The sequence below is a fragment of the Arachis ipaensis genome, chromosome B5 (assembly GCF_059453495.1).
Source record: "Arachis ipaensis isolate K30076 ecotype BB chromosome B5, ASM5945349v1, whole genome shotgun sequence".
In the NCBI taxonomy this organism is placed as follows: Eukaryota; Viridiplantae; Streptophyta; class Magnoliopsida; order Fabales; family Fabaceae; genus Arachis; species Arachis ipaensis.
This window is the reverse complement of record NC_142440.1, coordinates 158392733-158445324: the sequence shown is the minus strand read 5'-3', so window position 1 is coordinate 158445324 and position 52592 is coordinate 158392733. Positions and strand designations below refer to the sequence as shown.

The 52592-nt window shown below is 32.2% G+C and overlaps 6 protein-coding genes, 1 non-coding gene and 1 pseudogene across 9 annotated transcripts; 3 read left to right on the top strand and 5 right to left on the bottom strand.

Moving 5' to 3' along the window:
* Window positions 1-7411: 7411 nt before the first annotated feature.
* Window positions 7412-11152, bottom strand: LOC107641532 (uncharacterized). The gene is made up of 3 exons (XM_016345018.3): window positions 10990-11152; window positions 8626-10018; window positions 7412-8388 (listed from the first exon to the last, which is right to left on the bottom strand). Exons 2-3 carry the CDS (start codon window positions 9306-9308, stop codon window positions 7665-7667), a joined length of 1407 nt encoding a protein of 468 aa, XP_016200504.1. The 5' UTR covers window positions 9309-10018; window positions 10990-11152; the 3' UTR covers window positions 7412-7664.
* Window positions 11153-17204: 6052 nt separating this feature from the next.
* LOC107644867 (uncharacterized) lies at window positions 17205-19174 on the bottom strand. Its single transcript, XM_016348814.3, has 2 exons — window positions 18363-19174; window positions 17205-18185 (listed from the first exon to the last, which is right to left on the bottom strand). Exons 1-2 carry the CDS (start codon window positions 19040-19042, stop codon window positions 17459-17461), a joined length of 1407 nt encoding a protein of 468 aa, XP_016204300.2. The 5' UTR covers window positions 19043-19174; the 3' UTR covers window positions 17205-17458.
* A 2897-nt stretch (window positions 19175-22071) lies between these two features.
* On the bottom strand, window positions 22072-24593 carry LOC110262686 (uncharacterized). 2 transcript variants are annotated; one of them, XM_021103249.2, is made up of 3 exons: window positions 24476-24593; window positions 23044-23767; window positions 22072-22859 (listed from the first exon to the last, which is right to left on the bottom strand). In XM_021103249.2, the coding sequence occupies exons 2-3, from the start codon at window positions 23751-23753 to the stop codon at window positions 22124-22126; spliced, it is 1446 nt and encodes a 481-aa protein (XP_020958908.1). In that variant the 5' UTR covers window positions 23754-23767; window positions 24476-24593; the 3' UTR covers window positions 22072-22123. The 2 variants fall into 2 exon arrangements, with proteins under 2 accessions (XP_020958908.1, XP_020958907.1); XM_021103248.2 differs by having other exon boundaries at window positions 24439-24569.
* Window positions 24594-24904: 311 nt separating this feature from the next.
* LOC107644866 (N-alpha-acetyltransferase MAK3-like) lies at window positions 24905-26499 on the top strand. Of its 2 annotated transcripts, none has more exons than XM_016348811.3 (2): window positions 24905-25236; window positions 25737-26499. In XM_016348811.3, exon 2 carries the CDS (start codon window positions 25792-25794, stop codon window positions 26392-26394), a length of 603 nt encoding a protein of 200 aa, XP_016204297.1. In that variant the 5' UTR covers window positions 24905-25236; window positions 25737-25791; the 3' UTR covers window positions 26395-26499. The 2 variants fall into 2 exon arrangements, with proteins under 2 accessions (XP_016204297.1, XP_016204298.1); XM_016348812.3 differs by having other exon boundaries at window positions 25734-26499.
* Window positions 26500-27377: 878 nt separating this feature from the next.
* LOC107644865 (Calcium-dependent lipid-binding (CaLB domain) family protein) lies at window positions 27378-28660 on the bottom strand. Its single transcript, XM_016348810.3, has one exon. The coding sequence runs from the start codon at window positions 28494-28496 to the stop codon at window positions 27618-27620; it is 879 nt and encodes a 292-aa protein (XP_016204296.1). The 5' UTR covers window positions 28497-28660; the 3' UTR covers window positions 27378-27617.
* Window positions 28661-30520: 1860 nt separating this feature from the next.
* Window positions 30521-30637, top strand: LOC148566398 (U5 spliceosomal RNA). The gene has a single exon (XR_015884871.1). It is a non-coding gene; the product is annotated as a U5 spliceosomal RNA (small nuclear RNA).
* A 6516-nt stretch (window positions 30638-37153) lies between these two features.
* On the top strand, window positions 37154-40986 carry PEL3 (HXXXD-type acyl-transferase family protein). Its single transcript, XM_016348809.3, has 2 exons — window positions 37154-37669; window positions 39779-40986. Exons 1-2 carry the CDS (start codon window positions 37238-37240, stop codon window positions 40661-40663), a joined length of 1317 nt encoding a protein of 438 aa, XP_016204295.1. The 5' UTR covers window positions 37154-37237; the 3' UTR covers window positions 40664-40986.
* A 9474-nt stretch (window positions 40987-50460) lies between these two features.
* LOC148566397 (uncharacterized) lies at window positions 50461-52164 on the bottom strand (annotated as a pseudogene).
* Window positions 52165-52592: the final 428 nt, after the last annotated feature.

Here is a 52592-nt window from a genome sequence, read left to right as displayed (position 1 = left end):
AGCTGACTAAATACATAATATAAAAACTACTCAAATACTTAGATATTGGGAGACACTTAAACCGATTAAAAGCATAATATAAAAACTACTTAAATTTAATAATTAAAGATCTTTTGTTTCATTTTTCTTTAGTAAACCAGACATCACTAACGATGATGTCTATTGTCATAGTTCCTATAATGCTCATCAAGATCTGATTTACATACAACTAGAGAAACTGAAATGAAAGTAATTGATAAATTCGTATTAATGAAGAATCACATTAATTACAATACCAATAATAACTATATATATGGTTATACTATTTTAACTAATTTTGTACAGTTCAATAAAGCTAATGATAACAGATCTGAACAAAATGCCTAATTAAAGCAATGGAGTACTAAAGGAGTACTAAAAGAGTACTACTTCTAATTTCCTATTAAATAATTAATCAGCAACCGTTATAATCTAGACAAGTAGTGCATACATTGGTTTCGTTAAGATGAACTCTAGACTGATGATCTTTAAGAGCGTGATCATTATCACAGTCTTTATCGCATAAGTTACAAAAACCATTAAAATCTCTTCTTCCAATCTTTTAGCTTAATCTTTTATTTTTCTCTTTTTCTTCTTCTTTTTCTCTTTTCTTGGCTTGCTTACTCTTTTTTTATTAGTCTTTTTTCTTTTTTTTTTTATCTTTTTTTTGTTTTTTCTCTTCTTTTTTTTATTTTTATCATTATTATATTTATACCTATTTAGTCCTACAGTAGCCATTTTCTATTAATATAAATATAACAAAATATTAATAAATAATATATATTTTATGTGTGGTTATTAATTAGTAGGTGAGATTGAAATTTAAATTAAAGCTTGGTATATATACTACCTATAGATGTTATAAAAGTGTGATATTGATTTTACAACTAACATCAAATTCATAAGCTAGTAGGTATCTAACTATTTTGCATGAGTCTAATTTAATACCCAACAATGAATTTATTATTATCTAACTGTGTTTCATAAATTCATCAAAATAACATGAGTTTATTTATAATTAGTAGACATAAAAATTGAAAGTGAATAAGGGTAAAATAGCATGAATATAATTTTTATAAATTATAATTTATATATAAGAATATTAATTATATATTTAATATATCTTTTTACATAAATAATTAATTTAATAATTAATATTAATATATAAATAATATAATTGAAAAAGTAAATAATTTATTTTAAATATTATTAATGGATAATTTAGATATACATAAAAATATTATATTAATAATATTTCTATAATTTAAGTAAAAATATGGTACTCCAAGAGTACTCTCATGTATATCTTTATTAGGATAGAAAATTAGGCATTCTAATTTATCATCCTAACAAATTAGAATGTATAATTAGTGTTAGCAACCTAAAATTTGTTTAACTATACTTTAATTAATGTTGAATTAACAACTTTGAAATGAGAGATTCTGAAAAAATATATAATAAAAAAAAGAAAAAAATGAAAACATTAATTAATATATTATTAAAATAACTTGAAACATAACATTAAAATATAAAAATCTTTTTGGTGGCCGACACTATTTACATCCCCATACAAAGGCCAAAACTCTGGGAGGCACTCAAGCCAACTCAAAACATACTATAAAAATTATGCATTCTAATTTACGATCCTAACAAATTAGAATGTATAATTTTCTATCCTAGTAAAAATATACACGAGAGTACACTTGGAGTACCGTATTTATACTTAAATTATAGAAATATTATTAATATAATATTTTTATGTATATCTAAATTATCCAATAATAAATATCAAAATATTTAGAATACTAACTTACACATAACTTATGTAATTTAGCAATTTATCAATATAGTGTGTGAAAAATAGAGCTAACTTACTAGCAAATAAACTAAGCTTAATATATTTAAGCTTGGGCCATTTAATAATAAATTTTTTAACTCAACTTATCTAATTATTCATGAACCAATTTGACTTACTTCTAACTTTTTTTTTTTTTGTATTTTTTCTATGATCAAGCCTTATTTATCAGTTTTTTAATTTAGAAATATACTTAGATTTATAATAATTTTTTTCTTATAATAGAATTTGAATAATTTAGACATATATAGATATACTTGTTTAAATAGTTCTCCTTTAATTAATTAGCAGTCGATTTTCACTCCAAGCATAACAAGTTTTAAATTTCCAATCCAACTCTCATATTTATTCAAGTTTTAGAAATTAATCAATATATATTAGTTTATTTCTTAATTGATAATATAAAATATGATTTTTCATCTTATATTTTTTAAGTGGTACAAAAAAATATGTAAAAAAATATTGTATAATAAAAAATCACACTTTATAATATTACTCACAAAAATTATTTCAGTTTATAGATAGATTTTTTTCTTTAATATATGTTATCCTTTAAATTTTACAGTTAAATGTATTCACAAATTTTATAATATCTTTAAAATAAAAATAAAAAATTATTTACATATCTAAAAAAGCATATATCTTATATATTGGTATATTATGGAAAGTTTCTTAACGACTTAATTTCTATGTGCATCCCATCTTTGGTAAAAAAAAAAAAAAATCTTATACGTGCATCCTCAGTTTTTTTGAAAACAGTACTTTACTGAGATAGATTTTGAAACCAAAGAAAATAGCTTTTTTTCTTTCAATTTCTCCTAAAAAATAAAAAAAAAGTCACCAAACAAAAAAATTTTCTCCAAATTAAACATAACATTATTAAAGAAAAATATTACAACAATAGAAGGCTAGTAGAAACAACAAATTGTTCTTGTGGAATTTTGTTTGATCTAAATAGAATTTTCTGCTTTTAATTAGCTGATTTTTAATGTATGTATTATATTTTTATTAATAAATTCTAGTTGAAAAATGAACTTAACAGTTATAGTAGCTAAATTATTAATTACTCAGTAAAATTATAAAAAAATAATTTAATTATTCGGTTAATTTTTATAATTTTATCAAATTTTTAATTAAATTTTTATATTTTACTTTTTAGTTAAGTCTTTATATTACTTTTAATTTTATAATTAATTTTTTTTTACATTAAAAATGTTAAAATTAATAAAATACTTTTTTTTTTAAAAATATGTGATAAAAAATTTAATTTAATTTTTAATTGTAAATATTTTTAATTTATAAAAAAATATTTAATTAATTATAATATTTTTTATATTAAAAAAAATCTAATTACAAAATTAAAAATAACATAAGAATTTAATTAAAAAATATATAAAAATTTAATTAAAAATTGAGTGAAAATATACGAACTAATAGAATAATTAAATCAAACAATTTGATTTCTTTTCCATAGCACTAAAAATAAGCACTAGCAGGATGTACCATTATATTAAGTCAAAACAATACAGAACATCATAGATTATGCATCCATAAAATAAAACAAATTAACCATCTAAAAATACCCCGGTTTCTATCTTGCAAGTAAATTATACAAATTTCTTCATAAAATCTATAACCTAAACAATTCTTTTAACACTACATCTATAGCGGGGCACAACAAATATTGGTGGTGGCATGCCTTTTGTCGAGAAGCTTGGAACAAAGTGTTTACCAAATTTTTTATTTTCTACATTGAACACTCCGGTATCACACGAACCAAATGCAAGATTCTGAAAGTAAACATTTACGTAATCATCTGTATAATATATTGAATTTGGAGTGAGAGTAGGAGTGTAAGACACCTTAAACTCGGCACTGAAACTGAATGATTGTCTCCTACGAATAAAATTTCACCATTCACTGTTTCGATGTTCCTCTGTCCCCTTGATAAGGGAAAATTTAGTTTAAACACCGTAAAATTCACACTCAAGTGGGGTTTATCAAATTTATGTAACTCCTCCTCTAGATCCTTGCTTAGATCAGGTTCAACATACTCTTCTACTTTTTGGTTTTCAAGTTCATCCATAATCTTGTTTATCTCCTCCCTTAGTTGGTCATGTTCGTCTTGAGAATGAATACGGATTGGAATGAAGAAAATGAAATGTGGTAATGAAGGATTTATAGCTAAACTTTTAGGGTTTAGGGTTTTTGACAGTTCGAGTCTCGGACGGGCTCCGCGATCAGGAACTACTTTATGGACAGAAAAAACCTAATGGATTACAAAGCCCAATTAATATTAAATATTGAATCCATTTTAATTTTATTATTTAAAATTTAGTTGGATTTTTAATAGTCAAGTGAATAACTTGTTTTAGCATGAAATATCTGTTTAAGAATGATTTAATTTGTTTTGTGCTAGATATCTAAAGCTTGTTCAACTATCCTTTAATCAATGTTGAATTAATAACTTTTAGAGGAATGCTAGGGGGCAGCAACTTTTAGGATTTATAGCCATCAAATAGCCATCAATGAGGTTTTTAATGGTGTAAGATTAGTGTGAAATTTCATCCAATGGCTCACTCTTCTTTGATGGTTACATGCTGGCCAGAATTTGATAAAGTTGCTGGCCCTCTAGACTTTTCCTAACTTTTAAACTAGAGATTACGAACAAATATAATAAAAAAAAGAAGCCAAAAATTAAAACATTAATTAATATATTATAAAAATAACTTAATTAAAAATATTTTTGGTGACCGACCCTGTTTACATCCCCATATAAAGACCGAAATTCTGGGAGACACTTAAGCCAACTAAAGATATAATATAAAAACTACTTAAACACTTAAATTTTAGGAGATACTTAAATTAACTAAAAACATAATATAAAAACTACTTAAACTTAATAATTATTTTTTTTATTTCATTTTCATTTAGTGAAACAGACCACTAGATGTTAATCACTAATGATGATTTCTAGGGCCATAGTTGTCTTTATGCTCCTGAAGATCTGCTTCAGTGGCAAATCTTCTTCTACTTTTGCAAGCAGTGCATATATTAGTTTCGCTGTGATGAACACTAGACTGGTGAATTTGAAGGCCATGATTATTGTCAAATTTTCTGTAGCATAAATTGTAATAGCCATTAAAATCTCTCCTTCCAGTCTCTTGATTTAATATTTTATTTTTCTCTTTTTCTTTTTCTTTTTCTCTTTTTTTTGTCTTGTTTACTCTTTTTTTTATTAATCTTTTTTTTTTATTTTTTTTATTTTCATCTTCTTTTTCTTCTTCCTCTTCTTCTTTATTTTTATCATTACTATATTTATACTTATTCAGTCTCACAATAGACATTTTCTATTATTTCAAATATAACAAAATATTAATAAATGTATATATTTTGTGTGTGGTTATTAATTAGTAAATGAGATTGAAATTTAAATGATAGGCTTGATATATATACTATCTCTCCATGATACGAAAGTGTGGTACTGATTTTGCAACTAACATCAATGAAAAATTCATGAATTAGTAATTAATAATTTAACTATTTTGCATGAAAAATTCATGAACTAGTAGGTAATAATTTAACTATTTTGGATGAGTGTAACTTAATACGCAATGAAAAAAATGATGATTTTATTATTATCCAACCCTTTTATAAATTCATTAACACAACATGAATTTATTTGTACTCAGTAAACATGAAAATTGAAAGTGAAATAGGATAAAATAGCATGAGTATAATTTTTGTAAATTATAATTTATATATAAAAATAAAACAATTAATTGTATATAATAAAAGAGCAACCAAAATTTTAACTAAGGTAAAAAAAAAGCAAAAAATGTTAAAATTACATATTCATCTATTAACTAATATATTTAATATATTTTTTTATATGAATAATTAATTTAATAATTAATATTGGTATACAAATAATATAATTGAAGAAGCAAATGGTTTTTTTTTCAAATATCAAAATATTTGGGATGCTAACTTACACATAATTGATGTAATTTAGCAATTCATTGATATAATGTGTGAAAAATAGAACCAATTTACTAGCAAATAAACTAAGCTTAGTAAGTTTAAACTTTATCCATATAAATATGTAATAAAAAAATTTTCAACTGAACTTATGTAGTTATTCATAAGCCAATTTGGTTTACTTCTAACTTTATTTTTTTCGTGACTTCTTTCAACTTTATTTGTTAATGTGCAATCTACTTACACAAAAAAAAACTTTGTCTAATATTTTTTTTATGTTCAAACCTTATTTGTCAGTTTTTTAATTTGAAAATATACTTGGATTTATAATCATTTTTCTCTTATAATAGAATTTAAATCATTTAGACATAAGCAGATATACTTATTTAAATAGTTATCCTTTAATTAATTAGCAGTCAGATATTTGATTTTCGTTCCAAGTATAATAAATTTTAAATTTTCAATCCAACTCACATTTATTCAATTTTTAGAAATTAATCAATATATATTAGTTTATTTCTTAATTGATAATATAAAGTGTGTAATTTCTCATCTTATAACTCTAAGTAGTACAAAAAAAATATGTAAAAAAATATTGTATAACAAAAAATCACACTTTATAATATTAAGAACAAAAACTTACAAGAATTATTCCAATTTATAGATAGATTTTTTTTCTTTAATATATATTATCCTTTAAATTTTACAGTTAAATGTATTCACAAATTTTATAGTATTTTTAAAATAAAAATAATAAATTATTTGCATATCTAAAAAAACATATATCTTATATATTGGTATATTATGAGAAGTTTCTTAACGACTTAACTTATATGGGCATCCTCAATTTTTGAAAAACTACTTTGTTGAGATAGATTTTGAAACCAAAGAACTTGCTTCTTGCCTTTCAATTTCCCCAAATTAAACATAAAATTATTAAAAAAAAATAATATTACAACAATAGAAAACTAGTAGAAACAACAACTTGTTGATTGTGAAATTTTGTTTGATCTAAATAGAATTTTCTACTTTTAAAGATGTTGTAAATTAAATTTGTCAAAATAGTTTTTTTTTTAATTTAATAGCTTATTTTTAATGTATTAATTATATTTTTATTGATAAATTATAGTTAAAAAATAAACTTAATAGCTATAGTAGCTAAATTATTAATTACTCAATAAAATTATAAAAAAATTTAATTATTCTGTTCTCTATAATTTTACTAAACTTTTAATTTTTATATTTTTTTCTTTTCAATTGAGTCGTTACACTATTTTTTATTTTGCAATTAGGTCCTGTTTACGTCTAAAATATTAAAATTAACAAAATATTTCTCTAAAAATATATATGGTTAAAGATCTAATTTAATATTTAATTATGAATATCTTTGATTTAAAAAAAATTCAGTTAATTTTAATATTTTTATATTAAAAAAAATCTAATTACAAAAAAAAAACAACCTAAAAACTTAGAAAAAAAAATAAAAACTTAACTTAAAATTTAATAAAACTAAACAGACTAATAAAATAATTAAAAGAAACAAAATCACAGGGTTGATTTTCTTCCCATAGCGCTAAAAATAAGCACCAGCAGGATGTACCATTATATTAAGTCAAAACAACACAAAGAACATCATAGATTATGCATTCATGCTAATTAAGTTGCGTGTGTGAATATATAAAAAAAAAAAAAAACTACTGTGACATTGTATCATGAAGTTTAAATTTGATGAAACAAATTAACCAACTAAAAAAACCCTGGTTTCTAACTAGCAAGTAAATTATACAAATTTCATCATAAAATTTATAACCTAAACAATTTTTTTAGCACTACATCTATAGCGTGGCACAACGAAAATTGGTGGTGGCATGCCTTTTGCCGAGAAGCTTGGAACAAAGTGTTTACCAAACTCTTTATTCTCTAGATTGAACACTCCAGTGTCACACGAACCAAATGCAAGATTCTGAAAGTAATCACCTACATAATCATCCGTATAATATATTGAATTTGGAATAAGAGTAGGACACCTTGAACTTGGCACCGAAACAGAATTGTTGTCTCCTACGAACAAGATTTCACCATTCAATGTTTCCATACTCTTCTGTCCCCTTGATGACGGAAAATTTAGTTTAAACACCGTAAAATTCACACTCAACTGAGGTTTATCATATTTAGGTAACTCCTCTAGATACTTGCTTACATCAGGTTCAACATACTCTTCTACTTGTTGGTTTTCAAGTTCATCCATAATCTTGTTTATCTCCTCCCTTAGTTCGTCATGGTCTTCTTGGGTTCTAGCTTCATATTCTGCTCGAGCTCTTTTCATCTCCTCTTCTATCTCGGCATCCTTGCGAATTCGCTCTTCCATGGTAAGGTAGTCTCTTCGAACATGTAGCAACTCTCCCATGGAAGTTTCCACAAGATAAGCATTGCCAGAATAGTCGCACCACAAATATTCCGAAAGTCCTTCATTTATGGTCTTGAACCGGAGATAACAAGGAGAGGAATTATTACCACCGGGCCTTTGCTTATACCTGTTAGAAAAGAAAAGTAAAAGAAAGCATTGGAGAACATTATTTATTGTGTATTGAAATTGTATTTAACATCAAGATACAAAATATTTATAAAAATATTATCTGACAATATAAAAAATGCTAAGTTACTAACAAATAACTATATCATAAATACTTGTGAAAAAGTTAATATCTACTAAGAACCAATCAGCATTGTAAATCCTTAAACATCTATATTCTAATAGTCTTTAATAATACCTTTTGCGATAAATTCTGACGATCCAGCTGTGAAAATCCACGGCGTATGCCATACCCTTGTAAAAGATAACATCCGCAAAGGTTTGTATTTTTTTGGTGGATTTTGGATGGCTCCAGAAATTGTTACCCGATTTGTAATGTGCCAATGTTTGAGTGCCGCCATAGATTGCAATCACTTCAAAATCATTGGGGAAATCATTCGGGTCTTTGGAAAGAACGACTTTGTTGACACCATACTCGTCCATGTGCACCACTCCGCTGTTACGATCATCGCACTGAATTGGCGGCAGTTTGATCATGGATTTTTCCGATTCGTTTGCAAACGGGTTAATGAGAACCAATTCTATTTGCGGCGATTTGTTATCTACGAAGAACAACCATCCATGAGAAGATCCACAGCATCTTTTGTAAGGAAGGCTGAGTTGAATTCCATTGCAGAGAGTATCTTTGGCTATGTTGTACAAACCACGAATTTCTTGATGGCCTTCCATAGGAACCACCAGCAGAGGAAGTTGATGATTTGCGCGGAAAAGATGGTGCTTGTGCTTGTAAAATCTATAGGAGAAAGAGAGCCAAGGTTTGCACACTGCACCGAATCGAGCATAGTCATAGATATCATCAAACCTATCTGTGATCATATTCAATATGTCATCACCAAGAAGTGTCCATTGAGATGAAGCCATAATCACAATAGAGAAGGAAGGAGAGAAGAGAAAAAGAAAGACTCTGCTTTACTGGTTTTATTTCTACTTAATGACTGGGAGGATCAATCATATATTTTATATGTAGTTGAAAAGATTTTGAGGTTCCTATTATTATGTAAGTTTGATTTCAGTAAAATACAATTTTTTTTAAAGATTCGAATTGCTTTTAAGGATAGTAACGTAATCTTTTATGTGATCAACTTTTGAACAAAATAGATCTTCTCTCAAATTTTGTAGATGCGGATTACATTTATTTTTTCCGAAGTTAATATAGAAAACTAGAAAATAAATTAAGTTCAAAATTTCATGAAAAAAGTGATATTGCAATTTAAAAATATATGTAAAATATTATATCTTAACTGAAATATGAATTAAAGATATCTTTGATTGAAAATCATGTTTATGAAGTAAAAATTTTATTTTAATTTTAAATTATGATTATTATATATTAAGATGATAATGATAGTAATGGTGTTTTGAGGGTGATGGCAATAGTTTTATTTAGTTAAAAATTTAACCTAATTTAGTTTATGATAAAAAGTATGAGCTAACTAACATGTAGAATCTTTATCCTTTCCTTACTTGATATATTAAAATCCGGCTGTGTAACTTCAGGTGTCACAATATTCTCCAGGTGCCACAATATCCTTCTTGACCAAAGATAGAAATTTCCAAAGTCTTGCCACGTGCTTATCATGGATGAAAATTTCAACACCTAATTAAAGTACCTGTTAGTTCAAAAAAATAATAAATATAAATTCAAAGCATAAACAAGTGTGTTTGATATTTGGCCAATCTGTTTCGAAAATCTATTCTGCTACATGTAATCATGTATCCCTAAGTTATTAGTAAATATGTGTGATTTAAACTAAAAACAGTACAGCACATACCCCTTGATATTTATTTATTTATTTACTTGGACTAAGCAAGCTTGATTAAAATAGAACAAAGTTTTTTTTTTTCATTATTTATTTGTTTATCTTTCCGAAATCATGAATGACAAGAAACTATCTATCTTTAAAGATTATGTCAGAAATTTTAACAAAAGATAACTTATCAAAAATTTAACTACAATATCCAAAATATGAGAAATTAAATCAATCTAAATATTAAATATGTAATATGTAATATATTCTTTTGGTGTCTGAAAATAAAAGAAAAGAAAAAGAAACAAAAAACTAAAGAATAAGCACGGTCTAAATGACATTAAGTAATAAATACATCACCACGTAGTAGAGGAATGTAATATATTAATATGTAATATGACGGTACTGAATCTGTTGAAATAAGAATCACTAGATTGCAAACAAAAATTTAAAAGCACATGCAAACAAAGTGTTTTAATATTGTACATCGGCAACCCAGCATTCCAACATACATAACAATTCTATCCATCAGTCTCAATGAAAACATAAATCTAATGACATAGAACATAAAAGTCATTGATAAAATTGTTCAACTTTTAAATTAGAACAAAATTTTCTGCTTTTAACTTCTGTAGACACTGAAAGTCTGAAATTAAATTAAACAAAGGACAAAAATAAATATAAATTAATAATTGCTTGAGGGAACAAATTTCAGCATTGTCTGAAGAACTGTTATGAGAGCTTACAGGGACAAAAAAAAAAACAAAGCATGTAGAAGCAACAAAAAATGGTACCACGAAGGGGAGAGCTGGAGAAGAGGACGGCGAAACAACAAAGTTCATTGAAGAGGATGTGGGTCGGTGGCGACGCTGCCAGACGAAGGCGGTGATGCTCGCGACGGCGGAGACTGCTGCGTCTTCAGCTGCGACCGATCTCTTGTCGCCTGGATCTGGGTTTGTTGCATCTCTCCCAACAAAGGAGCAATGTTCTGAAAATCGGTTCGAACCGGCCGGTCGAATCGAGAACCGTTAACAAATACGGTTCGGACAGAAGGCAAAACCACCAAATTAAAGAACCGAAATTGAACCGCTGAACCGATCGGAAACCAGTCGGTCGAACCGAACCGTGACCCGGCCAATTTTTTAAATTTTGTCAAAAACGTTGCGTTTTGATCCAGAAACCAACCCTAGCCTTCAGTCTTCGGTCCTCACTCTTCAGTTCACTCAGACACCACTCTCGAGCCTCCAACCTGCAGCCCTCCACTCTCACCTCTCGCACTCAGTGGCCACGCATGCAGTCTCTACCTCGAGCCACCGCTGCCGTCGCAACACCTCCATCGAAGTCACTCACCGTCGCAATTTCGTCGAGCCAGCTTGGAGATTCGCGCAGCCCTTTCCGTCGAAGTCAGCCGTGGAAATCGCAGCCACCGCCACCACTCCTTGTCGTCGCGCAGTGTCGTCCTGAGTGACCTGAAGCCCTTGCCCCTGTCTCGAGCCCCATTCCTGATTCCTCAGTCTCATACATACTCTCATTATTTCTCCCCAAAACACAACCCTAGCCTCCATCGCACCCCCCGTTAGTCGCACTGTCGCCGCCTGGTTCGTCGTGATCGTTCTTCAATCCTCCTATTTCGTGGTGCTCGAAGGCCCTTCCATTCCCCCAACGCCAATCCTCCTACTGATTGATGATAAATTGATACTGGTTTGTACATGCTTTTATTTTTTCTGTTGTTAAATTTTGTTAAAGTTTCTTGATTGTACTCATTGTCTAAAGGAATACTTGTATCACATAGCTCACTACTAGTGCCTGCTGTTCATGTTTGTTTTTTAGTTCATAACTTATCAAATTATATTGATTATTGAATGGCTCTGCTCACTACTGCTATGCTGTGATGTACCCTGGTTTGTGTCTTCTTCGCTGCTGTGCTATGCTTTTTTGGCTCTCTGTTGTTCATTGCTGAGCATTTTTGTGTTTAATTAAGTCAATTAAAACTATGCTTTGGGCTTAATTGTGCTTAGATTGTTAAGTTAGTTAATTCAGCATATGTTCTGCTCTGCTGTTGTTGTGCTGATGTTTGTGTTTTGTGATTTTTTTGTATAGTGATGTGCTGCTGGAAACTGAATTGCTGCTGTTTTGTGTGTGTTTGTGTTTGTTTTACTGTTTTGTGATTTAATTATGCTTAAATGGTGACTGTCTTCATGATTTTTTATTTCAGCTATGTAGGATTTTGTGATTTCTTTTTCTAGTGATGTGCTACTGGAGATTGAATTGCTGCTGTTAAATTTTTGAAACTTGACAAGTTTGAGGTCTTTGTGAATTCACTAGATTGTAATTTCCCTTTTGTGGATGATAAATTACAAAACTGGTGAACAGATATATATTATGGAATCAATAAGCAAACTGAAAGCCGGATGATATATATTATTCCATTCGTTAATTTATGACTCCATCCAGAATTAATGGCATGCATCATTAGTATCAATAAGGGTTAAGTTCAATTTTGGTCCCCAACGTAGAGGTCGAAAATCGGAATCGTCCCTAACTTTTTTTTGCTACAAAATGGTCCCCAAAGTTTCAGTTTGTTTTAAAACCGTCCTTTGGACCAAAATGCCCCAATCCCTTCTTCCCCAAAATCATGCAAAGCACCAGCAGAAACACAAGCATAAGCACCACCACCACCACCACCACACCCACCACCACCCACCACCTACCACCACCACCACCACCACCATCATCATCATCATCATCATCATCATCATCATTATGGAATCATAAGAACTCAGAACCAGAACCACCACCATCACTCCCCACCCACTGCCACTCCATCGCCATCTGCATCACACCAACCAAAACTTAGAAAATCAACATCATCATCGTCATCCTCATAAGAACCCAGAACTCAGATCCATAACTCAAACTTAGACAAACAAGAACTCAACTCAGAAAATCATCATCATCATCAAGAATCTAGAATCAGCAACAACAATACTCCAAATTCAAATTTTAACAGCAACAATGTTCCACAACGAATTTCACAAAAAAATTCAGAAATTTCACAAAAAATCTAATTCACAGAATTCACAGAAGAAGAAGAAGAAGAAGCAGCGGGCGACGGGCAGCGGTGGGGTCGGCGGTAAGAAGAAGAAGAAGAAGAAGAAGCGGCAGGTATGGCGGTGGTGAAGCAGGGGAGGGGAAGCAGGGATGCTCGCTGGCGGTGGTGAAGCAGGGGAGGCTGCGGCGGGCGGTGGTGCGGCGGGTATGGCGGAAGAAGAAGAAGAAGAAGAAGAAGAAGAAGAAGAAGAAGAAGAAGAGGTGGCGGCAGCGGGCGGACAGTGGCTGTGCGGCGGTGAGCTCGTCCCCCTCCTCCCTCCCCCCCTTGTCGCGCCCCAACCCTCCCTTTCTTTCTCTCCCCACCCCCGCTTCTCTGTACCCTTTCTTTTCTCTTTTTTTATTTATTTTATATTTATTTTATTTTATTTTATAATTTTTTAATGAGGGATAATTTGGTAATAAAAAAAAAAATTGGTAAAAAGGACGGTTTTAAAACAAACTGAAATTTTGGGGGACCATTTTGTAGCAAAAAAAAGTTAGGGACGATTCTTATTTTCGACCTCTACGTTGGGGACCAAAATCGAACTTAACCCTATCAATAACATTGTGATTTATAGTGGATTTTGATGATTGATGATAAGTTTGGATGTTGGCATTTTATGTTTGGTTGTCTTATTTTGTTATTTGACTTTTGAGTTTGTACTTGAATAAGATTATAACATTCTGGTTTATGTAGTACTTTAATTTGGATAATATTTTAAGGTTTATATTAGACTATAATTATATTTTAATGTGTTTATTTATATTTTATTTATTATTTTATTATAAAACGATTTTTTCGGTTCAACTACAGTTGAATCGGTTGAACCTATAAACCAGTAAACCAATAGTTAGAGCGGTTTGATGACCGGTTTGGTTTTCAAAACCTTGCAAAGGAGTTTAGTTAAGAATTAAGATGCAGAATCAGAAGTGGACTGGGTTTCGGGTGGGTTGAGTTTTGATGCGAGTTCTGATTATTTTCATTATGGGCCAATTTTTTTTTGGCACCACGTCCCAAAAAAAGAAAAAGAGTTTAAGATCTTATCACTCCTGAATTCAAAAGGAAAGAATTAAAACATCCTTCTATCAAAGGTTCAATATGTGAGGACATGGCTGATATTTTTCCTATTAGGACTCTTGTAATTGATACTTAAACGAAATTAAAAAGTCACAAAAAAAAAAATTAAAAAACAAGTAAGACAATTGTTTTTTTGGGTGGGGGTAGGTCCTACACCATATTTCACGTCGAGTTTGCTGAAGTATATTTGGGTCTTATGCTTGGTCCATGTTCAAAGATGAATCCCTAATGGGCTAGGCATTATTGGCCCACGATGAAAGGTAGTAGACCAATAGGCATGGTGGTTGGATGTAATGCTCATGGTCCCAATGGACTTATACGAGGTCCACTACTAGCTTGGTATATCCCAAGGTTCAGAAAACCGGACCGGTCATCAAACCGTTCTAGTCACTGATTCACTGGTTTACTGGTCTAACCGGTTTAAGCGGTGGTTCAACCGAAAAAACCGTTTTAGAATAGAATAATAAATAAATTATAAATACACATCCTAAAACATATATGAAATCAAAAACAGCCACAGCAATAAACATTAATAACTCTATCTACACAATGAACATCAACAATTATGCAGAACAAATTTGAGAAATTCAGCCAGTCAACAAATATGCAAAACCAAGTCAGTTTCCAGCATTAACAAAGTACAAAACAGTAACAAATTTGAGCTACAAAACAGAAATTTGAGCAACACACAGAAATTGAACTACAAACAGAAATTGAGCAACACACAGAAATTGAGCTGCAAACCAAGTTGCCAACAACCAGAAATTGAGCTGCAAACCAAGTTACCAACAACCAGAAATTGAGCTGCAAACCAAGTTACCAAGACACTTCCCTAACACTATCCCTCGTACTAGTCTCGTTTATGATGCAGGTACCCTTCTTCATTACTTTGTTTTTGGGGGCAAAGCTGCTTTTTTTATGGATTTCAATTATCATCTGTTGCCTGCTATCAAAAAAGATGGATCCTTTTTTCTTCTTTCTAACTATGCTTTATTGCTTTCCCAGTACTCTTTCCCCCCATTCTGCTACTGCATAATTCCCTTTGAACAAAATTAAACACTTCCATTCAACTACAGACTGCTCCAATTTTCTCATTCTTTCTTTTAAGTGTTGCCGAATTTCATGATTTTTCTATCATTATAAATTTACTCACAGAGGCAAAGAACAAAGATGAGCAGAGGAAGTCAGTTCACAGAGGCAAGTCGAAGTTCACAGAGGCAAAGAACAAAGATGAGCAGAGACGAGTTACTCACCGCGCGACGATGAAGACGATGGGACGGGCTACTGCCTGCTGGTGTTGAGAAGATAAAGACGACGCAGATGGATGGCTACTGGGCAGGGAACCAGGCGAAGAAGGAGGGTTACTTGGGCTGCCGACCAGGCGATGGCGGTTGCGCTGTTGACCGGTGACCGCGGCGACGAAGGAGGGCGCGGTGGCAGGCTAGGGTTCGGGCGTGGAGGGTTCAGTCTTCTCTGTTCTCTTCTCTCACGCAGATGAATATGACTCACTGATTCAGAATTAGGGATTCGGGGGAAGAAAGGGGGGTGGTTGGGGTGCAGGGTGCTCTACGGGTCGGGTCGGGTTAAGGGTTTCTTTTTTTTTTAATAATAAAACGGCGTCGTTTATGCAGAACCGGCCGGTTACCGGTTTGGTCCAACCGACCGGTTTTTGACCGGTTCGCCGGTTCGTTGTCGGTTCTTTTCAGAACGATTTTTGCAGGAGGACCGGACTGTTTGCATCGCCGGTTTGCGGTTAAACCGGTCGAACCGGCCGGTCCGGTTCGGTTTTCAGAACATTGGTATATCCTGCTCCATTATTTGTAGTTTTGTCCCTCCATCTTATGTTATTACTTATTACTTATGACTTTAGTAATTAGTTTGTCCCTTCTTTTCATCGGTTTACTTGTTTTATGGGGTTGTCGAAAGCGCAAATACTTCAGATGTAGAATCAAAGTTGTATTAAATTTTAAAATTAAGATTTAGTATTTAAAATAAAATATTATTATATTTTGAATTTTAACTGTTGTTACATTATTTATTTTGATTTTTAAATTTTGACAAATTTAAATAAAATAAAATTTTTATTTTTAATTTTAAAATTTTAAATATGATCTTAAAATTTTTTATTTTTTTAAATCTATTTAAATGGATCTAAATTTTTTGAAACCAAAGAAAATAGGTTCTTCCCTTTCCGTTTCTCCGAATTAAACATAAAATTATTAAAGAAAAATATTACAACAAGGCTAGTAGAAACAACTTGTTCATTGTGGAATTTTGTTTGATGGAAATAGAATTTTCTACTTTTAAATATGTTGTAAATTAAATTTGTTAAATTAGTTTTTTTTTTTCTGATTTAATGGCTGATTTTTAGTATATGTATTATATTTTTACTGATAAATTCTAGTTGAAAAATAAACTTAATAGTTATAGAAGCAAAATTATTAATTACTCAATAAAATTATAAAAAAATAGTTTAATTATTCGATTAGTCTTTATAATTTTACTAAATTTTTAATTAATTTTTTATATTTTTTTCTTTTCAATTAAGTCCTTTCACTGTTTTTAATTTTACAATTAGATCTTTTTCACGTCAAAAACAATAAAATTAATAGAATATTTTTTGAAAAAATATATGATTAAAAATCTAATTTTTTAATTGTAGATATCTTTAATTTACAACAAAATATTTAATTAATTTTAATTTTTTTTAGATTAGAAAAGATCTAATTACAAGAGTAAAAATAATGTAAAAGCTCAATTGAAAAAAATATAAAAATTTAATTAAAAATTTAGTAAAATTATATAGACTAATGGAATGATTAACCAAACAAAATCACAGGGTTGATTTCTTTCCCATAGCGCTAAAAATAAGCACCAGCAGCAAGTACCATTATATTAAATCAAAACAATACAGAACATCATAGATTATGCATTCATGCTAATTAAGTCGCGTGTGTGAATAAAGGAAAAAAAAAAAAAACTACTGTGACATTGTATCATGAAGTTTAAATATGATAAAACAAATTAACCAACTAAAAAACCCTGGTTTCTAACTACCAAGTAAATTATACAAATTTCATCATAAAATTTATAACCTAAACAATTCTTTTAGCATTACATCTATAGCGTGGCACAACAAAAATAGGCGGTGGCATGCCTTTTGCCGAGAAGCTTGGAACGAAGTGTTTACCAAATTTTTTATTCTCTACATTGAACACTCCGGTATCACACGAACCAAATGCAAGATTCTGAAAGTAAACATTTACGTAATCATCTGTATAATATATTGAATTTGGAGAAAGAGTAGGACACCTTAAACTTGGCACTGAAACTGAATGATTGTCTCCAACGAATAAGATTTCGCCATTCACTGTTTCGATGTTCTTCTGTCCCCTTGATAACGGAAGATTTAGTTTAAACACCGTAAAATTCACACTCAAGTGAGGTTTATCAAATTTATGTAACTCCTCCTCTAGATCCCTGCTTAGATCAGGTTCAACATACTCTTCTACTTTTTGGTTTTCAAGTTCATCCATAATCTTCTTTATCTCCTCCCTTAGTTCGTCATGTTCTTCTTGGGTTCTAGCTTCATATTCCGCTCGAGCTCTTTTCCTCATCTCTTCTATCTCGACATCCTTGCGAATTCTCTCTTCCATGGTAAGGTAGTCTCTTCGAACATGTAGCAACTCTCCCATGGAAGTTTCCACAAGATAAGCATTGCCAGAATAGTTGCACCACAAAAATTCCGAAAGTCCTTCATTTATGGTCTTGAACCGGAGATAACAAGGAGAGGAATTATTACCACCGGGTCTTTGCTTATACCTGTTAGAAAAGCAAAAGAAAGCAATGAAAAAAATTGTATTTACAAAATATTTAAAAATATTATTGGACTAACAAATAACTATATCATAAATACTTATGAAAAAGTTAATATCTACTAAGAACCAATCAGCATTGTAAATCCTTAAACATCTATATTCTAATAGTCTTTAATAATACCTTTTGCGATAAATTCTGACGATCCAGCTGTAAAAATCCACGGCGTATGCCATACCCTTGTAAAAGATAACATCCGCAAAGCATTGTATTTCTTTGTTGGGTTTTGCATAGCTCCAGAAATTGTTACCCGATTTGTAATGTGCCAATGTTTGAGTGCCGCCATAGATTGCAATCACTTCAAAATCATTGGGGAAATCATTCGGGTCTTTGGAAAGAACGGCTTTGTTGACACCATACTCATCCATGTGCATCACTCGGTCACCATCATCGCACTGAATTGGCGGCAGTTTGATCATGGAATTTTCCGATTCGCTTGCAAACGGGTTTATGAGAACCAGTTCTATTTGCGGCGATTTGTTATCTACGAAGAACAACCATCCATGAGAAGATCCACAGCATCTTTTGTAAGGAAGGCTGAGTTGAATTTGATTGCAGAGAGTATCTTTGGCTATGTTGTACAAACCACGAATTTCTTGATGGCCTTCCATAGGAACCACGAGTAGAGGAAGTTGATGATTTGCGCGGAAAAGATGGTGTTTGTGCTTGTAAAATCTATGGGAGAAAGAGAGCCAAGGTTTGCACACTGCACCGAATCGAGCATAGTCATAGATATCATCAAACCTATCTGTGATCATATTCAATATGTCATCACCAAGAAGTGTCCATTGAGATGAAGCCATAATCACAATAGAGAAGGAAGGAGAGAAGAGAAAAAGAGAATCACAACAGAGAGAGAAGAGAAAAAGAAAGACTCTGCTTTACTGGTTTTATTTCTACTTAATGCCTGGGAGGATCAATCGTATATTTTATATGTAGTTGAAAAGATTTTGATGTTCGTATTATTATGTAAGTTTGATTTCAGTAAAATACAATTTTTTTTTTAAGATTTGAATTCCTTTTAAAGATAGTGACGTAATCTTTTATGTGATCAATTTTTGAACAAAATATATCTTATCTAAAATTTTGTAGATGCGGATTACATTTATTTTTTTCAAAATTAATATAGAAAACTAGAAAATAAATTAAGTTCAAAATTTCATGAAAAAAGTGATATTGCAATTTAAAATATAAAATATTATATCTTAACTGAAATATGAATTTAAAATATCTTTGATTGAAAATAATATCTATGAAGTAAAAATTTTATCTTAATTTTAAATTATGATTATTATATATTAAGATGATAATGATAGTGATGGTGTTGGTGGTAGTGAGGGTAATGCCAATAGTTTTATTCAAGTGTCACAGTATCCTTCTTCTTGAAGGTTTTGTTTGCTTTCTTCTATTGGTGAAACTTTTAGGGTTGAGAGTTTTTGACAGTGTGAGTCTGGATCAACGAGTTGCTTGGTTTTGGGCTCCGCAATCGAAAACTATTTTATGGACCGAAAAAATTCAATGGATCACAACGCCTAATTTATATTAAATATTGAATCCATTTTAATTTTATTATTTAAATTGTAGTTGGATTTTTAATAGGCATGTGAATAACTTCTTTTAACATGAAATATATGTTTAAGAATTGTTTAATTTGTTTAGTGTTAGCAACCTAAAACTTGTTTAACTATACTTTAATTAATGTTGAATTAACAATTTTGAAATTAGAGATTCTGAAAAAATATATAATAAAAAAAAAGAAAAAAATGAAAACATTAATTAATATATTATTAAAATAACTTGAAACATAACATTAAAATATAAAAATCTTTTTGGTGGCCGACACTATTTATATCCCCATACAAAGGCCGAAACTCTGGGAGGCACTTAAGCCGACTCAAAACATACTATAAAAACTACTTAGTCATAATAATTAATAAACTCTCTTATTTTATTCTCCTTACTAAATTAAACTACTAATTAGTTTTTAATCCATTAATCATGATGTTTTCTGTAACCATTGTTGCTGTAATGCTCTTCAAGATCTACTTTATTTGAAAACCTTCTTCCACAGGAAGTACATACATGCTCCATTTCACGATGAACCCTTGATTGATGATCTCTAAGACCTTGATCATTATCACAACGGGTGTTGCATAAATTACAAAACCCATCAAAATCTCTTCTTCCTGTCTCTTGACTAAATCTTTCATTTCTTTCTTTTTCTTCTTCTTTCTCTCTTTTCTTATCTTGTTTACTCTTTTTTTTATTAGTCTTCTTTTTATTCTGTTCATATTCATCTTCATCTTTCTCTCCCTCTTCTTTATTTTGATCATTATTATATTTATACCTATTCAATCTCACAGTAGACATTTTCTGTTAATACAAATACAATAAGATGTTAATAAATGATATAATTCTATAGTTATTAATAGGTGAGGTTGAAATGTAAAATTATAAGCTTAATATATATACTACTTATAAATGATATGAAAATGTAATATCTAAAATGTGCATTTAAATTTGTATAAATATTATTTAACAACTAATATTGCAAATATTTCATCATCAAAATTCACATGTAAAAAATTTAATTTAAAACATTAAATTCATGAGTTAGTAGGTAACATGAATCACATTTAATAACCAACGAAAAATTCATAACTCTATTGTTTTCTAACTACCTTTTATAAATTTCATGCAAATAACATGAGTTTAATAATGGACATAAATATTGGAAGTGAATAATTAATAGTAAAATAGCATAAATATAATTTTTATAAATTATAATTTATATATAAAAATATTAATTATATATAATAAAAAAAACCAAAACTTTAATTAATGTGAAAAAGAGAAAAAAAAAATGTTAAAATATTAATCTATTAACTAATATATTTAATGTATTTTTTATATGAATAACTAATTTAATAATTAATATTAGTATATAAATAATATAATTGAAGCAAATGATTCTTTTTTCAAAGATCAAAATATGTGAACGCTAACTTAAACATAACTTATGTAATTTAGTAATTCAACAGACACCAAAGAAAAAAAAAGACACCAAAAAAGATTTAGAAATTCAATATAGTGTGTGAAAATTTGAGCCAAAAATAAACTAAGCTTAATAAGTTTAAACTTGATCCATGTAATATATAAATTTTCGGACTCAACTTATCCATTTATTTTTTTTTTTGGAAATCAACTTATCTAGTTATTCATGAGCCAATTTGGATTACTTCCAATTTTATTTGTTAGTGTACAATCTAACTACAAAAAAAAAAAAAACTTCCATGGTATTTTTTCTCCCGTTGAGGCATGTGTCCGTTTTTTTTTTAAATACTTTGCTGAGGTAGATTTTGATCCCAAAAAATAGCTTTTTTGCCTTTCAATTTCTCCATATTTAACATAAAATTATCAAAGAAAAATATTACAATAATAGAAGGCTAGTAGAAACCACTTTTGTTCATTGTGAAATTTTGTTTGATCTAAATAAAATTTTCTGCGTTTAAAAGTATTGTAAATTAAATTTGTTAAAATAGTTTTTCTGATTTAATGACTGATTTATAATAGATGCTTTATATTTTTATTGATAGATTCTAGTTGAAAAATGAACTCAATAGTTATAGTAGTTTAATTATTAACCACTCAATAAAACTATAAGAAAAAAAAGTGGGTTGATTTCCTTCCCATAGCGGCTAAAAAATAAGCACCAAAAGAATGTACCATTATATTAAGCCAAAACAATATAGAACATCGTAGAATGGACTACTCTGGCATCGCATCATCAAGTTTAATTATGATCAAACAAATTAACCAACTAAAAAAACCATGGTTTCTAACTAGCAAGTAAATTATATAAATTTCATCATAAAATTAATGATCTAAACAATTCTTATAGCATTGGATCTATAGCGGGGCATAATGAAAATTGGTGGGGGCATGCCTTTTGCCGAGAAGTTTGGAACAAAGTGTTTACCAAAGCTTTTATTCTCTAGATTGAACACTCCAGTGTCACACGAACCAAATGCAAGGTTATGAAAGTAAATACCTATGAAATCATCCGTATAATATATTGAATTTGGAATAAGCGTAGGACACCTTGAACTTGGCACCGAAACAGAATTGTTGTCTCCTACGAACAAGATTTCACCATTCAATGTTTCCATACTCTTCTGTCCCCTTGATGACGGAAAATTTAGTTTAAACACCGTAAAATTCACACTCAAGTGGGGTTTATCATATTTATGTAACTCCTCCTCTAGATCCTTGCTTAGGTCAGGTTCAGAATACTCTTTTACTTTTCGGTTTTCAATTTCACGTTCAAGCTCCTCTATAGCCTTGTTTATCTCCTCCCTTAGTCGGTCATGCTCTTCTTGCGTTCTAGCTTCATATTCTGCTCGAGATCTTTTCATCTGTTCTTCCAACTCGGCATCCTTGGCGATTCTCGCTTCCAGAGTAATGTAGTCTCTTCGAACATGTAGCAACTCTCCCATGGAAGTTTCCACAAGATAAGCATTGCCAGAATAGTTGCACACAGATTGCGGAAGCCTTTCGTTTATGGTCTTAAATCGGAGATAACAAGGAGAGGAATTATTACCACCGGGACTTTGCTTATACCTGTAAAAAAAAAAAAGTAAAAGAGAGAAAAAACTATTTCTTGTGTATTGAGATTGTATTTAACAAGAAGATACAAAATATTTATAAAAATATTATTGGACTATATAAAAAATGCTAAGTTACTAACAAATGACTATATCATAAATCCTTAAACATCTAATATTCTAATAGTGTTTAATAATACCTTTTTCGATAAATTCTGACGATCCAGCTGTAGGAACTCACGGCGTATGCCATACCCTTGTGAAAGATAACATCCGCAAAGGATCGTATGTGTTTGCTTGGTTTTGGATAGCTCCAGAAATTGTTACCTGATTTGTAATGTGCCAATTTTTGAATGCCGCCATAGATTGCAATCACTTCAAAATCATTCGGGAAATCATTCGGGTCCTTGGAAAGAACGGCTTTGTTGACACCATACTCGTCCATGTACATCACTCGGTCACCATTATCGCACTGAATTGGCGGCAGTTTGATCATGGAATTTTCCGATTCGCTTGCAAACGGGTTTATAAGAACCAGTTGTATTTGCGGCGATTTGTTATCTACGAAGAACAACCATCCATGAGAAGATCCACAGCATCTTTTGTAAGGAAGGTTGAGTTGAATTTGATTGCAGAGAGTATCTTTGGCTATGTTGTACAAACCACGAATTTCTTGATGGCCTTCCATAGGAACCACCAGCAGAGGAAGTTGATGATTTGCGCGGAAAAGATGGTGTTTGCGCTTGTAAAATCTATGTGAAAAAGAGAGCCAAGGTTTGCACACTGCACCAAATCGAGCATAGTCATAGATATCATCAAACCTATCTGTGATCATATTCAATATATCATCGCCAAGAATTGCCCATTGAGATGCAGCATTGCCGGTGTTTTCCTCCACCATTGTTGCCATAATCACAACAAACACTGAGGAGGAGAGAAGAGAAAAAGAGAAACTGTGGTTTACTTTTATTTCCAATTATATCTAATTGAAAAAATTTTGGGAGTTGATATTATTAAATAAGTTGGATTTCAGTAAAATACTTCAAACTTTTTTTATTTAAATTTCAAATCGCTATTAAAGGTAGTAACATAATCTTTTCTGTGATCAATTTTTGAATAAAATAAATCTTATCTGAAATTTTGGAGATATGCAGATCATATTTATTTTATTCGAAGTTAATGTAGAAAACTAGTAAATAAATTTAAATTCAAAATTTCGTGGAAAAAGTGATATTACAATTTAAAAATGTATACACTCTATAATATATTATATCCTAACTGAAATATGAATTAAAGATATCTTTATTTGAAAATCATGGCTATGAAATAAAGATTTTATTTTGATTCTAAATTATTATGCTTATTATATATTAGGATGATAATTGTAGCAATAATATTGTTGGTGGCGGTGATGGTGTGCCAATAGTTTTATTTAGTTAAAAATTTAACCTAATTTAGTTTATGAAATAGAATATTTAAAAAAAAAATTTTGGTCATGGGCTCAGCCCAGCAAGAAAAGAACCCAATCCGTCCAGAAACCCGCCCCTGAACCCGACCCACCCATACTCTCCTACGGTCCTACCCCGCTCACGTACCAGTATACCACCCCTTCTGAGCAGATCCTTCTCCTACCTTGATGCTGCCGATTCCAATGCCGCCAAACAGCTGCTGTCACCCACCATCAGCGTCAAAACATCGCCAGATCACCACCGCCGTAACTATCCCTCTGAAGCACGCGGCATCTCCGCTCCCTTCTTCGATCAGATTCCTTTTTTGCTATCAGTCACGGTGTTCCCACCACCAAACCTTCGTCGCCGATGCATGTGAGATCGCCAGCTGCCACTCCCCGCCTAAGAGTACGATTGAAGGCCTTTTTCTTCGCGGATTGAAGTTCTGCCCCATTGCCTCTTGTTCGATTTGGCAGAGATCTCGCTTTTCCACCCCCAATCCGGTTCTTCTAGCTGCATTACAGATCATTAGTTGCGGAACAATGCCGTCGCTACGCCAAGGAGGACGACCTTGAACTTCCGCCGTCATCGTCTTCTGAACGATATGTCCGTTCCGTTTTTGCCTCTGGAAGCTGGCTTCCTCTGCCGCGCCCTCCACGCGTTGCTTAAAAAATTAGAAGAAAAGCTTTTTTTTTTTTTCGAATGGGTCGTTTTTTGTTTGCATAAGTGGGCCAGCCCATGAACCATTTAACTTTTTTTTGTCCGTTCTTACGGTTTATCTCCCTCAAGTGACTGACTGCCTGCACTGCACACCCCTCCCTTGCTTCAGAGACCTCGCATCTCGCACGCTGCCTCATCGCCGATCACCGTAGTGGTTTCTTCGCCGGTAATCGGTTGCTGATCCACATATAACATCGTTGCTTCTTCCTTCGTTGATTTGTCCAGGTTTTTTTTCTTAATTTTTCATTTTTGCTTCTCTGTATGGTACTTCTAATCTTCATTATTGAAATTTGTTCAATTTTAGTTATATTTTATTTTTAGTTCCAATTTCAGCTGGATTTTAGGTAGCTCTAATCTTTTTCTGAGAACTGGTTTACTTCTACTGCTTGTATCATGAAAAGTATATCCATCATTGAAGTCTTGTTCTATGATTTATTCTGTGGCATATTGTTTGTGATTTATTATTGGATCTTTTTATGCTTCATTTGATTTTAATAAAAAATCGACGCTATTAATTGTTTGAAAACTTTCATGATAAGCTTGTTAGTTAACGTCAACCTAAAAAGAATTTGTTCAAAGATGTTTGGAATCTTTTAAACGAAACTTAATCTTTTGATTACTAAATTGATGTCATGGATCTTGAATAAAATCGATGTTTCACGCATTTGAAGAGTTAATTCAAGGGTTTAGCTCTAAATGTTACAATTGTCTTCCAATGCAAGAAGAATATCAAAGCAATAATAGTCAAGACGAAAACAAGGAGGACAAAGAAGAGACACCATGGAAACAAGCACCAAAGAAGACTTAGAAATCAAGAAAGTGGATTGTGATGCATCGGAGATCGAGTATGTTAGTTATGGTGGCGAGCACCACCTCCCCCTTATCATGAACCTAGTCGACCAAGAACTCAGCGAGCCTTACTCTATATTCACGTATCGTTACTTTGTCTATCTCTGGCCTCAGCTCTCTTTCTTGGCATTCCACAAGGGTAAATGTGTCGGCACGGTGGTTTGTAAGATGGGCGACCATCGAAACGTTTCCAGAGGATACATTGCCATGTTGGTTGTGATAAAGCCCTATAGAGGAAAAGGCATTGCTACAGAACTTGTTACTAGGTCTATTAAGGTGATGATGGAATCTGGTTGTGAAGAAGTTACTCTGGAATCAGAAGTTACAAACAAAGGAGCATTGGCACTCTATGGTCGCCTTGGCTTTATTAGGGCTAAGAGGCTCTTTCATTATTATTTGAACGGAGTGGATGCTTTCCGGCTCAAACTGCGATTCCCTCGGCCGGAGCTGCACCCATCTCTGCCTGTGATGGCAGATAAATATGGTAGTAGTCATGTACCAAGTGATCATGATAATTCAGCATTTGAACAATGATTTGATTCCTTCAATGCCTGTTTGAGTGTTTGTAAAGAATCATAAACCCTTCTTGAGCATATTGATGTAGAATTAATTAGATACCAAGATTTTTTGTTGGCTCAACTCTACTTATATTACCATGTAATGATGATTAATATAATGCTATTAGTATTAGTGATTATACAATATATGAATATGGTAAAAGAAAAAACTATAAAATTATGCTATATTCTGTTAAATAATACCCTGTGGGATGCCTTTTGTTGTGAAACTTAGAACAAATTGATTATCAAAGCCTTTATTTTCTGCATTGAATATAGGAACTTACCACTTCAACGATGCACTCATGCGAGGTTTAGTATCAATCTCACTCAAAGTCATATACTTCATGTTCTACCTCTTGATTTTGTATTAAGCAAATATTTAAGAGGACATATCTGTTGAACAAATATATATATATTTTGCAAGGCCAATATATACGCAGATGTTTGAGAGTGTTATCCAACAGCAACAAATAAATTAAATAAGTGTTTGCAGATATTGTCTCTTTTAGTTGAAGGCCAAGGACAGAATCCTTTGCTCTGTAATTTGTATTGATCACAATGTTCCTTAATTACCTACCAAATCTTGAAAGAATGACTTTTTCCTCATCCATCCAACACCTACATTAAGCTTTGTTAACTATGTTTATAACGTCGTGGAAAGTTGCACCAAGTCATGCTTTATCTTCTAAGAAAAATATCTTAAATTAATATAGAAAACCTTGGATTCTTCTTCAAGTAGCCAGTTGCCAATGGGAGCATATTCTAGAGATAATACGCCATACTAACATTATCTTATCTGTTTCATACTTTCATTTCCTTTATTATCTTTATGCTACATATCTCCGTCATATAGAAGTAACATTTGGGTCTGGCCCTACTTGACATTTGACAACAATTATGCCTTTAAAACATTAAATTGTGCTCTACGCCTCTCATCTGAAATACCCAAGATCCTTCTTGTAAATTCCTCCAAAATCCATAATGACCTCTATTAACATATAAGATAAAACCAAAAATACAGAATAGAACTATTAGATTTCGCTGAACACAATTTATCATTTTCCATTTAACAAGTCAACTTCAAACAATTAAAAAGAAGCCACTTATTTTTCTTTTTCTTTTTTTCCCCATAAAAATAGAAAAAAAAAGTTGACAAGTTGGAGTAAGCCGCCGTCGTTTTTCGTTTCTTTCTTGGTTCTAGAAATCATCACCGTCGTAACCACCATCATCGTAGCCAAGATCATCCTCAACCTTCTCAGCAGCATCATCAGCAATCTTATCCTCCAAATATTCAGCACCTTCCACAAGGGCTATTCCACCAACCGCACCAGCTAACGCTCCAACCGCCAAACCCGTCCCCATCCCACCAAACTTACTCTTCTTCTTCTCCTCCACTACCACCGGCGCCGATGACGGAGCCCCCGATCCATACCCGCCGTAACCACCGTACCCTCCCTCACCATACGCCGCCGGCTGAGGAGGAGCTCCACCGTATCCCCCGCCGTACGGATACCCCGCCGGTGGATTCGAATAATACGACCCCTGCACCGGCGGAGCACCACCGTAAGAGTAACCGTACCCCGATCCCGGCGCAGGAGAGTAATCCCTGGACCCTGGAGGTGGAACGCCGTAAGGTGGAGCATTGTATGGATCCGGCGCACGATAGCGTGGCTCTCTAACAGTAACGTTAACGTTAACCTTTCCGTGTGGCCTTCCGGAGGGTCGTTTCAGTTTGAGAGTTCTGCTTAATGGAACGCCGAATCCGACGTCGTCTAGAACCTCGGCTAATTTGAGCCGAGCCGAGCCGATTAGTGGCTTGGTGTCTTCTTCCCTGCCAGCGTGGACGACGTCCACGTGAAGCGTGAGGTTCTCCAGTGGCTCTGGTGGAAGCGGAATGACGAGGGTTTCGTCCCAGTTGGGATCGGTGTCTCCTTCTTCGTCGACACGTGTCGACGTCTTGTTGCTTGGGTCGACCCATACCACGGCGTAGGGCCTGTTGGGCCCGTAGCGCCAGTTCACGTTCTTGAGCCCGCGGGCTGATTCCAGCTTCACTTCGATTTCGTAGCGAGAACCCATCGTTGAGAGTGGTAGTTGCAAGAGTAGAGAGGATTTTTTTTTACGAAACGTAATGTGGGATGTGCGGGTTTTTATATGGTGAAGTGGAAGGTGGAGGCTTTTGGTGTTTGTTTTTAGGTCCTTGGTTTTTGTTAGAATAACGGAATTGCCAAGGACGCCTTTAACAAATCACAACTTTATCCCTTTTTTTCCTTTGGATAACTTTAATGTAATTTGTGACTTTGTGTTATAACGTATAGTTAACGTAAGAATAACAGTACGTTTAATTAACGGGTGTTACCTACTGCTATTATTTAGAATTTTTTGATGTAGGATGAAATTGATTTTGCAAGGACAAAATTGAAATTAAATGTTGAAAATCAAGGTCAATTTGGATATAAATTATTAAAACTTATTTTGATAAAGTTGGTTGGTAATGTGATAATTTTCATACGCTTAAGCCAGCAGGGGTAGGGTGTAGCGGGGGTAAAGAACATCTTGGGTGGGGAATAATAGAGGAGAGTGGTTGCTTCGAAATTAAGGTTTTGAATAATATTTTGTGCCGGTTTGGGCTTCACTTTGAAAACAAAACATGGAATCGTTCTAGAAGTAGTAACTAATAGTTGAGGCAAATGACATATATAAAATCATTGGATGAAATATTTTTAAAAAACAGCAACATTTTAAAATATATTATTTCATTTTAAATTATTTGATTTCTATCTTTATTCGTTTTAACTTTTTGATATTTTATTTGAATTTAAGTAGGAGAATTTAATTTATATAAATAGTAAATCGTTGATTCGATTAATAATGTGCTTTCGCTGTAATGTAAATTAAATCAATATTAAAAATGTATAGATCGAGTTTAATTATTTTGATTTATATAATTTTATTTTAGAATATACATGTAAACTAATTCACTTTAAGACATTAATATAATTTTGATCCTTGAATAATTTGTTTGCATGAATTACCCTTAAAATAGAAAGGTTATATCTTATCTTATCAATATCATGCATACTCGCATAGGATAATTTGCACTAAACTTTGGTATAATTTGAAAAAAGGGATCTTAGCTTTTCGAAATTATCAAACCATGTAATTTTTTTTTCAGTGACCTTGGGTGCCTGCTTTAGCGAAGTCAGAGAAGGAATAATAAGATACTTGGATTAGGCTTTGCTCATCACGCATTTAAGCATTGCCACACGGAGAAAACACGGGCATGATGATGCATCCTTATGTTCTTTTCTGGCAAAGCATCACGCCAAAATTAATAAACATAGCCATTGTGATTGTGATGTCATCAATCCATTTATTTTTATTAAGTTTTTCCATTGATTTAACATTTGAGTAATATACCTTTGTTAAATACTAATATATTACAAACAAAAAATGTTAAAACTCCCAAAAAGATTGGTGTGTGATTATAAATTTTTTTAGTTATTTTAAGTTAAGCAATTCGATAATAATAAAGAGGCAGTTTAGTTCTATACATAGTTATGTCAGGTACATACCTAAATTTTGAGCTCATTTCTACGAGTGCATACTATTGGGCATTCATGTGTTGCAATGAGAGTGTATCATATTTTGGATTTAGATTAAGAACTAAGAAGATGGTTAATCTGTAAAATGCAGTTATGGTATTTTATAATTGAGTTTAGTCCATGTTTAGACATCTTTTCTGGTTTATGTTTGCACATGTACAATGTTAATAAGTGAATAATTGCACTTTTTAACCAAGCAAAGATTGTTTATTTTGGTTTTCTTCCCACTCTTTTGAAGGTAAAAAACCACGCTCCATAAACAAAAATTTATTTGTTCATTTGTAACTTTACTATGAATTATAATCTATGAACATCTAAAAAGTTTCTAGTTCAATGACCATGGAAGTTAGGCCAAACATTAACCTAGTATAGAGACAGTACCAAATTTTGAGAACTCTACCATAAGAAGCACAAAGAAGACCACATCGTGTAGAAGTGAGAAAGAAACAAAGTGTAAAGACTATAAATATAAGCGACAAGTGACACTTAAACTCACGGAGCCGTGTGGTGAACACAGAGCGAACTATTCTTTCGCCTTTTACTAAAGAATACCGTGTGTTCGCCACTAAATGCGGCATACGCCAATTTTTGGGAGAACTCTTCTTTGAAGAGTTCTACAACAATACTAGTTAAAATGTTAATTTCCTTTCTTATATGTATAATTTATGTTTAGCTATGTCTAATTAATTAGAAAACAATAAATTGGTTTTAAAATTGAGTTCTGAGTAGGTGAAAATGCAAAAATGTTTTTTATTATTTTTACTTAATGAAAAATTTATTTATATTTTTCAAAATTAATTTTTTATTTGTACTTTTTAGCGAAAATGGCCAACATTGAGCTATATTTTTTGGGCTAACAAGTGAATACATTTATTTTTTTTAAAAGGGACTCGAGAGTAAATGTTTTTATAGCCTTGTAGGAAGAGTGGAAACCCACAAATAAATTGTCAAAAACTAGTTATTGGAACTGCAAAACCCATTAGATTGGGGCCCAAATTGAGAACCGAGGGGGACAAAAACTTCAGAACAAAACTTTAGGCCAAACAAAAAGAAAGACAATAACTGAACAGTACATGACTAAAAAAAAAAGATTGTTTTTAGAAATATAATTTATATTAATGAAAATAATATAATGCATGATTGGATTAAATATATTCATGCTTATATTTTTGTTACTTCTAAATCTTGTTAAGAACAAAAGAAAGATGTGTTAAGGACTTAAGGTACTGTTCTTCTGAATAATTATTTTATTTAAAAAAAAAAACTAAAAAAGGGGAACTTTTTCATAGCAAATGACAATTACATTGATGTTCAATGCTAATGAGAAGGAATTTCAGCACATCAATCAATGGAGGAACTAAGCAAAGATCTAATATAGAACACAGGATAATATGATAATAGAGAGTTTATATAGATCTCTTGACCTTTTTTTTTTCCGGTTTAGAAGTGATTTGTGGTCTATCTTTGATAACATTGTTAAAAGGGATGGATCACGAATTATTGAATTCTTTTCTTTGAGTTTGGGTCAAATTTTGTACAAATGATCGGGAAAAAAAAAAAGTTGTGTCTCTGTCTTGAAATAATGCTGAAATGTCTTTAAACTAGTGTTTGTTTTGAGGTATTGAGATAGAGACCGAAAAACTGAGACTTAGTATCATGTTTGTTGGTTCAGTGACTCGTACTAAAATTTATGTCTCTGTCTTCAAAATTTCAATATTTCAGTACCTCAAAAAAGTGGGAACACATGGGACTAAAATTTTTAGAGATGGAGACTGAAACTTTAGTAACATTTTATACCTAAAATACTCTCATTTTAATTAATTAATTCCAATTTTATCTTTTGTACAAATTAAATTAGAGTTTCATTCTTATTTCAATTTCTGTCTCCCATTTTGCACCAAACAGAATACTAAAATTTATTTCAATCTCTATCTCTTAGTCTGTGTCTCTCAATCTCAGTCTTTTTGTCTCTGTCTCTCCATCAAACGCTACCTTGACATGCCAACTTTACTGGCATGATAATTGCATTAAACACTAGCATAAAACAAAACGGAAGATTTTCAAGTGTACCGTTATACTGGTGTATCAGTAATTTTTAACCGTTGATCTTAATTATATATATTATATATATATTTTATAATTAAGATCAACGGTTAAAAATAACTGAAACACCGGTATCACGGTATATTTGAAAATTTTCCAAAACTATAACAAGTTTATTTCCTTTAATACCAATACAATAATGCTGCTTTAGTGGTTAGACATTAAAAACATGGTTGCCAAGACTGATGAGACTATTTTCAATATTTCATACAAATATAATTACAGTCAGACTAATTAATTAATTACGGTCTTTCAAACCCAGTAGTAGTAAGCTCAATCTTTCAAGTTATGTAGTACAACCCCAATTATTTGCCGTCACAATTAGGTAGGTACAAGGTACACAATTGAAAGTACATCCACTACATTATATTTTTTTAATCAAATATCACAAAAGTTAATAAATTGTACTTCAAATTATTAAAATGACCACCATGAAATTTTTGTCTATCCATGCAAGTATCAATGATTTCATTTTGGCCTTTATTTTGAGTTACATGAATAATTTTCACCAAAGTTAATTGGTTGTAGAAAGTAGAAATTAAATGAGGAGTTAATAAGAGTTGGTTTGAGTTGTCTTAATTGTGGCACGTGGTGGAACAGCTTGCATGCATGTGGGAGAACACATAGGCCAATATATGTTTAATGATATTTAGAAGTAACCCTGCATATATATGTAACCTGGATATATATGTCCCAAAAAAAAAAAAAAAAAAAAAAAAAAACTGGAAATGAAAAATACAATGCAAACCAATTTGGTTGAATCGAATGCTCAATTCTCTTATCTGCTTTGATAAGTATTAGAAGGTTGAATCTTATCTTGCATGTATAATAATTTATTGATTAAGAACACACTTTTATATAAAATTCAAATCTACTGATACATATATATATGAAAAAGTTTAGGATTCAAATTAATTATTTAATTTTGAAATTCTAATATATATATGAAAAAGTTTAGGATTTAAATTAATTATTTAATTTTAAAATTCGAAAAATTAGAATAATGAGAGATATTTTTTTTTATATATAATAGATCTTTTATTTTTCAACTAATTGATTCTAATTGACTATCTTCTTAAATAGTTTTCTAGCAAAATCATATTATATATGTATTATGAACAATGTTATATGGTCAACAAATATTATTATTTTTTATTAGCACTTAGTCAATAATAATTTGTACCCATATTTACATACATTTTACACAGAATACAAAAAATATATAATTTGTACTTATATTTATATTTATTATAATTTTACACACATAAATCAATACAATTTATACCTTAATCAATATAGTTTACATCTACGTCATAAATTAATAAAATGAGAATTTAGTATTTGTATTAGTCAAATAAATAATAATAATAAATATTAAAATTATTTGTCTTCAAAAATTTCTCATGTATTATTAGGTTATTTTAGCTGATCTTTTATTTCATTGAATGTAGTGATGTGTAAATAAGAATAATATATCATAAATAAATAAATAAATAATCTATTGTCCTGGTTCTCAAATTGAATTGACAATATGGCAAGCAAATTAATTGGAGTTTTGAAGAAACTGTACCTACCTATGAATAACTGCTCTGCAACACAATAAATTGAAAACCAGCAACATTATTACTGTTCACTAAAAGTATGTTTGGTTGATATAAGGTAGTAAAATTGTTAACTGAGTGAAATGTTCAAGAATATAATAATCTTAGTGTGACATGTTGAGATGACGAACTAATAATTCGATATATTTCCAACATAAGCTTTTCGTTTTTACGGAAAATTGAAAAAGGCAATTGATTAATCCTTAATGGCTTGATTTTCTTGTTGATCTAACAAGACATATTCTTTTAAATTACGTATTCCAAAATTCTAATGCTACTATATATATATATATATATATATATATATATATATATATATATATATATATATATATATATATATATATATTAGCCTTTGATTACCCCTAAGAAAAATAATTAACTAGCTTGATTGTCTGGACCTAAGCTAAAATAATAGTAGCTACCTGGCATATATGTACCTCTAATCTCGGCTCATTAATTTTTTATAGATATGGAGTCCAATTTTATCTTATTATGGATTTTGAAAAACTTTGACACAAATATGGAGTAAGAGAGGAATTGCCTTTGCCAGTTGACAATTTATGTAAAACCATTAATATAAGCAGATTTATTTAACTTGTGATCAGGGGTCTTATAAAATCTTCAATGGATTTGCTATCTACTACTTATTTTGCCAAAATAACAAAAAATTAAATAAGAGTATATTTTGGTTTGGTAAAATTTTAGAGAATTATTTATGTTCTTAGTTTTGAAACATTAAGAGTGTTTTTTTAAATATTTATAAAGATATTTTTTAAAATAAAAAATTTAATATAATTTTATATATTAATGAATATTTATATTATTTATTTTTATTTTTTTTATTATATTTAAAATTATTTAAAAATATTTTAAATATTAAAAGCAATTACTACAACAAAAATTATTTTTATTGACAAACTTTAGTAGCAATAACATAATAACTATTATACATCTTATTTAACTAATGTTTTTGTATCAATTATATATTTGTCATTATTACTGTATATTATGATAGCAATTATATTTTTTTGGAGTGAATACCCCATCCGGCCCCTGACAATTATTTCGAAAGGACAACGAAGCCCTCAAGAAAAAAAAACACCCAATCCGGCCCCTGATAATTTTTTTGGGACTGATTAGCCCCTGTGCCAAAAAAAATAACATTGATATTTTTTGGCACAGGGGCCTCGTTGTCCTTTCGAAGTAATTGTCAGGGCCGGGTTGGGTTTTTTTTTTGTCAGGGGCCGGGTTGGGATTTTTTTTTTGTCAGGGACCTCGTTGTCTTTCGAGGTAATTGTCAGGGGCTGATTTAGGTTTTATTCTATTTTTTTGCAACCAATAAAAAAGTTTTACCGACAATTGTATAATTACTGCTGAAACTTTTTAGCGCTAATGTCTAATTGCCAGTAAATTATTAATGATGATTTTTATTACCACTAAAAGTGTTCGGTAGGTCGGGTACCGAACGGTTCGGGTTGGTACTTCGGTCGATGAGAGGGGGGATCGCCTGGTTCCGCGTTGCTGTGTCGAAGGAGGGGTAACCGACTTTCCGAGCTCTTTATGTGGAGAGGGGGTGTCACCTGCAAAGACAATCCGACGCTCTAGTCAGTCCAATGTGCAGGCGAAAAGTGAAAGAATTGTATGTGACGTACCTTTGGGGAGGAGTAGGACCCTCCCCATATATACCGTGTCGGAGGTAGGTCCCATAAAGGTAGACCCAACTTCCTCGAAACTTTCTCCACACAGCTGTAACGGAGCTGTAAGGAACGCGTGTCTAGGTAGGAGGTTGAACAGCTCAAGCCCGACCGTTCGAGTCGGGTGATCCACAAGTCAGGTCGGCCCATATGCTGTTTGGGCCAGGCCGTAACAAAAAACAAAATAAATAGCCGTTAAAAATAACTTTTCTAGTAGGGAATTTTATTAAACGCAATTTTAAGTAAAAACTTTAATAAATCCACCCTATATATTTAAATTGATCTCACAAATTTTATATATGAGTCAAGTTAATATTCTAAACTTCTGTTAAATTAAAATAGTCATTTACATTTTTTTTTATCTTACACCATTTTTTCATCTTATCTGTCATTATACAAACGACGTAATTTTGTTGTATTTTATGTAAAATTTAACTATTTACATTAGTATAGGTCAAATATGACAATAGATACAAAATAGTTTGAGCACAAATGTGATACACATTATGATGATTAATAAAAATTTATGGGACTTATTTAACCCCCTCATGCATGCATAAAAACTTAGACCAATTTAAGGATGGGTTAGGGAAAAAAAAAACATCACAGTGAAACCTTATTCTCAAATGTCTTTATGTAGAAAACTGAAAACATCTATTAAGCCATTAGTATTAGTGAGAAAATTAGGTTGGAAATTATTGATATATACATGTTAGACTTGTGGAAATGGACGGTAAACATCTACAAATTAATAGAATTTAATTTTAATACACTGATAACATAAAATATTTAATACAGTAGTATAATTACATTCGTTTTTTTATATAACTATTTACACGATTAATATAAAAATAATTATTTTTTTGATATAATATTACATAATTGAATGTACATATAAAATTACTTTACACTGAAAATAGATTAAAATTAAATTCAATTAATAAAATAGCTGAAAGGATCCTTAACAGAACAGACGGCGTGTTTTAATATTCGGCAAGAATGATACAAAAAAAGACAAGTATCTACAATCTAAGCTGGACCATTAAAAGGTTAACATGAAAGTCATCACATAACAATGACTTTGAGGATGTGTATTGTGACCTTATAATTAGTCTCACAAGTCACAACAATAACTAACATTATAACCATATTCCTTTTCTTTCTTTCTATTTTTTAATCTATCCAACGGACACAAATTTGTTTAAATAAATATGTTGTAATAAAGCTTATTCTTTTAACATTTGATAGCATTGAATGGATCACTTATCATTAAGTTAAAAAGCTCTATACTATATCTATTCATTTTGTATAATGTTTATACTCTTTTAATATAAAAAAAATTGTGCTAATTTAATATATAAGTCACTATCACTACACAAAACATTTATTTATCCTTTAAAAATCCAATTCCAAAAAAATTGGGGAAGCATGTTCATGTGCTCAGAGCAAATGCATACTTCCAAATTTGAAGATCAAAGTACATATTTGAAGTGTGACATATGAAATGGACCTACATACATAGATTTATAGTTTTAGATGCTTTGATTTTAGGCATCATTAGGCATAAAAAAATGTAACAATTTCTAAAACTTTTACTTAAAAGAAAAAATTAAATTACTACCTCCTACCAAAGCTAACAGAGTAAAGGGCTCATTAATTGGTCACAACCACTTCCATGGATTCCATAAATGCTATCCAACAACATCACTCAAATGCAAGCTGTCTATAAAAATCAAAATTCACTCCAACACACACATCAAATAAAATTGTTACTTCAAATTGTATTTATTTATTTATTTTTATCATTGTGAAAAATGGCAGCAGAGTCTCTGAATCTGAAGATCACAGGTAAGAGCCATGTGAAGGCAAAGAAGAACATTGGAAGAAAAGAGTATCAACTTGTGACCTTTGATCTTCCATACTTAGCATTTTACTACAACCAGAAGCTGCTGTTTTATAAAGGGAATGACTTTGAAGGAATGGTGGAGAAGGTGAAAGAGGGTCTAAGTGTGGTTCTTGAGGAGTTTCATCAGCTAGCAGGGAAGATAGGAAAAGATGAAGAAGGAGTTTTCAGAGTGGAATATGATGATGAAATGGAAGGTGTTGAAGTAACTGAGGCTGTTGCTGAGGATGTTGGTGTTGAAGATCTTGCTGTTTCTGAGAGTAGCAGTTCCTTGATGGAACTTGTTCCTTACAATGGTATCTTGAATTTAGAAGGCATGCATAGGCCTTTGCTTGCAATTCAGGTAACTTTTTTCTTATAACTTAAGAGTTTGATTTTGATGCACTGATAGAAAGTCTTGCAATCACATTCATTAACGTTTGTTTTGAGGTAGTGGGACAGAGACCGGGAGACTGAGACTCAGTATTATATTTGTTGGCTCAGAGACTGGTACTAAAATTTCTGTCTCTATCCCTAAAATTTCAGTATTTCAGTACCTCCAAAAAATGGGGACAAAGGAGACTGAAATTTTTAGAGACGAAAACTGAAATTTTAATAACATTTTATACCTAAAATACCCTATTTCAATTAATTAATTCTAATTTTACCCTTTGTACAAATTAAATTAAAGCTTCATTCTCGTTTCAATTTCTGTCTCCCACTTTGCACCAAACAGAATACTGAGATTTGTTTCAGTCTCTGTCTCTAAGTCTCTGTCTCTCAGTATCAGTCTTTCAGTCTCTATCTCTCTACCAAACGCTAATATCACGCAGTCAACGTGAAAGGTGGAAGATAATTATTTTTGCTAATGTGACATTATGTGATTGAATGCATATGTAAAATAGTTTTATACTGAGAATGCATCAAAATTAAATTCAAATTTTTATTTAATATTTTTTATTAGGGTACTATGATTTAAGAGGATAATTGTCATATTAATTTCAACAGAATGAACTTTGTAGGGTAAGATCATTTGTATGAGATATTATATAAATTTAGTTATCTTATGTCATAAAGATATATTTTAAGAATATAATAATATTATTTTTTAATTTTTTATGTATTTAATATACTAAAAATGTTAAAAGGATTATTTTTTTTAAATAATTTTTAGTAAAATATTTCTTTATGTATTTTTAAAATGTGTCTTTAAAAGAAGGATTTAATTTGGATATAGCTTCATAATGCAACATAATATACACATATTTTACACCATTTTTAAAAGGTGATGATAGATGTACTTGTTTTATGTTATAACTTATAAGGTAAATTGATTAAGACTTTAGTTATGAGATTGTAGGTTAACTTAGTTATATAATGCAAATTAGTTAGTCTCTCTTATATCCTACTTAGCTTAGCAAGTTGTCAAAACAAGAATGAGTAGGCTATTTAATAGGATTATTAATGAGTTGAAACTGGAAACGGCTTCTTCTTCCCTTTCATTTGGTTCAAATCATTAAGTTGAATTTTAGAATGGTCCTAGTAACAGATATATTAATGGACCCAATCCAAGGCAACTGAACTCAACTACCACATTTAGTGACTTGCATGCTGCATTGCATGTGATATTCATGATTACCAATTCATGAGACTCTGCTTTTGCATGAAAAAAAAAATATTAGTATTTAGTAACAATACACCTTCCTAAATGTTTTCTTAAATTAGTACTTTTTTTTTTTCAACTTTTGAGTGTATAATAACATACAATTACATGGAAATGAAACTCCCTTAATCATAAGTGCTTAAATACTTATTTCCCAAAGTACAGGTTTTAAGTTTATCTTGATAAATGTTTTCATAAATTAAAGGGTCAGTTTGGGACCATTGCCTTTGCTATCTCTAACTTTTCATTGTGGTAATAAATAGAACCATGTCACATTCAATACAAAGGTAAGGGTGTAGGTAGTCTAATAAATTGAAAGTTTTAAGCTCTCAAGATAAGGCATGGTGAAAAATCACCCCATGTTACCCTATTTTGAAATTACCTTTATACTAAATTTAGAGCTTGTTTGGATGAGTTTTTAAGAAAATATCTTTTTTTGAATTATCTTTTTTTAAAAGATCTTATGAAAAAGTAAAAGTAATTTTATATTTGGGTATCTCATGCAAAAAGATATTTTTATCTATCAATTAAGTTTGGATATAACAATATAAAAGTACTTTTTTTTTATTTATTACATGAAAAATATCTTTTTTTAAGAGAAAAATATCTTTTAAAAAAATATGTAAATTACAGCTTCTAAAAAAATATTTTTTTATTTTCCTAGTACTTTTACTTTTACTACTAAAAATTTGCCAAACACGCTAAAAAATATAAAAATATCTTTTTTCATTATCAAAATAAGTGCCCAAACAAGTACTTAATCTATGTGGAAAATATTTAAGAGATTTTTTTTTTGTGTGTTGTGAACAGCTGACCAAACTGAAAGATGGGCTTGCAATGGGCTGTGCCTTCAACCATGCAGTCCTTGATGGGACTTCCACGTGGCAATTCATGAGTTCATGGGCCGAGATCTGCAGCGGCGCACCATCAACAGTAGCCCCACCCTTCCTTGACCGGACCAAGGCCCGAAACACCCGCGTGAAGCTTGACCTCTCATTGCCGGAGCCCAATGGGCTTCCATCCGAGAATGAGGAAAAGCCCAAGCCCAAATTAAGAGAAAAGATCTTCAAATTTTCCGAGTCTGCCATCGACAAGATCAAGTCAACGGTCAACGAAAACCCACCATCGGACGGCTCAAAGGCATTCTCAACATTCCAAGCTCTCTCGGCCCATGTTTGGCGCCACATAACCCTGGCCCGTAACCTAAAGCCCGAAGACTACACAGTCTTTACCGTATTCGTAGATTGTAGAAAACGGATCGACCCACCAATGCCAGAGGCCTATTTTGGAAACCTTATCCAAGCCATATTCACGGTGACAGCAGGTGGGCTTCTGTTGGCCCATCCACCACAATTCGGTGCATCATTGATCCAAAAAGCAATTGAAGCCCACAATGCTAAAGCAATTGATGAAAGAAACAAAGAGTGGGAGAGTGCACCAAAGATTTTTGAATTCAAGGATGCTGGAGTGAATTGTGTGGCTGTGGGAAGCTCTCCTAGGTTTAAAGTTTATGACATTGATTTTGGATGGGGGAAGCCTGAAAATGTGAGAAGTGGAACCAATAACAAATTTGATGGTATGATTTATTTGTATCCCGGCAAGAGTGGTGGTAGGAGCATTGATGTTGAGTTGACTTTGGACCCTCATGCTATGGAGATTTTGGAGAAAGACAAAGACTTCCTTCTTGAGGTTTAACATTTTCATTCTCTCTTTCCAATAAATTAAAATTAGGTCATTATTGCTATTCGGTAGTTATTCACTTGAAGATCCATGTTTTCAGGTAAAAATAATAGATAAGATATTGACATATATATATGTCAAATTATTTAATGCAATTCTTATCTATATTTTTGCATGAAAATATTGTTTTTATATGAATAGTTACCTTGTTATTATCTATACTAATGTCATGTAATTTTCAATTTTTATTATGATTGTGGGTTTTTCGTTCTTAGTAATTAACCATGTATGGTTATGGATATGATTATTGGTTATTGTTATGGTTATGGTTATGGTTATTGATTGAATGCATATATAAAATAAGTAATTAGTTCCTGTGGTTTTCATTTTTATTTGAATACTTTTGGTCTTTATTGTATTATTAACGAAAAATAGAAATGTTTGGTAACTAAAGAAAAATGAGACATTAGACCACATATTTTCTCTAACCCTTCATAATAGATTCACTTGTATGTACTATCACCAAACAGAGAAAAATGTTGGATTAAATTAAATACTAAAAATATTTAATAACTAAAAAAATTAGTCAAAAATAATTAAAATTTATCTTATTTAATATTCATTAATTCTAACAATAATTAATAAATATTAAATAAAATAAATTTTGATTTTTTTTATCTTTCCAATATTATCGATTAAATAAATATATGCGGCAGTTTCTAGTATCTAGTTTCTAGTTTCGGGGATGAGTGACATCAAATCGGTGCATGTGGCCATTAAATAGTGGTTTAATTTCACAAACACTTGTAAGTTGTAAGGTATTATAAGTTGAGGGAACATATGATTCAAAAAAAAGGTTGACAACTCGAGATGCATGACAACACCTAAACATAGATCTATCATATGTGTGGATGAGATATGAACAAGAGAAATTTTAGGGTCAAGTGATGAAATTCATGTTATCTTATAATTAAGCAATTATATAGTTGGTGAAGTCTTAATTATTTATTTTGTTTAGTTTATTTATTTATTTTTATGTTTTGGTCAGTTGAAGCTTAGTTGTTGTTGTTAGTTTTTTTTTTTTTTTTTTTACATCTAACCATGAAATCTTGTAGATGCAAATTGTGGGCCTATTGTATGCTTTTGCTTTCTGTGGATTAAAACATAAAATTAAATCCTGGCTTGGTCAATTACCAAAAAAAACAAAAAAAAAAATCCTAGCTTGGTCCAACCCTTTCTTCAAATCTTCATATCTGATATCATCGCTCATTTTTTATTTTTTATTACTGAGATCAAAAATTCTGACCACAAAATACAAAAATTCATATCACTTCCAAGAAAAACGCATAACTGATATCTACTCAATTATTCATATTTTATTAAAAAAAAAAATTGTTATTATGTGTATATAAATTGTAGAGTACCATGCCACTTACCTACACTTAGATTGATAATTGAGCTTGAATTAGACGATGTCTTACATCTCTCTTATGTATGCAGTTTAGAGAACAAAATTCTATGTTATTAGCTTCTTATTATGGGACAGACAAGGAGAAAAATAAAAAGAAAAAATCAAAATAAAAAAAATGACCAAAAGAGAGATCTAATTTTGCTTGTTCTTATATAAAACGAATTTATTCAATAGTAGGATAATTAACCATAACCTTATTTTCATTAGATGTCACTTGGGTAATATAACTAATATATATATAAAGAGTGAGTACAGATAGTTAGTTACAAGTTTAGAGTATATACTATATAATCAATTGTTAGTGAAAAAGTCATCAGATTTATAGAGTGAGAACTAGGATTGTTAGTTCCCTCAACTTCACCCTCTCTTCTTCTGGTTTGTGGGATTTTCACATTCAGAACTTCAATTCAAGTTTATCTTTCATTTTCAATGTCTTCTAACTATGAATTTAACATGGTGCGGTGAGCGATTGTCGCTTGCAATCACTTTGATCACTTTTTCTGTTCCGTTTCTTCTCCTTAATATTTCACACTTTTCTTCGATCACTTCGATCACACTTTTTCACATTTTTTCTCTGAATTTCTATTCCCTTCAATTTCTTTCTCCCTTCTTGTTTTCTCCTCTTTTCTTGAACTCATACCATAGAGATTGATGAGATTTGTCTAGTTTCACACATCTTGAAACGAAAAGCATTTTTTATCAACGAGATTAAGAAAAGAAGGTCCGAATCTGCACTCAGATTCGTTGAATTTTAAACTTCAAGCCATGGATCCTACAATGATTAACACACCGCCAGCACCTAGTGGCATCGATCTCAATGCCCTAGCTTATCTAGTAGCTCAGATCAACACTTTTTAGGCAAATTCTCCTCGTCCTCTAGCTAATCCTATCATGGATCCCTCATTCCCATTCTTTCTTCATCCTGATGATAGTCCAGGTAACCCCCTTATATCTGAAATATTAAATCACAAGAATTATAATTCGTGGTCAAGATTGATGCTGCGAGCCCTAATTTCGAAGAACAAGATCGCATTTGTTGATGGTTCTCTCTCAAAACCGATTGAAACTAATCCAACTTATGAAGCATGAAAAAAGTGTAATACGATGGTAGTTTCTTGGATCAATTTATCTTTCAACCAAGATATTCAAAATAGTGTGATTTGGAATGGTGTGGCTAACAATTTGTGGAAAGATTTAAAGAAGAGATTTTACCAAGGAGATATGTTCCAAATTGCAGAACTTGAAGAGGGTCTTTTCTCGATCAAGCAAGGTGACCTATCCATAACACCTTACTTTACACAGTTGAAAAGCATACGGGAAGAATTGGAGGATTATAGACCTCTTTCCACGTGCATTGTGTCTCGAATTGCAATTGTTCCTCCATTATCAGAACCTATAAAGATGATACATTTGTTGTTAGATTTTTACGTGGATTGAATGAACAATACACCACGGTCAGATCCAACATAATGCTGATGAAACCCCTCCTACCAATAGATACAGTTTTCTTGATGCTTTTACAACAAGAGAGACAAGCTTCCAATTCAGATTTCATGAATTCCAACTTGCAAATCAATGCAATCAGCAATCAAAATAGTCACACCTCCTTCGGAGGCAGAGGTCGTGGAAAAGATGGAGAGGTGGCAGAGGTAAAGGTTATGGAGGAAGAAACACCCTTAAGCAATGCTCATTTTGTGGCAGAGAGGGCCATTTAGTGGACCATTGCTACAGAAAGCATGGCTTCCTCCCACACCTCAAAGCCAAGACAGCCCATGATGAGAAAGGCAGTGACACTATTGATATCTACAAGGAAGGAAGTAGTATCTTCCAAGCCTCATTTACACTAGACCAAAAGCAAGCTCTACTAACATTGCTCCAACACCATGGAGTCACCACTTCTCATAATGTGAACAACATTTTCACTGTCACAGACCCTACGTCTTCCGATGAAGGTAATTTTGTGATCATGTCCATAGTTTTGTCACAGAATAGTGACTCTTGGGTTATTGACACAGGAGTCACAGTCCATGTTACACATACTTTTGATGCATTTCATTCACATCAAACAATCAATCCTGTTAGAGTTAGGCTCCCAAACAAAAGCATTGTCACAACTTCAATTTCTGGCATAGTCAAAATCTCTAACACATTGTATCTCACTGATGTTCTTTACATTCCATCTTTTGCATTAAATATGATTTTAGTCTCAAAATTAATAGAGTCAATTGATTGCCAATTTATTTTTAATAAATTTGGTTGTGAGATACAGGACTATCATACAATGAAGATGATTGGAGCAACTAAACTCATTGAGGATTTGTATGCAATAAAATCAGATACTAAGAAATTGAACACTCACACAACTATGTCCATACAAACAGCAAGAGCTTCACCAGTCACACACCACACTGATCAAGCACTTTGGCATATTAGACTAGGCATATTCCATTTAATAAATTGCATTCCATGCAACAGTTGCATCCCACAATTTTAAAGTTCAAATTTAATAAAGATGTTGCTGCTCTTCCTTGTGATTCATGTCACTTGTCTAAGCATAAAAGAAAACATTTTCTTCCCAGTTTTTCTAAAACTCAATCTTCATTTGAACCCATTCATGTAGATATTTGGGGTCCCATCAATGTCATTTTTATAAAGGAAAATACATATTTTTTAACAATAGTGGACGATTATAGTAGATATACATAGATTTTTCCAATGAATTTGAGATCTGATGCAATAGTTTTAATTCAACAATTTGTAATTTTTGCTCACACTCAATTTGAAAAGAAAGTTAAATGCACCAGATCTGACAATGAAAAAGAATTTCAAATTCATGAATTTTACAAATCAAAGGAAATTATACATCAATTCTCTTGTGTTGAAACTCCTCAATAGAATGAGATTGTTGAAAGAAAGCATCAGCATTTGCTTCAAGTCACCAGAGTAATCTTGTATGAGTCTTGTGTTCCACATTGCTACTAGGACTTGGCAGTGGTATATGCCACTCAAATTGTCAACCAAATTTCCAGCAATTTACTAGACAACAAAAGTCCCTTTGAGATTTTTTATCACAAAATCACAATTTTTGAAAATTTCAAAGTGTTTGGGTGCCTTGCATACATTTTCACATTGTCAGCTCATTGGACTAAATTAGATGCTAGAGCCAAAAAGTGTGTATTTTTTGGTTTTAAAGAAAGCACAAAAGATTTCTTATTGCTTGGCATCACCAATAATAAATTGCTAGTATCTAGAGATATTGTTTTCTATGAAAACATTTTTCCTTTTAAAGAAAGTAATACTACAGCGTCTCATTTGGCATCATTAGACCCAACTCACAATAAACCCCATGCATCACTTACCTTTGATGACATATTCACATACACCCAAACCACTTTGCTGCATATCCCTACCACAATTTCTTTAAACCCTCCTATTCAATTACATACATCATCATCACATAATAACAATAGCATTACATCATCTCATCATGCTCACTCACAACAATCCCTTAGAAGATCTGAAAGAATAAAAAGAAAACTAGCTCATTTAGAGAATTTTTATTACATGCAAACTTTCAAAGAGACAGCAACCACAACCAATTGTAGGTATCCTATTTTTCTAATAATTTTATCATATCATAATCTTTCAACTGCACATAGAACTTTGTCTGTGAGTATTGCATCATCCGTTGAGCCAAAACATGATGAAGAAGCTGTGACCGAATCTTGTTGGAGGGATGCTATTTCAACTGAGTTAGAAGCCTTGAATACAAATAAGACTTGGGTGATCACTCCTTTATCTCCAGGCAAGAAATCAATAGGTTGTAAATGGGTCTTCAAATTAAAATTGAAACCCGATGGCAGCATTGAGGGACATAAAGCAAGGCTCGTAGCAAAAGGGTACAATCAAAGACAAGGATTTGACTTCTTTGATACTTACAGCTCGGTTGCAAAAATGAATACACTCAGGATTCTCTTAGCCTTAGTAGCAACAAAGGGTTGGTTGCTTCTACAACTCGACGTTAATACGGCTTTTTTCCATGGCGATTTAGATGAAGAAGTTTACATGAGTTTACCTCCAGGCTTCAACGTGGAGAAATCTGGCATGGTTTGCAAATTAACCAAGTCGCTCTATGGCCTCAAACAGGCCAGTCGGCAATGGAATGTCAAACTGACTTCTTTACTCTTGAGCTTAGGCTACTCACAGTCCAAACATGATTACTCCTTATTCACTAAATCAAACAATGGTGTTTTTACTGTTGTTCTCGTTTATGTAGATGACCTAATCATCACAGCGAATGACCAATTAGAGATCAACATCACCAAGTAACAATTGCATGCAGCATTCAAAATAAAAGATATTGGCAATTTAAAGTACTTCCTGGGTCTTGAGATAGCTAGATCAAGCACTGGTGTTGCAGTTCACCAAAGAAAATATGTCTTGGACTTGCTTACTGAATACAAAATGATCGAATGCAAGCCTGCCACAACTCCGATGGATTATGCAACCAAACTGGCCAAGGATTCAACACCAGCGTTCTCAGACATGTCAGCTTATAGACGCCTCATTGGCAGACTTGTCTACCTTACAACAACATGGCCAAACTTTTCGTTCGTGGTGGGAAAATTAAGCCATTATTTGGACTGCCCTACCACTGCCCACTATAGTGCAGCTCTCCGAATTCTCAAATACTTGAAGAATACCCCCGCAGCAAGTCTCTTCTTCTCTGCCTCCTCAGACCTGCTCTCTTCCGGCTACTCAGATGCAGATTGGGCAGCATGTCCAGATAGTAGAATATCAGTCTCTGACTACTGCTTCTGAAGGATTACCATGTGTTCATAACACGCAGCGGAAGAAAAGAAAGTAATCCTAAAGATCTATTTTGTGCTTAAATTTTATTCCAATAATTTAATATATAGATCAGATCTAAATACCTTTAGACGCTTTAGTAAAAACTTTATTCTTCGATTGTACGAAGACTCTATACGTATCCATACCGAGACCAACCTTTGCTGTCAACTCCTTGACCAATGGACATCTGATCTAAATTGAGAAACCTCTTGCAACTCTTTGCAAACCATAAAATTCTTCTCCAAGAATTAGGCTCACATACGTTTATGTGTGTAGAGGTAAAGGAATAAAACCCTTGTGTTTTATTCTCATCTTCACTTGTATTACTCTACTATTGGCATACATATATATAGTATGAGATTTGTTACTGATTTTAAATTTGATTCTCAATTCAAATTTAAATCATATCTTTAAATTCCAAACTGAATCCTTCAAATTTTATGAATTATATCATAACAATTTAAAACATAACCGATTTGGATCTCATCCAAATTTATAATTCAAATTCAAAAATAGAATAACTAATTATTCTCAAATCTCATTTAATATTCTCAATTATCATATTATTATTATATTCTTGGTGCTAGCAAAGAATATAATAATATTCCATTTGAATTAATATAATTATTTATTTGATCAAATCAAAATAAATAATTAAATAATTCTATAGCAAAGATTAGAACACTCGTTAGTGTGTGACCCCATAGGTTCGATACTAAGCGGGTAGTAAATTAGTCATACTAAATTTACTAATCAAGGTTGGTGTCTAGCAACACTCCTCAACGATCCGATAGTATGAAGTAATATATTTTTACTAAGAACCTTAGAAGAACTAAGTATAATTCCTTCCATCTTTCCAGCTCTTGGTTAACCTTTAGAGTATGGTTTAATTGTCAAACTCTAACTTGTTACCATTATTATAATGAACTGTGAATGACCTAAGAAACTCATTTCTTCATTCATTCAATCCCCTTGGCCAAGGTTTTATTCATTTCAGTCATTATAATCATAGAGCTCAAACTCTTTACCGAGAGTTGACGGATTCCTTATTGACTAATCATTAATTCTACAAGTATTTAAATCATACCCAATATCCATTCAACTAGCACCCTAGGGTATTAGGTGTCTAGAATCAAAGTATAATAAATACATTGTTAATTACTATGACAGTCGCAAGTCAAAGGAAACTCTATTACTGTGTTCATCTTGAGAATATCCTATTGACAAATATACGGTAATGAAGGTTGTGGTAGGCTTAGAGAAGGGGGGTTGAATCTATGCCTTCCTTTTTAATTACTGTTGTTACCTTTTTAAAACAGATTTGCAATTCTGATTCTGTTTTAACTTAGCAGCGGAAATTTATGAGACAATTTATTTTTGTCTCATGAATATCAGAAAACAGAACACAGCAGAGAAGAAAAAAGCTAACACCAGCAAGTATCCTGGTTCGGTTGCCTTGTGCTATGCAACCTACATCCAGTCTCCTCCACAACTGTGGAAGAATTTCACTATAGTAAACAGTATTACATACACCAATAACACAGGATTGACTCAATCCTTTCATACTCAAGTTCTAACCTAACTTGACATTGGTTATGCTAATACCTAACTATACCTCTTAGTGCTAACCCAACTAAGAAAGGGATACCATTCAGATACTAGATACAAGACACTTAATCAACCTAAAGAAATCAGAAAATAACTCTAGGCTTTTCTCTCAAGTGTATCTCCCAGCCTTTTTCCACTCATGGCTTTTTCTCAAGCTTTCTCACAATCCTTTTCTCTCAAGAAATTACAGAAAGATAAGCTTAGAAAAGTACATTACAATCAGTAAAACATGAAGGAGATTGACTTCATCAACAGCCTCTGTGCTATGCGAAAAACCAGATTAGCAAGCCTCTGATTTAGTTTTTCATACTGGCGAAATGCACCTTTGATTAGGAAGCACTGTCCAGTTAGATGAACTTCTTCAAAGAGCTATCTCTCAGAACAAAACTTCTACTCACTGGTTTTCTCTCCTTAGTTTCTGAGTGAACAGCAAACCTCTTATATCTCCTTGCATGTGGCTGAGTTCTTCTTCCAAGGTCAACACCTTGAGCCTTGAGCTTCACCAACTCACCAGCTTACTTTTTCTTCTTTAACATCAAAGAGGAACCTTTGCTTCTAACTTTTCCAACTTGACCGAAAGCCATGAAGGAGTAGCCGAGATTGTCTTCCAATGGTCAACCAAATCTGAACCATAGAGATGCAACTTGGTCCCCAAGAATCTCTTGTGACCGTGGATTTGTAGCAGTGAAGAACAGAGATCAACTTTTCTCTTGAATGCCATTTTCGGATAGAGCAGAGAGTAGAGAAGAAATGATGAAGATTTGATGCATGCAAGATGAGATGGATTACCTTTCTTAAGCTTGATTTAGCTTGGGATTTCTGTTTTAGCTTCTGTGCTTCAAGCTTCAACTCTCTCTCTCTCTTGCTTCTTTGGTTAATGGCTTATGGAAGAAGCTTTTCTTCTCTTTCTCTTTCTTGCTTTTTCTGAAATCTTGATGTGACTTGATTAGAGAGGAGAGGAACGTTGCTCTTGGTTCATCAACAGATGGTGGGAAATTGAAAAACAATTGAACTTGGATCGGGTTCTTCTCTCTTTAGCCCGTGGTGCCTTGCTATGCTTCTTTGATGAATTTGTTTGAGATGAATGGCTTGGGCTTGATCTATTCATACTTACCATTCAGCCCATTAGCCTTGTTTTGTCATTCATTCAACTTGGGCTGCTTAAATTGAATTATGGCCTGCAGCATAACCTAAATAATTAGCAATGTATACTTATTAGTTAAACAACTCTAATTATTTATTTTGCCAAAAATAATGTTTGTCATCACTAATTAATTTAGTTAATTTCTTAACTCAACAATCTCCCCCTTGATGACAAACATAATTTAAGCAATAATCAAAAGGAAATGAGTTTGAGTCAGGTTTAGAAAACTCCCTTTGATTTTATGTTGCTCCCCCTATCCTTTTCAAGGTTAGCTCCCCCTGAATTTGTGCTTTCCTCTTTGTTCCTATTTTTCTTTGATCTTAAAGAGATCACAGTAAAGAGCTAAAATACATTAATCTTGGCTAAGGGATATCAGATAAGCAACATCACATAATCAGCCCAACATCAAGCTATTACCATCAGCAAACAGATTCAGCATGTGAAAATAAGTATTAATGTAGCAAAAATTTCCCAAAAAAATACTAGGATCTACTATCCTATCCCTATTGCTATTACTCCCCCTTTTGTCATCAAGGGCGGATAAGAGCAACAAAAACAAAGTCTTGTATCCTGCAGAAAAGAGTTAGAGCACAGATCAAAGTACTAATTAAGCTGTCTAAAGAGCATCAATAGTAAGAGTTATTACAGTTATCCAAAAAGAAATAGTTCAAAAGTAGCAAAAGAAGCAGAAATCATGAGACAAAAAAGAGATCAGCAGCAGTTTTTATGAGACAAATTCTAGGCATCAGAACCATTCCCTTCCGAAACAGCATCCTCTTCAACATCAGTGGCAGCATCTTCATCATTTTGAAGGTTATCAATGAAAGTCATTAGTACAGCCACCCTATCCCTTGACTTCTTCAGGAAGTTCTCATGCTTGCTAGCCAGCTTCCTTTTCTCTTTGCTCAATTCAATCAAGTGGTTCGATTGAGAGACAAACTCTTGAGCAACATCCCTGATCACATTCAGCAGAGTGGATTTCTTCCCAGTGGAAATGGAAGTACCCTCAGTGGACGGAGCAGTAGAATCATCTGGAATGAACTCTTCATCATCATCATCTAGAACCACTCTCTCAGATCGAGTTGGTCCTTTTTGCTGTTTCACTGAACCACCTCCCTTTAGATATGAATGTCTATTTTCATATTTCTCATTGGTCAAGTCAACACCAAAATACTCAAAAATACAAGTCAGAAACATGCCATAAGGAAGAGCTTTGTCCTTTTCACTTCTAACAGAGTCAAACATGTATCTAACCATCAAATATGCAAATGAAATTTCAGTTTTGGTGAGAAGGGCATATAAAACAAGTGTATCAGTGTAGGAAACCCTTTGATATGAGCCGCTTTGAGGCAGAATAATATGATTGACTATTCGGTGCAGTTGAGCACGCTCATATCCTAGGGCTTTGTGAGTGGGTGTAATGCCATCTATTAAAGAGATATGTTCACAAATACTAGCCAAGGCATCATTGTAAGAAACACCAACTCCTTCATCCCACTTAACTGACGTGTAGGCACAGGGCCCAACATCAGTATACTTCAAAGCATCACTGATGGTCTCATTGTTTAAAACGATATCTCGGCCCTTGACATACGAGTGAGCAGTGCCCTCATGATAAGTCATGTTTGCATAAAACTCTTTGACCAACAAGGGATAAACAGGTTTTTTGATATCAAAAAGGTGATTCCAGTCCAGAAAAATCAAGTTATCAACAAAAGGAAAACCTTTTCTTGTCAAAGATGGCAAATCAGCGAGAAAAGAGGGACATAGGGTACGATACTGGATAACCTTCTCATAAAAATCATTGTTCATGGCAGATTTGAATCTATAAGGGTTATAGTTCGAATGAGAAGTCAAAAAGTGAGCTTTGTGATCAAAAGGTCCAATGTCTGGTTCTTTAACATTCTGGAGAGGGACTCGAGTGTTACCTCGTTGAGATCGCATTGGAACTGACCTGGATTTTGGTTGTGTTGGTTCGGGTATGGGTTCCTTAGTCGCCTGACGTTTGCCTTTGGAGGAGCCAGGCTTTGCTGAACTTGGTTTTGAGGAGCCAGGCTTGGAAGGTGTGGCCTTTGGTGGTGGCGTCGGCTTGGCAGAGGCAGGAAACCTTGGAGTGTTTTTGGTTCGAGCCATGGGGTCACAGCGATGAGGAGAGGTAGGAGGAGAAGGAGAAGGGGTAAAGGTGCGGTCTTGAGAGCGAGTGGATGGCTTTGTGGGTAGCTTGAAAACCTTTTCACGAGGAGCCCTTTTTGCTATGGTTTTCTTCCTCATTTGGTTAGTTTCAATTTAAGAAGATGAAAGAGTAGTTAGGGTAGTGGTGAAAACCGAAGTGTTGGAGAAGGAGTTATTGAGGGAAGAGAGGGAGTGTTGGTAACCGTACCCAAAAGCAAATTTCCAAAACCATGCAACTGCATCACCATTTGAAAAGACTTGAAAAGACATGACCTCATTCAAGAAAGATTTTATTTGATTTTAAAAATTAATTTTAAAATTTTGAAAAACAACAATATTAACCTGAAACACTTTTTGGGCCAAAATTAAATCCTCTTGAAAACCTTTTGGGCCACAAAACATTTATTGAAGACCTTTCATGAAATACACAAGTCATCAAAAACTAACACACAAGATTGTAACATTCATATTTGGGCCTTGAGGTGATAAGAAATTAAAGAAACACATTTGGACCACTCTTGATCTGAATATTGAGGTTGGCCCAAATTGAGATTCATTTGAAACAAGCCCAGAACACGTTGACTTGAGGGAAACGTTCATCACCTGCCCAGAATTGTCTCATACCTGTTTATGAGACAAAAAGCTCCAACAAATACATCAGTATTTTTCAAACAAGGAATCATAACTCAAAATTCCTA

Coding starts and splice junctions, on each gene's coding strand:
- LOC107641532 (XM_016345018.3), bottom strand. CDS start 9,308: ATGGCTTCATCTCAATGGACACTTCTTGGTGATGACATATTGAATATG. Junction 8,389..8,625: donor GTCAGAATTTATCGCAAAAG/GTATTATTAAAG, acceptor CTTTTCTAACAG/GTATAAGCAAAGGCCCGGTG.
- LOC107644867 (XM_016348814.3), bottom strand. CDS start 19,042: ATGGCTTCATCTCAATGGACACTTCTTGGTGATGACATATTGAATATG. Junction 18,186..18,362: donor GTCAGAATTTATCGCAAAAG/GTATTATTAAAG, acceptor CTTTTCTAACAG/GTATAAGCAAAGACCCGGTG.
- LOC110262686 (XM_021103249.2), bottom strand. CDS start 23,753: ATGGCAACAATGGTGGAGGAAAACACCGGCAATGCTGCATCTCAATGG. Junction 22,860..23,043: donor GTCAGAATTTATCGAAAAAG/GTATTATTAAAC, acceptor TTTTTTTTACAG/GTATAAGCAAAGTCCCGGTG.
- LOC107644866 (XM_016348811.3), top strand. CDS start 25,792: ATGGAAACAAGCACCAAAGAAGACTTAGAAATCAAGAAAGTGGATTGT.
- LOC107644865 (XM_016348810.3), bottom strand. CDS start 28,496: ATGGGTTCTCGCTACGAAATCGAAGTGAAGCTGGAATCAGCCCGCGGG.
- PEL3 (XM_016348809.3), top strand. CDS start 37,238: ATGGCAGCAGAGTCTCTGAATCTGAAGATCACAGGTAAGAGCCATGTG. Junction 37,670..39,778: donor GGCCTTTGCTTGCAATTCAG/GTAACTTTTTTC, acceptor TGTTGTGAACAG/CTGACCAAACTGAAAGATGG.